The 70,474-nt window shown below is 38.0% G+C and overlaps 6 protein-coding genes and 1 pseudogene across 11 annotated transcripts in view; 5 read left to right on the forward strand and 2 right to left on the reverse strand.

Moving 5' to 3' along the window:
* Positions 1–835, forward strand: part of LOC107732970 (leucine-rich repeat-containing protein 17-like) — a 9,461-nt gene extending 8,626 nt beyond the window's left edge. Inside the window, exon 4 of the mRNA XM_016544446.1 lies at positions 322–835. Within this exon, the coding sequence (XP_016399932.1) occupies positions 322–725 (404 nt within the window). The 3' untranslated portion in view covers positions 726–835. The remainder of the gene's footprint in view (positions 1–321) is intronic.
* Positions 836–4,155: 3,320 nt separating this feature from the next.
* LOC107733014 (centrosomal protein of 83 kDa-like) lies at positions 4,156–10,139 on the forward strand. 2 transcript variants are annotated; one of them, XM_016544522.1, is made up of 16 exons: positions 4,156–4,315; positions 4,425–4,630; positions 4,749–4,899; positions 5,114–5,206; positions 6,053–6,184; positions 6,265–6,516; positions 6,620–6,751; positions 6,864–6,978; positions 7,058–7,202; positions 7,291–7,440; positions 7,831–7,906; positions 8,007–8,164; positions 8,888–9,017; positions 9,184–9,287; positions 9,396–9,564; positions 9,713–10,139. In XM_016544522.1, exons 2-16 carry the CDS (start codon positions 4,425–4,427, stop codon positions 9,866–9,868), a joined length of 2,169 nt encoding a protein of 722 aa, XP_016400008.1. In that variant the 5' UTR covers positions 4,156–4,315; the 3' UTR covers positions 9,869–10,139. The 2 variants fall into 2 exon arrangements, with proteins under 2 accessions (XP_016400008.1, XP_016400007.1); XM_016544521.1 differs by lacking the exon at positions 4,156–4,315 and having other exon boundaries at positions 4,416–4,630.
* Positions 10,140–14,233: 4,094 nt separating this feature from the next.
* On the forward strand, positions 14,234–23,341 carry LOC107733008 (sortilin-like; annotated as a pseudogene).
* A 1,166-nt stretch (positions 23,342–24,507) lies between these two features.
* Positions 24,508–32,067, forward strand: LOC107733009 (protein FAM3C-like). The gene is made up of 10 exons (XM_016544514.1): positions 24,508–24,582; positions 25,389–25,450; positions 26,766–26,870; positions 27,060–27,086; positions 27,669–27,792; positions 27,940–27,998; positions 28,120–28,170; positions 29,771–29,855; positions 29,948–30,074; positions 30,521–32,067. The coding sequence occupies exons 2-10, from the start codon at positions 25,435–25,437 to the stop codon at positions 30,608–30,610; spliced, it is 684 nt and encodes a 227-aa protein (XP_016400000.1). The 5' UTR covers positions 24,508–24,582; positions 25,389–25,434; the 3' UTR covers positions 30,611–32,067.
* A 2,613-nt stretch (positions 32,068–34,680) lies between these two features.
* LOC107733000 (serine/threonine-protein phosphatase 6 regulatory subunit 2-like) lies at positions 34,681–52,163 on the reverse strand. 2 transcript variants are annotated; one of them, XM_016544501.1, is made up of 24 exons: positions 51,837–52,163; positions 48,890–49,043; positions 46,325–46,588; positions 45,128–45,314; positions 44,867–45,004; positions 43,149–43,214; positions 42,923–43,035; positions 42,670–42,777; positions 42,409–42,535; positions 41,335–41,487; positions 40,976–41,206; positions 39,748–39,812; positions 39,459–39,574; positions 39,275–39,360; positions 38,769–38,849; positions 38,574–38,671; positions 38,358–38,415; positions 38,133–38,260; positions 37,909–38,048; positions 37,693–37,828; positions 37,304–37,356; positions 36,737–36,911; positions 35,408–35,509; positions 34,681–35,311 (listed from the first exon to the last, which is right to left on the reverse strand). In XM_016544501.1, exons 3-24 carry the CDS (start codon positions 46,549–46,551, stop codon positions 35,263–35,265), a joined length of 2,637 nt encoding a protein of 878 aa, XP_016399987.1. In that variant the 5' UTR covers positions 46,552–46,588; positions 48,890–49,043; positions 51,837–52,163; the 3' UTR covers positions 34,681–35,262. The 2 variants fall into 2 exon arrangements, with proteins under 2 accessions (XP_016399987.1, XP_016399985.1); XM_016544499.1 differs by having other exon boundaries at positions 42,664–42,777.
* Positions 52,164–53,621: 1,458 nt separating this feature from the next.
* LOC107732989 (protein DENND6B-like) lies at positions 53,622–61,651 on the forward strand. 2 transcript variants are annotated; one of them, XM_016544477.1, is made up of 21 exons: positions 53,622–53,953; positions 54,162–54,200; positions 54,345–54,387; positions 54,487–54,599; positions 54,708–54,788; positions 54,971–55,076; positions 55,593–55,672; positions 55,857–55,919; positions 56,028–56,083; positions 56,187–56,309; positions 56,549–56,644; positions 57,064–57,158; positions 57,266–57,331; positions 57,485–57,549; positions 57,645–57,734; positions 57,850–57,903; positions 58,032–58,135; positions 58,317–58,419; positions 60,505–60,538; positions 60,618–60,692; positions 60,811–60,892. In XM_016544477.1, the coding sequence occupies exons 1-20, from the start codon at positions 53,801–53,803 to the stop codon at positions 60,662–60,664; spliced, it is 1,611 nt and encodes a 536-aa protein (XP_016399963.1). In that variant the 5' UTR covers positions 53,622–53,800; the 3' UTR covers positions 60,665–60,692; positions 60,811–60,892. The 2 variants fall into 2 exon arrangements, with proteins under 2 accessions (XP_016399963.1, XP_016399962.1); XM_016544476.1 differs by lacking the exon at positions 60,505–60,538 and having other exon boundaries at positions 60,811–61,651.
* A 1,394-nt stretch (positions 61,652–63,045) lies between these two features.
* Positions 63,046–68,679, reverse strand: LOC107732988 (GRIP and coiled-coil domain-containing protein 1-like). Of its 3 annotated transcripts, none has more exons than XM_016544472.1 (3): positions 68,621–68,679; positions 65,600–66,748; positions 63,046–65,171 (listed from the first exon to the last, which is right to left on the reverse strand). In XM_016544472.1, the coding sequence occupies exons 2-3, from the start codon at positions 66,698–66,700 to the stop codon at positions 63,867–63,869; spliced, it is 2,406 nt and encodes an 801-aa protein (XP_016399958.1). In that variant the 5' UTR covers positions 66,701–66,748; positions 68,621–68,679; the 3' UTR covers positions 63,046–63,866. The 3 variants fall into 3 exon arrangements, with proteins under 3 accessions (XP_016399958.1, XP_016399961.1, XP_016399959.1); XM_016544475.1 differs by lacking the exon at positions 68,621–68,679 and adding an exon at positions 68,299–68,331; XM_016544473.1 differs by lacking the exon at positions 68,621–68,679 and adding an exon at positions 67,043–67,202.
* Positions 68,680–70,474: the final 1,795 nt, after the last annotated feature.

The raw sequence follows: 70,474 nt of genomic DNA on the forward strand, positions 1-70,474 counted from the left end.
GCTCACTACAATGTAAAAGATGTGTAATCCATTCAGTTCTATCCTCTAATTAAAGGAGCTTTTTTCAAACCTAAGCACTATCAACAGTATGTAAATAAAATCAAATATATAAAATCACATAAATCTATTTTATATATAACCACACATAACCAGAAATTCACATTTAATAATGCATTCAATATGGTTTAATTTGTACTTTTTTATTTTAGTCTTAATGAAATAATGTGATTTTTTTACTATAATTTATAGGTATTAAAAAAGTTTTGAATTAAATCTGAAGAGAGTGTCCATCTAATTACTGCTTTTTTCTGTTTTCTGTAGCTGCCTTTATGGGCCTGCTGTACTTGGGAGAATTGGACCTGTCCAACAACAGCCTGCGCTATTTTCAATATGGCGTTTTGGAGGACCTGTACTTCCTGAGGAAACTGTCTCTGGAGGACAACCCCTGGATTTGTGATTACAACATTCATTACTTGATCTACTGGCTGAAGCACCACCCCGGTGTGTCCCACACAGGTCTGGTGTGCAGTGAACCAGAGGAGTTCCGCGGTTGGCCTGTGGAAAACTATGTCAAGACCTACAACGCAGATTGTCCTAAAGACAAGCAGCTGGCGGGCATCACAGGTCAGGAGCTCACTACTGAGACAGAAGAGGAGCTGTTTCCAGAATTGGGGCCCAGACCTTATAGAGTGCCCAAGAAATTTGAGATCATCCGTCTGACTTAAGACGGAAACTGTGATGCTGTTGGGAACTCTTTTTAAAAGTTTGTCATTAACAAAATTGTTTTCCCAGCAAAATTAAGACTGTATGAGAGTTTAAACTTTAATATGCTGTCACATTCGCAGATTCATTCAATTCAATCAGAATTCAAGCAGTTGATGTTTACGTCTTTTTTTAGTATTTTTTATGAGAATTTTGTAAATTGAATCATGATAAATAAATTTTTTTTTTTTTTTATTCACTGATGAGTCTGTTGTTTGTCCATTAACTATACACACACAGTCACAAATGCGTAAAGGGATAGTTCATCCAAAAATAAATATTCTGTCTGAAAAAATATTTTCTCATCATTCACATAGCTGAAACTATTCACGTATTTGAGTAGACCATGTTTTGGTACGCAACAATTTTATTGAATTCAACTAACTCGATCATTCTCTTCAATCTGTTGCTCCACCATGACAACAGTTGGCCTGAAGAGGTGAAATATAGTGCCTCTTGTGGTAACGCTGTGCAGTGCATACAACAGTGTTGTGAATTTCATTCACACATTTCCAGATTCAACAACACATAAAATCTCGCAAATACTTGTACAGAGTATGTTTTAGGCTCATGTAAGCATAAATACAATTTCCCTTTCCCTGCAAGGCACCCACAATGGTGTTACACACAAGTTGAAGCCCACATGTTCTCCAACAAGATATAGCACAAATAGAAACTGTACAGTCTATAAAGTGGAGATGTGTGTATGTCCACATGAAGTCAGTACTGTGATGTATATGTCTAGAGAACGTTGGCCATAAGTGACTGAAACATTAGAAAGGCGTTTTTCTGAGGGGGAAGGGAAAGGGTAATACCACAGTTTTTCTCCAGGGCCGCATTTTTATCTCCATCCTGTCTGAAAAGAAACAGATGCGAGAAGATTACAGATCTGCAGTTTATGTCACTGCTTTGAGAGAATGCAATGAGAGAAAAATCTGGGGAAATGTTTTGCAGTTCAGGTGGGGGGCCATATGGGGACTCCATGCATTTGAGTGAAAACATGGCAGGGAATCAAAGTAAATAAATGGATGAAGAGCTCATCCTTTTAATTAATAATTTTTTTCAGCAGCACAGATGTTTTCAGCATTAAATCTGAGTGGCGTGATTCTGCTTAACTTCCAATCCTCTTCTTGAGTTGCCTTAAACACGGAGAAGCGTTGCTCTTCTGCTACTGTCCACGTCTGTCTTGCTTTATTTTCATCTTTCGAGAGTTATAAAAAGACAACAGATTCAAATACTTGGTTTATCTAAGAGAAAAACGTATAACTGGACCACTGTGACATCAGTGGAGTTCCTCTACTTAGAGAGCTGACGAGAAGTTTGAGTGATAAATGCCCTGAGTAAGTGAAAACCGAGGCGCTGGTTAAGCTCTCAGTGGGAGTGAATACCAACCATCGTACTGTGACCCACAATGCAGAGCAGAAAATGAGAGCAGCGAGTGTTGTTACTTTTTCCACAGAGGCTTACTGGGAAATGGAAAGCTGATTTACACAATGATGGGAAACATGTTTTTTTAAATAGACAATTAAAACCATCATAGTACAGTAAAAGCCAATTCACACCTTAAAAGACTTCAAAAAAATTTATGATAACAGGTTATTGTATTAAAGGTGCTATAAACATTTTAGCTTTCCTTACATAGCGGAAGGGGAGGGGCTATTAGGCTCCGAAGGTGGATGACAAAATAACCTTCATAATAAGTGCACAGTGTAAGTGCATAGTGTATAGAATGTCTTTTGGGACACAACTTATGTTTCATAGTTTGCTAATATGAGGAAAGAGGGAGCAAAAACGTAAATTCCAAACAAAACTGCGAGAAGATTGGCAGGCTTCTGACTGGCTAAAAAGAGTGGCAAGCTAGTGTGATGGACTATTGCTGGGCACAGTTGTGTTATTTCAATGATATCTGCCAGATAATAGTAACATTTCATGTGTGTATTCCAAAAACGACAGCACCTTTACATTACACAGCTTTACATTTGATAATTGTTATGTTATAAAATAAGTAAATACAAAAAAGACTAATGTACCTTTGGTCTAAACAGGCAGCATCGCAAGCACTTAGCATACTTCTCTGAGCACCTGAATAAATGTTCAGGTTAAAAAAGAAAACACTCTCTTTCTCTTCACTCACACATAATAAAATGTGGGAAAAGCAGTGGCTATTTCAGGAGTGGATTATTCTCTTGTCCTTTTAAAGATAAAATACTTACCAAAAACTATAAATAACTTTCATAACAGCATGAGGGCTGGTTCATGCCCAAAGATATCAAGAGTTTTTTTTTTATATATATATATAAAAGAAGCAACGTTAACTACCCATGTAAATTCAAATAGGAAACAAAAACAAACCCTGAACACAGCCATGGGTGCATAAACTCTGCTTTTACTGTGGTTATTGTGTCCTGCAGATAATATTATCCTTTACAAGTCCAAAACGTACCTTCGCATTACCACAGAGTTGTCTGTGTGAATGAAAGCATCTGTCTGGATTTCATGTGACAGTAAAGAACACAATTTGACAGAACAAATTGCATTGAAGGACCAAATTCAAATACTGTCGATTTTCGCCCTCTGCTGGCATAAAGGCGTTATTGCAAAATGCACACATATTGCGACGTTCCCCTCAAAAAGAAAGTTCTACATTTACATATCTACAATTGCTTCAAACCCGTATGCCTTTCTTTCCTTTTTTGTTTACTTTCATTGTGACCATATCTTGTTAAGCATAATAAAATATCAATTTATTCATTCATTATGATATATATATATATATATATATGAATGAAAGAAAGTTCTATTAGATTAGAAAATTTAGTTAGATTATTATTGCACATTACACAAATAAAATTCGGATCATATTAATAACTAATATTTTGAACTAAATAACGATGTTAATATCATATTTTGTTAACTTAGTAGTCAAAAGATGTCTTTTATTTTGAAAGGCGACTCAGGCCGCCATCATCAACACGTAACAACAGTGCGTCGCTGTCAGTGTTGAATCAGGTAACTTTACAACAGCTTTTCAAATAATTTGCTTTGTACCCTAATGCACAAATGTATTATTGTGTTTTGTACAGTTTTGAACGCATGCAGCACTTTGCGCCCAGCAGAGGTGTTTATTTATGAAATAACTGCAGTACTACGCACTGTTTACATGACATTTCAGTATAGCAGCAGTTAAAACCATCTATGCACTTCCACTCACAGACAACACGAAATGCTTCATCTAGCGCTGTTTTAAATGAGCTGGGTTCGTTTCCCGAGTGGCTCAGTTGCTTGGACAACATGGGAAGCCGTTATGTGTTTATGTTGGAGTAGCTCTGTTTCTACAACAGAGGGAATCACTGGAGACCAGCCTGAGCTTCACTTCTAATCACTTGAGAGCAGAGGAGCAAATGAGGACTCTTGTGCTGCACATGTAGTGATTAGCTGCTTTGTTCATGCTAACTAGGCTCTTACAAGTGATTTAAAACAGCCGGTCCTGATGAGATATGACTGCATCTCTTGACTTTGGTTGGCTGAAGTGGAGACATTTGTGTTGATTGAGGTCTTTGTCTTTTTTTTTTAGAGATCTTTTGAGGTTTTAGTGGTTTCTGGGGGAGGTATAAAATCCTTTGCTTTTGTTCCCTCGCGCTTTTTTTTCTGCTATGGACCAGATGAACCCTCCAGTGTTAGGGCAGTCATCTGCCCTGTTCCCAAACCTGGAGCCTGCAGGAGGCGGTGGGAAAGCCGCAGTCTTCCTGAGCGGCTCCACGGGACTCACCAGCTCCGATATGGAGCTCCAGAAAATGCTTATTGATGAGAGAATGCGCTGCGAGAACCACAAGACCAACTATCAGACCTTGAAAGTGGAGAACACCAGGTGAGGGACTGTGCTGTGAATGAATATTGCATATCTATATACTGTAAGATATCCTGTTTAACCTCAGTGTCTACTGTTTTGGGTTAAGCTGAGCAAATGTGTTTGTGTGTGTGAGCAGACTGCAGGATGAATACACCCGGGCGCAGAGTGAACTGAAACGCCTGCTCAGTGATCGCCAGGTTGCTCAGGAGAAACAGCAGCTGCTGCTGGCCGAGCTCAGAGGAGAACTGCTGGATAAAACACGTGAGCTGGAGGAGCTCAGACTGCAGGTACACATTACTGTACATTTTAGACGTTTTACATTTACAGGCAACACGTAGACTAAATTTCATTATATAATTTCATTATGACATTCAAAAGTAGTATATAAAACTGTAGTTTTACATACTAGTTGCTACAAATTAATAATACTTATACTAGTCGTTCATACAGTATATTCAGATATGAATATATATGACAATATTCAAAGTTCATGGGTTTAAGGTGCTGACCCCTCAGCGGCTGGAGCTCTTGAAAGCACAGGTGCAGCAGGAGTTGGAGGCTCCCATCAGAGAACGCTTCAACAAACTCCAGGAGGTAAAAGATGCCCCTCCACACCAGCTGACTCCCACTCCACAACTATTTACTCCTGTTCCCATGACAACCACCTAAGTACATGCTACAGCCAGAATCCTGTCCATTACAGATGATTGCTTTGTCTTTTCTACACGTTATAAAAAACACAGTATCTACAAAGGATCTACTAGATCTAGCCTTTTTTTAGTCTTGAAATGTCCTTCTATATTTCTCTCTGTGACAGGAAGCAGAGAATTACAGGTCTGAGTATAATAAACTTGATGATCCTGATGATGCATTTGTGCTTTTTGTACAAAAAAAACTTGATTAAGTTTATAAGTGAGTGCGGATTCTGCTTTTTTCATTTGAAGTAATTACATAATTTGAAGTAATTAAGTAATTTTTACTGATCTATGCACCCTAAGTATTGGTTATCACAGTGATTTCACATTTTTGGGAAATATTTAAAAAAATAAAATAGAATATATATAATAAATATGTATTAAGTATAACATAAATAATTTATAAACAGTGAAGTCCAAAGTTTGAGATCACATTAAAAAGTCTCTGATTCACGATTCACGTTTTAGGTGCAGCAGGAGTTGGAGGCTCCCATCAGAGAACGCTTCAACAAACTCCAGGAGGTAAAAGATGCCCCTCCACACCAGCTGACTCCCACTCCACAACTATTTACTCCTGTTCCCATGACAACCACCTAAGTACATGCTACAGCCAGAATCCTGTCCATTACAGATGATTGCTTTGTCTTTTCTACACGTTATAAAAAACACAGTATCTACAAAGGATCTACTAGATCTAGCCTTTTTTTAGTCTTGAAATGTCCTTCTATATTTCTCTCTGTGACAGGAAGCAGAGAATTACAGGTCTGAGTATAATAAACTCCGTTATGACCTCACTTTCCTCAAGTCAGAGTTTGATCACCAGAAAGAGGAGCACACCCGAGTCCTGGAGGAGAGGCGGATACGGCATGAAGCTGATGTATGTTTTTATCATTTTGAATTGAATTTTGACCCAGCAGTGTCTCTTTATGAAGGAGTGTTATGTATGTGATTGTGCAGGTGGCCAGACTAGAGCGTGATAAGGAGGATCTGGCTGCTCAGCTGGAGAGCGGAGACCCGGCACGGGACGGGAAACGGGTTGAAGCCCTGCTGAGGGAGAAAGCTCAACTCCACCAGCGGCTCAAAGGCCTGGAGGCAGAGGTCACTGAACTCAGAGCGGAGAGAAATAATTCCGGTGCTCAGGCCGAAAATGTGCAGCGGATCCAGATCCGACAGCTGGCTGAATCCCAGGCTGCAGTAAAAGCCCTGGAGGTGAGTGGATAAAAGTGAAGGGTTGTAGATTTTTGATGATACAAATAAGATTTGATAAGGAAAATGAGGCAAGTTAGTGAGGCAAGCTCAGTGTAAAAAGTAGGCAGAGAAGCAGTCTATTCATATGCAGTTGGACCGGACAGAAAGTGAACTCCGTCTATCTCAGGAACAAAACACACTCCTCACAGGCAAACTGCACAAAGCCGAAAGGGAGATCAACTCGTTCAACATTCAGGTGCATGAATACAGCCTGAGTGACTTGACCAGTCAGATTTTATCACCACATGTCCCCATGCTTCATATCTGTAGTGATATATCCCGTTAATTGTGTGTGCTTTCTTGGCCAGATTGAAGAGATGAAGCACACACATAAGCTGGAGTTGAGTAACTTAAAACTAGAGTGTGTCAGAGCCAAAGGAGAACTAGAAAGAGACCGAGATACACTGCAGTGCCAAGTAGAGGGTAAACAAACATCTTTCTTTTCTTTCATTTACTTTCTTGGAACCTATTTTACAATAATAAATGTCTCTCTCTCTCTTAGGTCTACAGTCAGATATTGAGGTCATGAAGTCAGCGTTTGAGAGAAATAAAGAGTTGATATCTGAAAAAGAGCATGAGATGGTGCGCAGGGTACAGGCAGCGAGAGAGGAGGAGATACACAAGATGGCCACCCTTCAGGAAGAAAAGTAAGCACTATTATTAATATCAGACGAGGAACTGATTCAAAGCTTCATGGGATTTTACATTCAAATGAATTTATTTAATTGTCATCAGGCTGGAGCTGGAGAATCGTTTATCTGAGCTTGAACAGCAGAGAGCTCTTCAGGAGGCAGCAGGGAGCTCTCAGAAAGAGGAGTGGGAAGAGCATCTCCGTGCTGCACAATTGGGGGAAGAGTCTGTTCGTAAGGAACTGCTAAATCTGAGGCAAGCTTCTTCAGGGTCATTTGATTCAGTTTAACCTCCACATAAAATCAAAACGGACCCTTTATCGTTAAAGTCGTAGCAACAAATATTTTCCTCCATATTATGACATATATCCGAGTGTAATAGATTATCGGAAAAAGAAAAATGTAGGTCAGGGGCTTGGTTCTATGTATCAGTTTTTGATACAGATTGAGATCAGATTGAAGATCCAGTTATGACATTGTGATTAAAAAATTAAACATACATGGATGAATCGTTCACATTAATATTTATTTCATGTTGACTTCAACTGAGTGAGAAGAAATTGCTAAATGCTCAGTAGCTGTATACAGTAAGATAATATGATCTTCAATCCCGGTTTGATTTCCTGTCTGAATGCTTGTGATACAGAGTCAAAGTTCAGCAGCAGGGCCAACAGCTGGAAGAGCTAGAAAGCTTAAGAGCAGAAAACGCGGACCTGAGACGAGTAAGCACTGGAAAATAAGTGAAATTACTGTGAATATAGAGATGGAAGTCATGACGATCATATAACTCAAATCATCTGTTTTGTAAATTGTGTTTATCAGCAAACCGCTGAGCTGAATCTACAGATAGGAACCCTGTCTCACTCGGAGAATGATCTGCTGGACACCAATAGCAGACTGAGAGAAAGTCTGGAGCGAGTGAGAGAGGAACTACGGAGCACTCGCACACAATTAGAACGGACCCAACAGGAAGCCGAGAGGTACGCCTTATTGTAACCTGGATACCAGTGTCACTGTCAAATGAGAACCAAAAATATTTCAGAGAATGCTGACAGCTTGCTGAGCGAGCATCAAAACGTGCCATTTAGCATTTCTTCAGTTTAGAGGCTTGAGGTAGAGTTGATTGGTAAGATGAAATGTTGGTTTCAAAGCAAGATTCAACTTCTATAAAAGGGCTTGATAGACATGTTTCCCTGCTATTACAAATATGGGTGATTTGTTGATAATGGTACATTAGATCTCTTTTTTTGTCCTGACAGCTATATTAAATCATCTTGAAAAAAATAAAGAAACCATATTATCATATGTGAATATATCAGAGCCATGGCCTAATATTTAGCAAATATTACTCATGTTAACTCTTGGTGCTTATGAGTGATGTGACTCATCCAGCTAGTGATATTTTCTGATTCCACTTCTCCCTTACTCCCATCATTTCCTGTTCACTTTCAACTTCTTGAATGTTACTAAACACTATATAGATTTTTTTCTTTCTGTATGCAAATTATCCTGTTTGTATATCCCTATCCTCTTTGTTACAATTATTATTAATTGTTCTATTTTTTTTTTTATTATTATTAATAGTTAATGTGATTTTACTCTGTTCTTTCCATGAAAATAGCCTAAAAATTGTAACAATGTAGTGAACAGTGAATTGTTAAATTAAGTTAATTAAGTGAAATGTCGATGTTTTATTGTCACAGGTTGGTGGAGGAAAGGCAGGTGGAATGGTTGGAGGAGAAACACAAACTGCAGGAAAGAGAAGCAGAACTACGAGAGAAATACAGCCAGGCCAAAGAGCGCCTGCAGAGGGCAGCATTTGCTCAGAAAAAGGTAGTGTCTAAATTCTACAGTCTTCTTTTTGGAACATGAACGGTTGACACCTTGCTGATACGTTGACTATCTTTAAGTTTTTGTTTGGTACTTTTATATTTATTGTACTTATTGTCACAACTATTGTTATTATAAAGGTGCATTATTGGTCTGTTTTCTTATCCAGAGAAAAACCATGACAGAACTGAAAGAAAACAAACTTCAAGACAAGATTCAGCTCCTGGAAGCCAAGATAGAAGAACTTGAAATTGAAGCAAGCACAGCTAGAAAGTACTTCCGTCTTCAGTTTATAACACCATCAGGGGCCTTTTTCCATAGAGAATAATGTATGTTTATTATTATATTATATTTTTTCTATTTATGTGTGTGTGCGCTCAGGAAATACTCATACTCTGAAGAACATGCTCAACTCAGCAAGCGTCTGAAGGAGCTGCAGAGGAGACACAATGAGTTTCATCGTCTGTTGCTGGGCAACCAGATGACCTCCTCCACCCCTCTGGCCCAATCCCTCCTCATCCCAGCAGAATCCATCTTCTTGAATATACAGGTGTCTGCAAACATCCCATCCACAATGTAGAATATTCTCTTGTCGGCCATAACAAAACCCAGGATATAAATCTGCTGCTTTCCCATCCTCCCCTCTCTCTTTTCCCCCTCTTTATCCCACTCATCTGTTTCTGCATTTTCTCTCTCAGGAGGATCAGCACCAGAGGGAGTTGTCTGTGCTGCGGAGACGCTTGGAAGAGTTGGAAAACAGTCAGCAACAGCAGCTGGAAGAGCTGGCTGCTCCTCTGGACAGAGACAGAGAGAGACTCTCAAGCCCACGGGATGTGCTTCCAGACCTTTCTTAACCACTACCTGTGTGATTACATTCACCATGTGCCAAAAACTGAACATACTGTGACATTTGTGAGCTGTTTTATTTTAAACGACTCACAGTGCTTTTTTAAACTGGGGGGAGGGGCTTCTAAAGCTTGCATAAATTGTTGGTTTGTGTTGTAGGGTTTTTGTTGTACATATTGAAAATGATCTGTAACATGTTTCAAACTTGAGAAGCCATGTTTTATATGAGTCCCAGTGTGCATCTATAATGAGAGACATCACCTTTTCATCTTTTGGAAAGAAAAAAAAAAGAGAATAAAACAAAACAAATTAAACTGTTTGTAATTTGTGATCTTGAGATTCATTTATCACAATAACTTTCAGTAGGGCTGACATAGTGTATGTGTAGCGAGTATTATGATAAAAAATAATGATAAAATACTGATGAACGTGTCAGATGAGCACTCACCCTAACGTGTTATTATTATTTTATTATTGTTTTTATTGTTTTATTATACTCTCGTTTTATTATTGTTTACTTGTGACCGAATTAAATTAAGAACGTAACAACTCAACGAACTGTCTGCCAAAAAAAAAAAAAAATTGTAAAAAAGAGTCAATTGAAGCGGTAGGCAACAATACAAAGATAAATTTATTTATAAAGTTAAAATTTGCTTTTAGTCAAGTCTATGGCTGTGTCACAAAACCTACTGAGCGTCCTACCGAGACAGCATAGGGTCAAAAAGCGCTGCGCGCACAACCTGATCGAATAAGAAAACGTAACTTGTACAAAAGGCTTGGCTGTCTCTAAGTCACGGATTATTCTGACCAATCAGAATGTTCATTGCGGCTGCAATGTCACCACGGGAGGTGGAGCTGAATCACAGGCTAGAGAGAGACGCAGCGAATGTGAGAAGATGGAGAGTTTGGCAGCTGTATTCTAGTTCATTCAGAGTTACTTTAAAGACATTGACTTCGAGTTTATACTGGGTTACAGTGTGCGTACATGTGAAAACCACATCCATGTATACCCACAACGTTTTCAGTAAATCAGACATCAACCAACTCTATTGAGTGCTTCTCTTCAATTAAGAAACCATCTCACTCAGTCCTGACAGACTGCCTACTGTGTTTCACACCCCCATAATACAACCAACGAAACTTCATTTCATAACTATTTTACGTTTTGGAGGATTCATACGATTTGACTCGTATAAAAACTTATTTTAGGATATTTTAAGTACGCATGAGGTCCTAAACATAACAGTAAACCTAAGTCGAAATAATTCATAAGAATGTGCCAAAACGTAAAATAGTTACGAATTGCTATAAGAGTGTGTTGGCATGTACAGTGAAAGCCATAAGCGCTGCACGTGCCTAAATGTATACTAATCTTAATTATAATTTGCGCACACTATTCAAATGCTGCCGCGTTGATGCTCAAAATCCTGCACCTGATGCCCAAAAGCCCTGTACACGTCTATAATGTCCCAAAATGTTGCTTTGTTTGGCATTATAGGCTTGTGCAGCATATTTAGCCATCATTCTGACTCGGAATTATATGCTGCTGTTGAGTTAGGCAGCTCACATCGCTTTGACCCACTTGGCTTGAGTCTGCGGTGAGTCGGAGTCCGGACAGTGGCGCTCACTCCTCCTCCCGCGCGCATCTTCCGAGGCATTAGGAAACTTACTTCTTTCTATCTGTCATACAGTCATGAACTGGACATTGGTCGTATTGGGTAGTGTGTGCTTACTGGTCCTCGGTCAGGACGCGTTCGTTCACGGGAAGCGCAACGCGAGGACGGTGACTTTCTCTCGGACTGCACGCGGTCACTCGAGACAGACGGGACACCTGGACTGGACAAGCGCGTTTCACAGCATGCAAGTCTCCAATGTCACCCAAAGACCAAGCGCTTCTGCTCAGCCACACGCACGAGGTGAGAACGAGATACTGAAGTTCACTCAATCCGAATAAAGATTTTTTTTTTGTTGGCATTTTGCTTTTGACATTGAGATGAATGTCAAAAGGTGACCCAATTTACCTGAATTTACCCTACTCCTACAGTTATGGTGACAAAGGTTATAGTTGTGCTAACAATATTTCTGTATTTACTAAAAGTTAGATATTGGAGATTTTAACTGATAGTTGGCAATAATTAAAAGTCTGTCATTTTATTTATTTATTTTACTATTTATTTGTCCAGTGTTGTTTTGGACACTGAAACAGAAAACTGAAACAATTCTCATATATCTATTATATAATATTAATAAAAAATAATAAAGTCCTATAGGTTTGGAACAACACTAGGAAGAGTAAAATATTTACATTTTTGTGTGAACCATCCCTTTAAATGACAGACAGAACAGGAATGTCCACTTCCATCAGTATATGTGCAACTCTGTCCTCTGGTCTTTTTCCAGACCGGGTTTCATGGTGATGATGGATCAAGTTTTACCCTCACATGGGTTGGAGATGGAACTGGGGTTAGTCAGTCTTGCCAAATCATCTAAAGATTACCGGTAACTAATCATTATCTCTAAGTTCTCTGTTTTTAGGTTATTGTCTTCATAATTTGGATGAACATTGTAGTTTTTCATTCATAATCATTCAGTTTTGATGTAAAGTGTAAACCTCTGTTCATCAATTTGCACTGGCTACCAGTAGCTGCTCACATTAAATTCAAGGCATTAATGTTTGCCTACAAAACCACCACTGGCTCTGCACCCATTTACCTAAATTCATTACTTCAGAGTTATGTGCCCTCTAGAAGCTTGGGTTTTATATATGTGACCCTGGACCACAAAACCAGTCTTGTGTCAATTTTTCAAAATTGAGATTTATACATTATCTGAAAGCATGAGTTTATTAAGAATTAATAAATAAGCTTTCCATTGATGTATGGTTTGTTAGGATAGGACAATATTTGGCTGAGATACAACTATTTGAAAATCTGGAATCTGAGGGTGCAAAAAAAATCAAAATACTGAGAAAATCGCCTTTAAAGTTATCCAAATGAAGTTCTTAGCAATGCATATTACTAATCAAAAATTAAGTTTTGATATATTTACGGCAGGAAATTTACAAAATATCTTCATGGAACATGATCTTTACTTAATATCCTAATGATTTTTGGCATAAAAGAAAAATCTATAATTTTGACCCATACAATGTATTTTTGGCTATTGCTACAAATATACCCCAGTGACTTAAGACTGGTTTTGTGGTCCAGGGTCACATATATTATTTTATTTTAAGACATTATGCAGGGGTAGTCTGAACACTTTTTCTGTCCATCGCAGGTAATCCTGGTCCTTTCCACACTCAGCGCTTCCTCAGACTCATTTTATGAAGGCGGTTCATCACGTCTTTATAGGAGGTCAGTGGTGCAATTTTTACCTGAATACCATGTAGACCAGAGCTGCCCAATCCTGTTCCTGGAGATCTATCTACCTGCAGACTTCAGCTCTGCAATCTGTAATTGTCAGGTGCTCCTGAAGATCTTAACTGGCTGGTTCCGGTGTGTTTGATCAGGGTTGGACAGTAGTTCTCCAGGAACAGGACCGGGCACCCCAGATGTAGACTAATGTGGCCTATTCAGGCTTTTACTGGTGCTTCTTTTAATTAGCTAAGCGGCCACAGATGCTGATCTCAAACCAGCCAAAAATCGCCCTGTTTATTGGCCTAGCCAGCTGCTTCTTAAAAGATGAAACCAATTTGGACTTATTTACTAATAAGCTGAATCTTTTTATAGTGAAGACTATGGAAAGTCTTTTCATGATGTCTCCCATGCCATTAACAACACATTTATAAAGAAGGACTTTGGGATAAGTGCTGGACCTGGGAACCCTCAACAGGTAAACAGATGTGCTAACATCAAGTCTGAAGCCATGGCTTTATCTCTCGCGAGTCAAACTTGTCTTAGCTAATGCTGATAACTAATAATAATATTAGATGTAGTATGACCTTTTTTCCAGTACTTTGTCATTGTACGTAGTTGTCAGTATGTGAGAAATATTTTTTTTCAGTCCAAACAGAAAAGGCCATGACATTTACAATTGTCTCATGACAGCTCATGGTTTTAACAGACATTGCTATTGACAGCAGCCACTTTGTGTTAAAACCAATCACTAACATGAAACCACACTCTTTTTATAACTTCCTCTGAAGTGGGGCTGGTGTGAAGCTAATATCCTGCTGTGTGTTAGTTCTTCAAAACTAACTTTTGTCATCATCTCAAAAAAAAAAAACTACACTGTAATTTCTCCTCTTCATGATTTCTGTCCTTTATTGTTTTATAAGTAAATTGTATGTAACGTTTTTGTCACCATTATAGGTTATTCTAACAGCCAACCTGCCTTTCACCGAGACCCCAGGAGGAGTTATTTTTACGTCAATGGATGCTGGTGTGACGTTCAGATCAGTGCAGCTTCCATTCCATCCAGCACAGGCCATTCAGTTCCACTACCAGGACCCAAAATACCTTGTGGTCATAAGCATTGACGTGAGTAAGGTTTTACCTCCTACTCTTTCAAGCCCCCTTAACAGTTTGTGAGGTGATTCAGGTTTCTGACACCCCCGATTGTATTTTTAATTAGTTGACACTTAAGACACTTAAAGGGATACTCCACCCCAAAATGCAAATTTTGTCATTAATCACTTACCCCACATGTCGTTCCAAACCCGTAAAAGCTTTGTTCGTCTTCGGAACACAATTTAAGATATTTTGGATGAAAACCGGGAGGCTTGTGACTGTCCCATTGACTGCCAAGTAAATTACACTGTCAAGATCCAGAAAAGTATTGAAAGACATCGTCAGAATAGTCCATCTGCCATCAGTGGTTCAATCGTAACGTTATAAAGTGACGAGAATACTTTTTGTAAGCGAAGAAAACAAAAATAACGACTTTATTCAACAATTCGTCTCCTCTGTGTCTCTCCGCATCACTGTAGAGCCATTTTGGAGAATATCAAGGATACGTTTTCTACGTGTATTTACGCATTGATTTGAACGAAAACAGCGCATCCGTGCAGCGCGGCTGACACAGAATAGCGTACGCTGCTTGCGTTCAGTGGTTATTCTCCAAAATGGCGCTATGGTGATGCAGAGAGACACAGAGGAGACGAATTGTTGAATTAAGTCGTTATTTTTGTAAGTGATTAATGACAAAATTTTCATTTTGGGGTGGAGTATCCCTTTAAGATGTCATATGTGACAGTTTGTTGACATGCTCTCTCTCTTTAGGATGGGCTATGGCTCTCACAAGACTTTGGGAACAGTTGGTCTGAAGTTCACAAAGGAGTTCACACGTTCACATGGTCATCATCTATTTTTTTTTTTTTTTTCAAAATATTTTCTATAACTTTTTTCAATCAGACGGTTAAGAAACATATTCTTATTGGAAAAAAACGATAACTTTCTGTAACTAAAATATAGTTTCCCTTTTTTATTTCTTTCAAAGGGGATCTGGAATCACTCTTTTCTTCAGTTCCAGCCCAAAAGGAACTGGTGTGTGATTTCATCTAGGTTTTTTCATTAAATAACATTAAAGGAATCATTAGACAAAAATAACTGATGTTCTTTGAGATACATTTTATGTACAACACAGAAAATTGGCCATGCTTATAAATTGAATGATAAATTAATGAACTCTATTAATTGGGTTTGAACCAGTGGAGGCAGCAAGACGAGGCGAGCTTATTCTAAGAAGGATGCAGGATTGCGGCAAAAATTTCACCACCATCGCCAAGAACATCTTCTCCTTCGGATATATCGGTGGCTTCCTGTTTACCTCTGTCATGGAAAAACTGGTGTGGAATTCAGACAACATGTACACTCAAGCATGTGTTCACCCACATGAACACACACCATGTTGCCCACCCTTTTTCATTTTCCCTTCTGTAAGAATCATCAAAGCATGCTTGATTTATGAGATGTTGTGTTTACAGGCCTCTCCCCGTGTCATCTATGTGTCCTCAGACCAGGGTGACCATTTCAAAAAAGCTCAGCTACCATCAGCAACCACAGAGCAGGTGTGAAAAACACACAAAGTTTGAACACACTATATATATGTATGTATGTATATATATATATATATATATACATATTCTTGTATTATAATAATAATAATGTATTATATAATAAACATTATAACATTAGAATACCATATTTTTTACTTTTCTTATTTAAAGAAGAAACCAATCCGATGTATAGTTGACATTTGAGGCTTAATACTATAGAAAAGCACTAAAAGTTTTTCAGTTAGTGTTTTCAGCTTGTTTATTTTCATCTAAAAATATGGCATGCTGTTGCTTCAAACAATGGTATAAACATCATTCAGTATAAATTGTGATCATCGTAATTAATAATCGCAATTACAATTTCAAGGGAATAATTGACAATTATGATTTTTGCCACAACCGTGCAGCCCTAATTGATATAATGTTATCATGTATATATTCTTTATTTAGTTATAACACAAGTTTGAACACACTTCTAATAAAAGAATAAAACTGATAAATTAATATATTTATAATTTTTGAATTTATAATGTATTATAATATCATTTAAAATATAATATAATAATAATTGAATTGTATTAATAATGTGTTACTTAATTATTAATTTATATAATTAAATGTATTTTAATTGATTAATTATTCATTTAATTAAATATAAATACATATAATAATTAATTAATTAATAATATAATTATAATAGTTGGATTATATTAATAATTTATTAGTTTATCATTCATTCATATAATACATTTTTTTATTGTTTTATTTTCATAAATATGTTTGGGGAAATGTATGAGAGTTGTGCTGCTACTCCCCCTTTCAAGTTGGCCCTGCTGATTTGGCAGAAAAAAAAACCTGTCACAACCGCTTGCAAACATGACTGGAGAGCTGTGTGCAACTGTTTGACTCACTTTTGATGTCTGTTTGCAGTTCTACTCCGTTTTGGACGGCGACGAGGACATGATCTTCATGCATGTGGACAATCCTGGAGGTGCCGTTTCACGCTTTTTAACTTCCTCTTTCTTTCTCCATCCTGTAAGAGGTGTAAAAGAAAAGCATCAGTATTATTTAACAACTCAACCACTGTTGCTGTCAGTTTAACAGTGTGTAGGCTGGACTTGTCAAGCGAGTTCCACTTTGTTTTGACATATCATAGAATGTCTCTGCACAAAATGCTAGAATCTTTTGGGTCAGTGTGTACGCTATTCATCTTTGAGTCTGGAGGTCTTTGTGCTGCGATGATCACTGGAAACAGATAAGAGTGAGGATGGTGTAGTCTTTCAGTCAGGCCTCCGCTGTCACACTAGCGGAAAGTTACACACAAATACACCCCTCATTGTATTTACATGTATGTATGATATACAGTCCATGGCTCATGTGAAGAGTTATCTTAATTCCCATAATGCTTTTTACATGTCGATCTGTTTCTCACTGGATGTTCGATTCACATTTTGTCACATGAAGCCGGTTAGATGGGTTTGCTGTGTATGCGTGTGAATAATGATGGCTTATGGCTGATCTCTTATCTCGTCTGAGAGAAAGCTGTGTCAGCGGAGTGTTTGTATGTGATGTGATCTCACATGCTTACAGAAGACACCTATTTTGGGACAATCTACACCTCTGATGACCGTGGAATCCTGTATTCGAAGTCTCTAGAGCGCCACCTGTTTGGCGGGGAGGGGAAGAGCGATTTCACTAACGTTACATCTTTGAGAGGGGTCTGTCTCACCAACATACTGGAGGAGGGTATGAACGTTTGTTTCATGTTGTTTATTTGTCTTAAAGGGTGCCCAAAGGGTTAGTTCACCCAGAATTGAAAATTCTGCGTCAAGGAAGTACGTTTGAGCTTCCGTTTACCATATTTGATGTGCTTTATGCATGTGTGTGAAAACAGCCTAAATTAAATCCGTTATCATATAAAGCGATTGTGTCTCTTTGGGAGATTTGGATTAAACCAATGTATTCATATGAATTTCTTTTACGAATATTTTGAAGCATCAACGTTTAAGTGGAGTGGAGAGGGACAAACCTCTCAGGTTTCATTAAAAATTACATTTGTTTTTTTCAAAGATGAATGAAAGTCTTATGGGGTTGAGTAACTGATGACAGAATTTTCTTTTTCGGCGGGTGAACTATTCCTTTAAGTGGCAAATTTCCAATCACACTTGTATTGGTGATGCTTTTATGTCATTACTAAAAGATGTCAAACTCATTTTGGACCGCAGATGGACGCATTCGTTCAGTCATTTCGTTCGACAGAGGTAGGCGATGGAGATTTCTGAAGAAGCCAGAGAATGTGAATTGTCCAGATAGCTCAAAAAAGGTAACGGTTGAGGACTGAATTATGATAAATTAAATTTCATTTGTTAAAGGGATAGTTCACCCAAAAATAACGATTCAACAATTCGTCTCCTCCGCGTATGCTGTTCTGTGTCAGCTGCGTCACGCGGATACGTTGTTTTCGTTCAAATCAAAGCATAAACAACATAGAAAACGTATTTGCGTGACGCAGATGACACAGAACAGCATACGCTGTTTGCGTTCAGTGGATACTCTCCAAGATGGCGCTACGGTGACACGGAGGAGACGAGTTGTTGAATAAAGTCATTTTTTTTGTTTGTTTTTTTGCGTACAAAAAGTATTCTCGTAGCTTCGTAAAATTATGGTTGAACCCCTGATGTCACATGGATTATTTTACCAATCTCTTTGCTACATTTCTGGACCTTGATCGTGGTAATTACATTGCTGTCTATGGGAGGGTCAGAGAGCTCTCAGAATTCATCAAAAATATCTTCTTTTTTTTTCATCTGTTCCGAAGATGAACAGGGGTCTTACGGGTTTAGAACGACATGAGGGTGAGTAATTAATGACAGAATTTTAATTTTTGGGTGAACTAACCCTTTAAAGTTTCGTTAAGCACTATTTTTTCCCGCTCTGTTGATGTATTTCCTGTTCAATCAAGGCAGTGACCTGGTTCTATACATCGGTTTTTGATTGGATTATGAGATGTGAGGTTTAATTTTTTCATGTCATGCGACTTTAAAGGTTACTTTAAATGCGTGCGTGTGGTTGTTTCCGTTTTCTGTTCCAGTGCAACCTGCATATCCACGGAGAGCACAGTCACTTCAGTGGAATCACTCCCATGCTGCCTCTCTCTGAACCTACCGCCATTGGTCTGGTCATTGCTCATGGTACTAGTCCCTACCACCTATCTCCACAACTTTCACAACTTAACATTCAAACTTGTCTGAATGTTCAAGCTCAAGTTCAAGTTCAGTTTTATTTCTAGAGCACATTTAAGCACGAAACAAGGCCGACCAAAGTGCTGCACAACATACAATAATATATAACAAGGAGAAAATCAGAAAACAAATAAAAACAATTCAAAATCCATACAACAGCAAAAGCAGATTAAAACAATTCAAAGGCGCAGATTACTACATGTTAAAAGCCAGAGAGAAAAGATGTGTTTTAAGATATGACTTGAACTCAGATAAAGTAGAAGCCATTCTGATGTGAATTGGTAAGTTGTTCCAAAGGGTGGGGCCAGCCACTTCAAAGGCTCTAGATCCTCTGGTTTTTAAGCGTGTTCTAGGGGTCTGAAGGAGAAATTTGCCCTCTGATCTTAGTCCCCTCTTCGAGGAGTAGGGGTGGAGTAAATCAGACAAATAAGACGGAGCATTACTTTTGAGATAAATGGTAAGGTGGAAATTGGTCGATAATTTTCTAAAACAGAGGCGTCAAGAGAGGGCTTCTTGAGAACCGGGGTAACCATGGCCATTTTCAGGTCGTCCGGAATGGACCCGGATTTCAAGCAGTTATTCAACAGTGATACCAGCCCTGGGACCACAGTATCAATAATTTGCCTCAAAAAGCGGAGGTGAATTACATCAAGGGGACAGAAAGAGGGTTTTAATTTTGTGATCACCTCCTTGACTGTTTGTAAAGATACATCGTTAAATGTTGTCCAAGGTGTTGGATTTGTAGGTGGCAACTCAACGTAATCTGTTACCTGTATCTGGGCCCTCAAATTTGTAACTTTGTCACAGAAGTATCTCAGGAAGTCCTCAGAAAGCGCAAAGGAAGGATTTTGAAAATAATTAGTAGGAGAATTTAGAGCAGAGTTAATAACAGAGAAAAGTATTTTAGGAGTACAGTGATGCTTTTCAATAAGATTTGAAAAATAGAAGGCCTTGGCTTTCTTAACAGCTCTTAGGACAAACACATTTTTTATAAGGACAAACACATTTTTTAGAATATCAAAAGAGATTTGCAGTTTGTCTTTTTTCCATTTTCTTTCCGCTTTTCTGCAGGATTGTCTGAGGGAGCGAATGTTATTATCAATCCAGGGTTCTAATTTGGGTTTTAGTTTAAAATGCTTAAAAGGTGCAATGGAGTTTAATACATCCGTCCAGACTGTATTTAAAGAATTGAAATGGTATTCAGCATCAAGACCAGAGAGTGATGACTCAACCGACAGGGAAGAGTTAACTTTATTGTAAAGCGCAGTAAAATCCTCGCAAAAATGTGACGAGTATACGCGAGTTTGTCTTATATCAGAGACTGTTATCTGGGGAATCTCAGGAAGACACATCATAAATACAATGGGAAAGTGGTCAGATATGGGGGATTCAATCACTTCAACGTCCGTTATAGTCAGCCCAAAAGTCAATATTAAGTCCAAAGTGTGCCCTTGTAGATGTGTAGGATGGCTAACCCATTGCAGTAAATTAAAAGAGTCAATGGTGTTCAGGAATTCAGTGGATAACTGTTTAGAGGGGCAACACACATGGACATTGAAGTCACCAACTAAAAGAAATCGGTCATGTTTAGTAACCAGGTCCCCTATGAATTCAGAAAATTCCGCTATAAAACCATTTACTAAGTGAGGTGGCCGATATACCAAAACTAGGACTATTGGTTCAGACCAGTCAAGCAATAATATCTGAGATTCAAAGCTTGTATATGTGGCAGAGGATAATAGACGACAACGTGATTTAAAAGTTTTCCTTGTGATAATAGCCAATCCTCCTCCCCTACCAGTAGGTCGGGGAGCATCGTAAAAACCGCAATCTGCTGAAACAAGTTCAGAATAGGGGCTTAAGTCTCCTTTCTTCACCCAAGTTTCAGTAATAAGCAAGAAGTCCAGATTTTGAGAGGACATAAAATCATTAAGAATGTAGGTCTTGTTAACCAGAGAATGAGCGTTGATCAGCGCCATTTTTGGAGAATGCAGAATGTTAAATGTTACTGCAGGTAGTGTCGGTGACTCCATTTCAGCCGTCCGGCCGTGTACGTGTCTAGGGACGGAGGTTACACCTGGTGGGGGACTCTGAGAGGACCTCACCACTACACCATCCTGGACTCTGGAGGCCTGATAGTGGCTGTGGAGGCGCATAGAGACAGACAGATCAGCTCAATAAAGTAACACACTATCACTTGCCCTGCAGTTGTATTACACGTTGTTCTTGTTCTGAAAGAAAAAATGTGTAATATGTAGTCACTGTCATATATGACTGTGTGTCTGAATGTTTTCAGGCTTTCCACAGATGAAGGACAGTGCTGGAAAATATTTAATTTCACCGACCACCCCATCTTCTTGGCCGGACTGGCATCCGAGCCGGGCACTAAGACAATGAATATCAGCATTTTCGGCTTCCGCCCAGATGATGATGATTAGCCCATGTGGGTGGCTGTCACCATAGACTTTGAGCACCTGCTCACCAGAGAATGTAAGAAACATTTCAAGAATTATGGGCAGATTTTAAATACTGTAATAAGTATTATACTACATCATCAAATCATAGTGGCGACGAAAGCCGACTGTGGTGTTGCCTCATGACGCCTGCGTCTGAACCAAAAATTAGCACTTTAACACACCGCAAAGACTACAGCCAATGGGCAACTAGCACATACATTCTGAACTTGCGTGAGAGGAAATAACTCTCCATACCAGCTTTCGTCAATTCCATTTTACTTGCTTGCACTAGTTCACTAAGCTGAATAGCTAATCGGAGTGATCTCTCTTACCAACCAGCCCATCAGCTTCATGTCACTGCCTTAAGAATGAAAAAGTTCCTTTGTAAAAACTACAGTTTTACAATCTCTCGGTGTTCCTAGGTGATGAACAGGACTATGTGCAGTGGTTGGCGCTCTCTGACTATGACTCTGACTCTGACCCAGAAACAGATGGATGCCTCTTGGGCTACAAAGAAACATTTAGAAGACTGAAGAAACTGTCAGCATGTAGAAATGGGAGAGGATATGTGGTCAGCAGGCAGCAGCACTCATGTCCTTGCACTAGAGATGACTACATGTGGTAGGAAAAATTGCACCACACTGAGGTTTGGACTTCTGCTTGCGGCCAAACGAAAGTGTTTTCTGAACATCTCTCCTGTCAACAGTGAGTACGGTTTCTATCTGCATGAAAACACCTCGGAGTGTCTCCTACAAGCCGACTTCTTGAATCAAACCCAGGATATTTGCTTAAATGGGGAGCTAGATGACCTTCAGCATACAGGGTGATGGTGAAATATATCTTTATTTTCCATATAAAAAAATTTAAAACACACACACATACACTTAATTGCTATAATTATAACACTGTATTAAACAGGTATCGTAAGATTCCTGGTGATAAATGTGAGGGGGGTTTCAGCCCTCCGAGAAGAGAAGACTCTTTCAAAAATCTTTGTGGGAAGGACATTTCACCAGCCTCCTCAAATTCGCATACTGTGAGTGAGTCAGTGAGTGGCCCATTTGTCATGACAATAATTATTCACTATACAGTGGCCAAAAACATGAAGTAAAATCACTTATCATGTATGATACAATATAAAGACCATAAATACTTTTTTAAAAGAGCTTTAAAAGAATACATATAGAAAAACATAGTTGATGAACTGAATAAATACATTTATTGTCTTTCTATTGCAGCTGGGCATGCTGGTTCTTATTGTGGTGTGTACTTGTGTGGGGGTCATTGGTTTGGGTATTACTGCAGCTTTAATAATCACCTCAAGGAGAATAAACTGTAGGCATAGGTAAGGTCACATGATAAAACCTGATTGGCCTCCGTTGGATATTATATCCATTTGAAGCCACATTCAGTATCTCTCACACAAGATATTCAGTACATTGCAGAAGTCAGATTCTCTATTGGTCAAATTCTGCCCCCTGCAGGTCACATGCTTATCGCTTTTCTGCTCTGCAACTCCAAGATGATGATGATCTGTGTGTTAGCAAAGACAGCAGCCCCAATGGCAAACTAAATGGTTTCCAAGTCCAGGAGGATTCCGATGAAATGAGCTTGATGAATCAATCAATATTATCCTCGCCTGTATCGACTGAATTTGGCTGTATTTATTTATTTATAGTTGATTATGTATTTTAGCATTCGCTTGCCTTGCTGATTTTTTTTATTTCTTCTTTAGGATCTCATTGAGTGAACAACATTTAAACTCTTGGAACTACTCGGGCTTTGCAGACAAGTTTTTCAAATGAATCTCACACCCAGGCACTGTAACTGGATAATAAACGCTTGGAAATAATGGTGAACTACATTTTTCAAACCGAGGCAAATGATATCAGGTTCCTATTTTGTCCTATGAAGTGTCTTATACAGGGACCAGAGGATAATCATTACGAGTTAATTTATTTTCACCCTCTCTGTCTTTTGCACTGGAATCATTCATATTCCCTCCGGCTGCTGCTGGCAATCCTCCTTGAGATTTGGGAATATGCAATTTCAAATAGACCAATCAACTGTTTTTGAATTGTAAATAAATTAAAATGCATTTAAACATCTGCATTTTTTATGCTCATCCTATCATCAACATTTTAATTATTGTGTTACCCATAATACACCATAATAAATATATTCTTTAGTATATAATTATAAAAAAAAAATGATAAAGATTTTTTTTATTAAAAAATGCTCTATATAGGCTATATATATATACATATATATCTCATATTGCAGAAAACTGCTCAACCGCAATACCACTATACAATACCACTACAGACAAATGTCAAACGAGAAAGACACCAAACAGTTGTCTGTCTTGGAAAACAAACAAACCACACACCTCACAAGAGCATACACTCACCTCACACCTCCTCACTAACACACACTCACACATATACTACATACCACACAACACACCAACATGAATCATACTCTCACACATCTTCACTAAAACACCCATCTCACTCAAGATTCAAGAATATTTAAGCAATACAGGGCATAGGAAAAAATAAATAAAACAACAATAACAAAACAAATTAATTACATTATATATAAAGTATGTAGCCTATACTATTGTCTTTGAATTGCGTTGCCTAAATATAATGAGTGTTTTTCAGACTATTGCCTATGTATATATTATAGTATATAGTATAAACTAAATATCTATAATTTCCTATTTAAACATAGTTTAGTTTAACCCAAACGACTTTAAAAAATAACAATATTCTGTTCTTTCCAACATTCCAAATTGTCATCCGTTTGAACTACGTAGGCTAGAACTAGTATGACTAGTTTTTAACAAATTATGCATAAAACCCCTGTGCAGTGTGGGCGGGCGCCATATAGGACAGCTATATACGCCCACACGGGCGTGTCGTCCTAAAACAGTCGTACACATCTGCACAAACGCACGCTCCTCCTCTATAGCGAACCCCGGATGTGAGGGGATATTCAGCGCTGTGTCGCCGTGTCACCAGGTACTTCCTTCTATTCTCCTCTTCTTTAGTCAATCACAGTCTAAAAATATATTCGTTGGGTTACATGATGTTCTTGACTTCATATTATATATCTATTTCAAAGTTTATTATCGTGTTTTGTTTGCATATTCACCTTATGCTAACGGCTACTATCAGTTTTTCTGCTGTCATCTAACATCTAAACTTAACACTACAACCGTTTAATTCGCTTCTGGCATCTTTTTCAGGCATAATTAGAGGTTTTCGGGATTTATGTGTTTGTTTTACATGTTAGATCTTGAGCATTTTGTTGAATATTTTATTGGCTCAGTCATTTTCAGACAGCCTGACAGGTGAAGACTGATACAGGTATATAAATGTAAAACTTATGTTGGTTTGTGTTAAACCGGCTTATGAGATAGTTGAAAACAGAAATCGTGCAGTTTATTCATAAACAATTTAATGCACTTTTATTCATAAACAATTGAATACATTATAGAATTCTGTGATGTTGAGTTAAACGTAAAATATGTTTATTTAACAGAGCTGAAAGTAGTACAAATAAATATTTGCTTAGCTGAAAGGATAATCAAGTTACTCAGAATATATAATAAAGCAAATGGATGAGGATCGGAAATGTTAATTATTTATCTCATTCTGAATCAGCCAAATATAGGTTAGTCAGTCAGCCTGGCCATTGTTTTGTTGTGTGACTTTTCACAATCATCTTGATTATCTTGAGTAAATTTCTGTAGGTAATATAAGTATTGTATTAGGAATATTTAGGAATTCAGGCTTTTGTAACATGATATCTGATCTCATATCAGGTGTCTGGATCTCAGTGTGGTGACTGCTGCTTGCAAAACCGCCAGGATGATGCGAGCAGGAGGTTTGTTCCGTTTCTTTCAGTCTAAACTCTGCTAAAGTATATATTTCATGTAACCGAAGGCAAATATTTGCTCTTTTGTCATTGACAGTATGTTGTGGTAATGTCTGTTTAATAGCAGTGCAAAAAAAGTTTTGCCTTAAAGGGGTCATATGATGCGATTTCAATTTTTCCTTTCTCTTTGGAGTGTTACAAGCTCTTGGTGCATAAAGAAGATCTGTGAATAATTGCAGAAAACCTAACAATTGTATAGTGTGTAAAAGTGAACAAAATAGTTTAAATTAGTGGTGTAACGGTGTTGTGCCCAATTTTGGGGGGTACTACCTCGGTTTTGATGTCACAGTTCGGTTGTGCCACACAGAATTGGGCACAACACTGGTACACAAACATGACGGTTCGGTACTACCTCGGTTTTGATGTCACAGTTCGGTACGGTTTCGGTGCAGCAGGGGGAAAAACTAAACATAAAATTGCTTTTTTTATATTAAACAGTGGTTTATTGAACAAATGGCTCTTTCTTTAAATAAATTTAATTACAATGAAAATTTTCGAGGGATAAAAATCTACCTCAAATTATGATCTATACTATAGGGGGCCCTTTTACATTACTATAAGGTTACAATTAACAACAGAGCCCAAACTTAAATTCAATTACTATTATTATTATTTATTTTAATATAATAATAATAAACACTCAGATTAAAATATTGTATGCAAACATGTAAAGTTCACATAATGCAGTTTTTAAATTAACTTCTAAATTATACAATTTCTATTGTTGAAATATAATCATTTACACAGTGGCTGTCATAACTTGTTTCATAACAGATTTATTTAAGCACATTAAATAATTAAGACATCACTAACGGATAAAGTAAAATATAATGAGTATAATCTAATATTTCGTCAAATGCTCTTCTCTGCACTTAATTTCTCTAGCGAATTAATGAGCTGCGTTCACTAATGACTTGAGGTAAATTAAATGCTACATGACATTTTGTTTACAAGCTGTTTTATTGCCGTCTTTCCGCGGTTGAAACGCTGATTGAACGATTACATGAGGCATGAGATGTTCATTCATGTTTATTTTGCGTTAAAACTAGTAGTAAAGAGGAAGTGATGATCATGTTTGAACTGAGGCGCCTATACAGTAATTTGTCGCGCCACAGAGTCAAAACGGCATTTATTGTTTGAATTTCCTGAAAAAAATCGACATAATTTTAAAGATGAGACTTTGTTTCTCATCAAAAGTAACAATATATAAAACTATTACTATGGACTTTATAAACTCAAGAATATGGAACTTTTTTGTTTACAGGACTTTTGAAACTGGCAGTGCTGGTTTCTCTCTTGTTTCTAGCTGTGTTCCTGGCATTTGAGCTATTGGAGAGCAAAGCGAATTTTAATTTGGGCAAAGTACTTGGTGAGTTCATGCATGCAACCATTTTCTGCAACTTCCTTTACACACACGGAACATATTGATCTGAAACTGTACACGCCTTTTGTTAGTAAAGATAAATAATACACTTGTTTGGTTAAAGAATGATTTTGCGTTTTTCAGTGTTCGACATGGCACACTGCTATTTGCTAATCGACATCTTTTTCTCTACAGCACGATATGCACCCGCAGAGACTGTCTGTGAGTACATATTTACATTTTTTTTTTTACTACACATGAGAATTGAGGCTGGTGAATGAGTTCCCAGGACTGGATGAACAAGCTCCTCCTGAACCTTTGATTAGAACTGTGTAGATGCAAATTAGGGAATAAATAAATGTAATTTGGAGCTGTGCAGAAATCAATAATTGCCTTACATATTACTGCAGAGTAATAATAGTATGAATGATTCATATGTAGGTTATTGGTGCGACATGACATGAATATATATATATATATATATATAATAGGTGTTATATTCTTGATATTCAGAGTTCCATAGTTGTCACATTAGATGTGTTGGGCAGCTGCCATTTACTTTAGTCCTTTGATAAAGTAGGTGTATTTTGTTGTGATCTTTTTTTTTAATTTTATAACTTCATCTACTTAAGAAGCGTGTCGCAAGACATAATTCAGCGTGAAGACTCCTGTCTGGTGCATGTGTAAATAATAAAAACGATTAATAAATTGTGCAGTCAGAAGGCAAGAACATAGCCAAACACATTTTTTTTTCTGAAATAGTAAAGACATCTGTGTTTATGGATGTATTGATGTTGTTTTCAGCCACCGGGCCTCCGTGCCACAAATGCAGCCTTTCTAAATCATGTCCGGAGGACCATTTTGCCTTTAAGATCACCAGCGGAGCAGCCAGCGTTGTCGGCCCAAAAATGTGTTTTCAGGATACTGTGTAGGTTTTACACACATCTCTTAGTACACTGCATTATTGCATAAACACCATAGAAACATAAACACTTTTTATTGACTGGGGATGTCCTGAATTCAGAGGAAACATGACTGCTGCTGTTTGAACTCTTTCTTCTTTATCTTTTATCAGATTAATGAGTGGAGTAAAGAACAACGTTGGACGGGGTATAAACATTGCTTTGATCAATGGTATGCCTCCTTTTTGTCTTAAGAAACACGCTGATGGTGAAACCTTTTTTAACTGAAAACAGTGACAGTATGTAGGCAACTGAGATAAGTTGGCCTGTATTAATCCACTGTCTTTTTACAGGGAAGACCGGCGAGCTCATCAGGACTGAATCCTTTGACATGTGGTCTGGAGGTAAATCTGTTTCTACACCTTCTATCTTGTTTACATTTATGCATATTGCATGTGTAGGTGCAATCTGGCTTCTCTGTTTAAACCTTGTATTAAAATCCATCTTGGGTGATCACCTCACTAAAGCTGTTAGATACACAGTCTTTTTGTCACATTTTTATATACTTTTTGACGTGACGTGACATGTGGCCAAGTATGGTGGACCCATACTCGGAATTAGTGCTCTGCATTTATCCCATCCAAAGTGCACACACACAGCAGTGAACACACACACACTGTGAACACACACCCGGAGCAGTGGGCAGCCATTTATGCTGCGGCGCCCGGGGAGCAGTTGGGGGTTTGGTGCCTTGCTCAAGGGCACCTCAGTCGTGGTATTGAAGGTGGGAGAGAGCGCTGTACATTCACTCCCCCCACCTACAATCCCTGCCGGTACGAGACTCGAACCCACAACCTTTGGGTTATGAGTCCGACTCATCTAACCATTAGGCCACGACTTCCCACATCATCGCTCATTTTGCTTCAAATGTAAAAAAAAAAAAGTTTGTATTCTCCTAGTAGCTGGTTGGCTTGGTTCATGGCTTATAGCACTTTAATTAAGACTATTTAAAAAATCTCTATGGGAAAAATGAATAGGGAAAAATACATCCGGAAAAAAGTGGGTGGGTAGTAATGCACTATATTCAAGCCGTTTTGTTGTCTGATCACTCAAACCACATTCAGACGTAGTCCGAAACGCATATGATCACATCGCATTTGTATTGTAATGTTGTCCTCGGACAGTGGTGCAGGACTGCCTTCTCGCCTCTGTCAACAACTGCACTAAAAAAGTAGCCATAGGAGAAGTGTTTGAGAATTGTGGGTACTCATAAGCACTCGTCTCACCTAACTGCTTTTTATTTAGCAGTGGTTCTTCTTGACTTTGAGGCCCCTTATTATCCAACATTTGAAGGCCCCCCATGTAGGCTAAGATATTTCAGATAATTCTGCTGTAATGACAAAGCTGCTCATTTTCAACTTCTTGTATTTTCAGAAACTAGCAGTGGCAATATATTTAAATAATTAAATAAAATTATTTTATAATTAAAATGAGAATCATTAAGGTCCATCATTTTAGAATTTCAAGAACTGATATTTATGACAAATGAATTTACATGACTTTTACTGTCATTGATGATTTCAGGGTAAGGTTTTTAAAAATAATTTTTACTCACAGATAACAATTTCTTAAAATATTTTTTAAGACATTTTTTAAAATTAATTAATTCTTAAATAAAAAATGACAGTTGTCGAGGGAACAAATTAAACTAAATTTTAAAGTTTTAAAGTGTATTTTAAAGCTAATTTTCTCTTTAAATCATTTTAAATTATCTTGAGGCCCACTTGGAAGTGTGTTGAGGCCCCCTAGTGGTTTCCAGCCCCCTGGTTGAATTTTATTTGGATGGCAAGAGACTGATTTTAATACCAGTTGAAAACAGGGCCACTTATGGTTTCATTGGTAAGAGCTTGTTTGTATTTGCAAACTGGGCAGAGTCAAGTAACTGAAATGTCCTTTTGAGTGGCATGCAAAAGTTAATCTTTTTAAATGTTTATTCTTGTCTAGATGTGAACCAGCTTATCAAATTCTTGAAGGAAATAGAAGATGGAAGTATTGTCATGATGGCCACTTTTGATGACCCTGCAACAAAGTGAGTCACTTCTCTAAATAGTTGGTGAGAATTTTACAGATCTGTATTGGGTTGTCTAATTAATGTTTTTTTGTGTGTGTGTGTGTGAACAGGCTAAACGATGAGGCCAGAAATCTGATAGCAGAATTGGGCAGCTCAAGCATCGGCATACTGGGATTCAGAGATAATTGGGTGTTTGTAGGGGGCAAAGGGATCAAGACAAAGAGCCCCTTTGAGCAGGTAATTTAGCTTTATACAGGGATGAAAACATGTCACCTTTCGGCGAAATTCACCATTTTGAATTAAAAATGGGTAATTTGTGTGATTTGTGTAGATCCGGTGAGTTTTTAAAATTGTTTGGGTGGTGGGGGGGTCTTTTTACAGTGCCAATAGTACCAACTCAATTCTCTACCCGCTCGAAGTCGCCCACTTTCAAACGCTCCTGCGTGTTTTTGTGTGCGCTGTGGTTTCAAATGACAAAACCAAAAGTTTCTATTTACAACGTGTTTTTGCAGCACTGAGAATTGTAGCCAATCATAGTCTTTGTCAAATGTTTCACCCATGATGAGTTTGCATCCCTGCTTATATCTTGTTTTCAGGCCGTAGCCCCCACTAATGAGGGGCCATGTCCTGTTCAAATTTTGGGATATTTTAAATAAATAATAAACCATCTTTTATGCCTCCAGTATATCAAGAACAATGCAGAGACCAACAAGTATGAAGGCTGGCCTGAAGTTTTGGAGATGGAAGGATGCATTCCCATAAAACATCAGTAGAATGAATTTCAAATTATTTCGCATTTTCATGTACAGCCTGGAGAAGGTCGAAGAATTCAAAATTGTACATATGCAATGTTGTATTGTTCGATTAGCATTGACAATGATGCAATTAAGAATAGAATAGACTTTAAATTTGATGTTGGACTTCCTGTATTTTAAATCTTACCATTAGTGCTCCTGAGCATTTGCTGCTCTATATTTCTATTTCTTTTACAGGATTCCCAGTACTTTTGACCAGTGAGTTTCCATTACTTTTCTTCCAATTGTCCATGATAACTAAATGGATTGTGCTCATTAAAAAAGAAAAATGTAGCCAGGTCAATATTTTACAGCTTAAAATCACTATAAAAATGTATATTCACTATAGAAATATCCACAACTTAACTAATTGTTGTGAATTTCCCAGCCCTGGAAATCACATTCTTAAAAATTCATGGCTGTGGGAGATCGGATTTGTAGGTTTTTTTTAATAACTGGTCCATAAACAGCAAGTTTTTATCCATTTGTGAGGCTCCAGTGTTATAAGAAAAAGAGAGATATTGAGTCCGGAGATTTACTGCATGTCTTCTTGTTTGTAGTTTTTTTTTTTTTTTCCTCCCAGAAAGTGAAGGGAGAGGGTTTGCGCTCATATTTATCACTGCACTAAGACACTCTAAATGTTGATCAAACTGGATTGAAGTTAAATGGCTAAGGGCTTCTGTCACCAAAATGTATTTATTTCTTTGTTTATGGTTAAAATATTTATTTTTCTACTGGCAATTTTGACTGCTGGACTTTATTCCTGAAGGTAGATAATGAAGAATCTTGTTTTTAATCCTTGAATTTAAAAACTGCCCATATTTCTGGTGTGCGATGGGTTATTGATTTGTGTTGGGTTTTGACCTTCTACTGTTTAACTACTGTCTCCAGTTTCATGCCATTTATCCTTAGCTTTTGGGAATGTTGTTATATACAGTTTAGGGACTTCAAAAGATTTCCATTAGTTATTGTGTTGATAGTCAGTCTGGTTACATGCCAATAGTGTTCATAGCAAGCAATAAATATATAACAGTAACTGAGTTTATTCCTAATTGTGCCTTCTGCAGTGTCAATAGTATGCGCTTTCCTACCAGGTAGTAAAATGTCCCATAATTATTGCGGAATTATAATGCAAAGTCAATGATTTTATAATTCCCTGCACGATTTTAACTGTGAAGTTGTGGATTAAAACCCATTTCTTTTGTAAGAAAACCAGTTATGTGCCTTTTTTTGTTTTTTTTACCACAATTAAATATGCCAAGCGATTTTATCTAGATTTTTCTAGAGTTACATGTGAAATCATTGATGTTGCATGGTCTTAATGTGTAAAGCTGTTGTGAGGATTTATTTAGTCTAAATTAAATTTAAATCAAGTAAACTGTGTATTGTGTGATTGCAGAGTCTTTTGTAATGGCTCTAGGATTTTTTTTTGTAAAAAAAAAAAAAAATAAATAAAAAAAAAAAAATTTTAATATTAAAATGAAGCTGAGCAAATGGTTGTTGCTTTAATTCCTGGGTTTTGTCTTACCTCTGTTTAGATTAAGGCGGTGAAGAATACCCCTAGCATCTGTTCTGCCTCGTCAAAGCATGATGCACAAATCCAAAATGGTACATGTGTTTATAAAGGAGTTTGTAGATTCTTGGAAGTCATCCATTCGGCTCTCATTAGCCTAAGAAAAGACCAGAGAAGGTTTCAAAGTACACAGCTGCACAAGAAAGCAATGGCAAACTTCACTCCGCCAGCTTAACTGATGAAAATCATTTCTCTCAATAACATGTTTATTCCATTCGGAAAATATCAAAATATATAGGTACTGATGTAGGCAACAATATAATGTACAGACCCAGTCTATACAAATGTCAATGTGCTGAGAACTAGTTTTTATGCCATCAATAAATACCTTCAATTCTGACAAACTCCTTGTCTCGTTATACTAATTCTCTAAAACGAATGACTAGCGGGAACTCTGAAACATGGCAATTCATTTATCCTGCAGCAGGTGTCCTTCCCCTCCACCTGCTCAAATCCAGCATCATTATTATGGCAAGGACATATAGAATCTATATTTACAAGTGCATGAGATGCATCCATGAAATCCAATCAAGGTCACTGTATTCGAGCGGGAGAGAATTGCAGGGGCTTGTACAGCTGTACAAAAATGTTCCAGGTTCGATGCTGTCAGTTACCACAGAATAATTTCGACCTCTCTCAGTTTCCATTGAACAAAAAACGTGTTATATTTAAGACGCGGTTGTGGTCTAACTCGCCATTTATCAGTGAGACTAGAGTTTTAAGTCGAATTTGTTACTTTGCCAAGAAATTCTTTACCGGGAAAAAAAAAAATACGCAAACAATACATATATATTTCAAGTCTCTGTACCTGATGTCTTTTTACTACAAGTGAAAACGGAGACACAAGATGGCGCCATTTACGTTCTAGTATGACAGGAATGTGAGCGGTTTCAGTTACCCGGATGAGCGTACTTGCGACAGCGATTGGCCAATCAAAATAAAGTATTCCACAGGTGCGCCTATAAAGTGGTTTCATCACACTTGTCCCGTATTATCATAATTAAAATCCACATAACATCTAAAGCTTTACTTTAGAAACAGAAAATTTAAAAGTTGATTCCAGAGCAATGTCTTAAAGTAAACTTTCGCTGTAAGTGGGTGACTGTGAACACATATTCTTGTACAATCTGAGCAACGAGTCAAAATTATTTTCTGTTGTAATAAATAGAATCGAACCCGGAACAGCCATATTAAAATTAAAATAAACGTTTTGCAGCTTTTTAAAAATAATACAGCCATCATCTGTTAAATATTTATAGTTGTGTAACAGACTTCTTTTGGCTCGATAAATGAATACAAGGCTTCAGACTCTCAACCTAATGCTGTAAATGTACAGAAAGTCCAGACACAGGAACTGAATTGAACAGAGCAATATTTTGGTTGCTGAAGATCACATAAATTAGAATCTCTACAATATGTAAAATAATATTGGTTAAAGTTAAAAATAAGATTTTTTTTAACAGTTGAAGAAAAAGGCAAATACATACTTTTGGCTTTGGAAACAAACCTATTTGAACATGTCAGATATAAGAAGCAATGAGAGTCAATGGAGGATTTATACTTCAGAGGCAAAGATCATGAATAGTGAAAAAAATAAACGGCGTTCCAATGCTTGATGAGAGAACAGGTCTCCACACGAACACCTCAATAAGTGCAAAATAAATAATGCAATATCCCAATCCTGTAATCCAACAGATTTGGTACCATAGTAAACTTGCAGAGATATGATACGTGAAATGTGATAGCCAAAAAATTCCTGGAGGGGGAAAAAAATTAATCACATGATGTTCAGGATGAAATATTAAAAGAGGTGGATCTTGGTATTTCCAATGAGAGCTACTGGAAGGTTCTGAGACAAGTTCAAAAAGTCTTTCTGACAGCATATAACAAGAGTTCTGATTTTAAAACAAAAAACCAAACAAAAAAGTTGCATAACACTGTCCTGTGGAGTATTTCATATGGTATACTATACTATGGAGCTTTTTGGCCTTTTTTGGGATTTTGAAGGATTTGTAATTTAAGGCAAAGATTATTATGATTACTTTAAGCTTTTTGCTTTAAACCCATGATTCAATTTTTGGAAAGCTTAAGCATAAAATGCACTAGAAAATTAGGTAGAAACTGATTAGTTGATCTGAGGGGAGGAAAAAAAACCAAACAAATGTAATTCAATACAATCAGAAGGTCTTGACAACCTACCTAGAATGTTGTCGGAAGAAAAGAAAAAAAACAGCTGCTTGTATATGAATGATAAATAATGCTTTGCATGCAATGAAAAAGTAAAAAAAAAAATCAAATAGGCACACCCCCACCATTAATGTCTAGTTTCCAAATGAGTCAAATTTAAATTAAATGGCTAAACATTACTGCACGAGTGCCAACGTGAACACCATGTCAGAGTATCAAGTCATTAATTTCCGCCCCAAAGCACTTCAGAACATTCAAATACATGATTTAATAAGACTAGGCCATAATAGTATGTTTTTTTTTTTAATCTTAAAAGTGAACTTGGTGTGGCGGTGACCTGTGCAGAAATGTGTCACGCATTACTGAACATTTCAGTTGTGCTTCAACATACAGTAAATTGTTGCAGAGGCTGTTGTCAGGCAAGAAGGCTTTCGATTTTGCATGAGGATGTTCAAGACATTATGCTGTGAAGGATGACCTGTGCTTTCCAATTAGGACCTTCACATCCCTGTTTCCTACCATCCAAGGCTGAGAGCGAAAAAACAGATCCAGAAAAATTAAGAGAGGGACACAAACCGAGGAAAAAAGAAGTCCTGACAGATCCTGTAATCACACGGTCACTGCTACATTTAAAACTGTGCATATCTCATACAAAGTTGAAAGGATTAAAAGACTAACACCTCTGAGCACTGTACTGGTTACTGGTTTGTGTTATATGCCCCTGGCTTCCTCCTCCAATTATGGGCTGATTGGCAGTATCCAGGACCAATAACATGGCAGCATTCTTTATTAAAACACCAAAAGTGGTATTGAGGTTTGGGGGTTCAGAATGGAAGAGGCGGAGAGTGGGTCGGACTCCTATCCAGAGGCTTCAGACAGGTCCATTAGGTGTGATCTCAGCTGAAGAAGGTGTTTCAACTCTATAGAGCATAAGAGAGAGTAAAAGAGGATAAGAGAGGGTGGAGGGCGCTTTTTATGTATCATATAACATCTGGTTGATACACATTCACTATTACCTCATCTCCATCACAGTGGTGGCATCCGACTCTTCTGTAGGCGCTGGAGACTCGCTATTGTCTGTGATGCTGAGCTTCTCCAGAGCTTCAGTAGGCACCTCGCTGCACAGAAAAGAGTGCAGCACAAACGTTTACCACTAAATACTTTTACATCTTTACAGAATCAAAATTGCTTTCACAATTACAACACTGAAAGTGATCACTCTTCATCATTAAAGGGATAGTTCACCCAAAAATGAAAATTACCCCATGATTTACTCACCCTCAATCCATTCTAGGTGTATACGACTTTCTTCTTTCAAACGAATACAATCGGGAGTTGTATTTTAAAAAATGCCCTGGCTCTTCCAAGCTTTATAATGGCAGTGAAAGGCCTTCTGAAGCGATGCGTCTGTGTAAGAAAAATATCCATATTTAAAACTTTATAAACTCTAATCTCTAATTTCCGGAAACTAGAGATTACGGTTTATAAAATTTTACATATGGATATTTTTCTTAAACAAACGTATCGATTCGCTTCAGAAGGCCTTTATTAACCCCCTGGAGCTGTGTGGAGCACTTTTATGATGGATGGATGCACTTTTGTGGGCTTCAAAATCTCAACCCCCATTCACTGCCATTATAAAGCTTGGAAGAGCCAGGACATTTTTGAATATAACTCAGATTGCGTTCGTCTGAAAGAAGAAAGTCATATACACCTAGGATGGCTTGAGGGTGAGTTAATCATGGGCTAATTTTCATTTTTGGGTGAACTATCCCTTTAAATCGTTCAAAACTTGATTGAATTGTTTGGACCAGTAGAGTAAGTGTCATTCTAAAAGTGCAGTCACATTAGTAAAATTTTGTAGAAAAAAAAACATCCACAGTCAATAGTGTAGCCATGTATGAAACATCACAACGAAGTCACTTTCAAACCAAGTAGCTTTCTGTTGGTTGGTCAAGAGGGCAAATTCACAACCAATTCGAACCCTGCAAAATCTTTCACCCTCACAAAATTTCCAACTGCATTGATTCCTATTGAAATGACTGAATTTTGTCTGTGAAAATTCCCCAAGCTATAGTAAACGTGACCGCACCATGAGTCATGAATGTTCTTTGATATAGGGAAGAGCCCGAATGGGATTCACTTTTCAGTCTGGTCTGTCATATTTTTCTCCCCTTTAAGTGGTTTGTTTAGAGAGCATAACTAAACGATCATCACACAACAGGTCTTCTGTCATCGATTAAAAATGGGAATATTATTCCCTTCCTGAAGTCACGAGAAACCTTTTTTTTCCTGGAACTACATTAAAACACTGTAATGCTGCTGTAATGCACTCATGTTCTTACCTCATGGGTGCTGTTGTCTGGTTGGCAGGTGTTTTAAGGGAACCCTCTGTCTTATTTTCTCCAGGGTCCTCTTCACTGTCTGAACCTCCAGACGAGCTGCTGTCTGAGGCCACCAGAGGGGCTTTTTGCCCAGGACTTCCTTCACACGCTCCAGTAGCCGAACCACTGCCAGCCACTGCAAAAAAATTAAATAAAAATAAAACAACAAAACAAAATTTCAACCCTCTTAGTTTTTCTAGTGTATTTACCTTATCCATATTAATGCACCATGCCAATGCCATGTAAATGTGGGCAGTTATTTGTTAATGTTTTGGAGTTTCTGATGTCAAGGACTTTAGAACGATGTATTTCTAAATAGGAAGTTTTGAGTTCTAAAAGTTACAGTATGTTTTCACATTACTCTAAAGATCAAGAAAAATGTGATTCCCCAAGATAGTACCACTTTAAACATTTCATCAGGTAAATTTAATACAGAAATCTTGGTGAAAACTGTCAGTAAACGACTACTTCCCACGTTGTCTATTAACAGAGTTAATATTCAGACAGACACAAACACCGCATACTCACATTTTTTCTCTTGGCCTTGTTGAGGTTGTCCCTCAGTCTGGCTGGACTCTGTGCTGTAGTGTAAAAGCCAATGGATCAGCACAGATAAAAGTATTCCCATAATTTAAACATCCAAACCAACCAATATTACCTCACTTTAAAGGGGTCATATGATGCGATTTCACGTTTTCCTTTCTCTTTGGAGTGTTACAAGCTGATTGTGCATAGATAAGATCCCTGAAGTTGCAAAGACTAAAGTCTCAAAACCAAAGAGATATTCTTTATCAAAGTTAAGACTCTGCCACGCCCCCCTAAAACGGCTCGTTCGAACACACCCCCACATATCTACCTCCCAAAACAGTGTCGTATGCAGCATTATACAACTTTCTTTAAAGCGGAGTGTTCTTTACCTGCTGAAAGGCTGGAACTCAGTGAAAGATGCCCAGCTTGTGTCCTGCAGACCCTCACCGTCCTGCTGAGGGGAACCAGCCCAGGTGCTAGAGGAGCTCACCTCTGTCTCGCCAAAACTCGCCGTCCAGCCTGGATCTGTGCACAAACACAAATGATGTTCAGTGAACAAATTCACCTGAAAGATTCAGAGTCGTGGGTTATGTTGTAGCACTCACTTTGAGTCTGAGCTGCTGCAGACTGCTGAGGACTGGCCTCTTCCTCAACATCCTCTTCCTCAGAGGCCGACCCGCGGCCTCCACCCCCATTCCTCACAGCACTCTTGGGTGAACTATCTGAAGAAAGAGACACCCCGAACCTGGAAAGAATAAATAGAGAATGTGAATTCAATAAACAAAACAGGAGAATCTACTTCCTCAAACATATCATCCATGTGCTGTACCTCGATCTGGCTTTGATTTGTGTTGCATAGTTTATTTCTTTTTCATCCCAAATATCCTCCTCTTCCTCACAGTCATCAAACTGCTGGATTCTTTCTTTACAACACGCTTCAAAAGCTGCAGCATTAGCCTAAAGGAGCACAACAATCCAAATAAAGCATCAAAACAAACACTTACTACTGGCTAAATGATCATTTGAATAATGGACAGTGTTTTCAGACACTTACACTATGATCATCTGCATCTATATTGAAGTTAATTTCAGCAATTCGATCGAACGCAGCACTGCAAGATATAAAGAGGTCTCTCAAAGATCATACTGACAATCTTTACCACAAAAACATATCAGCACTGTACATCAGTCCATGTCTCTGTAGCATTCTGATATAAATGGCAACACTTACCACCACTAGATATGAGAAACATTTATATATAGCACTCACTTGATATTTTCATCATGTTCACTGAACTCTTCATCATTAAAACCAAACTGATCCACAAAGTTGGCAGTCATCTGCTGAATCTGGTAATCAGAGAATGCCTGAATGTAACAAAAAAAAAAATGCTTAAATGTTTTCCAATCAGCTGTAAGGAAATTAAAGCAGACTCATGCTGGCTATTTATTTGTTGCTTCTAACCTGTTGGATGGACAGATCATTGGGGAAGGGGCTCTCCATGTCATCATCTTCACTAGATGAGTGTAAGTTATGGGTGCTGACCTGGAACACAGGATAAGAACCAATCAGAAATGAAAGTTAAAGTGACTAAAAAAAACACATAAAAAAAAGTTCATAATGAACCCTGATAACTGATTTCCTCTAAAGTGAACCAGTTTTACAGCCATTTTGACCATCTTTTTATGACGAAAATGGAGAATATCCAAGCATCTCTGAAATATTTACTGTTATCATCTATTGCAGTAAACACATTTGTAACTCTTTCTTAACATATTTTGAAAGAAAAAAAAGAAAGAAAAAAATTCCTGATGAAGGTTCATGCGACCGAAACGTAGTCACGTAGTGATATGCTTTGCATAGATTTGTTTTTTGCTTTTTTTAGAAAAAAAAAAAAAAAAAAGAATCTTATCCAATATTATTCATCTGTGCAATAAATGCAATGAAATTTGTGTAAATGCTTTCCTCACCAAATCCACGGTGTTTCTCCTGTTGGTCTCTCTCAGGGTCTCACCCACAAAACTCTCCCAGCGGCCTCTGCAGTCCTCTGGCAGCTCTGTGGATATATACAAGTGATTATGATCTCAGTAATCACACTCCTATCTCAGGCATCATTATTTCATAGCTCTTTTGACATATTCCTGCACAACAAACCTTTAATTAAGTCATTAATTTGAGAGTGAGCCAGCCCCTTCTCCAGGTTTTGAACCACAGTGTTTGCAATTCTTGTCAGGTGACCCATATTTCCCCTCCGCCTTCCCCCTTCAGCCCTGGAGATTAAGGTAGAGAAACTACAATCAGCCAACAGCAGAAACAAACAGACAGACAACAAACATACTGACACAACAAAGGATATCAAGATGAGCTTCATGGGAATATCACACATGTGTTAGAGACCCACTGCTTATAAATCAATGACAGCAAATAGATGAGAGGCTCTTACTGGATTTTGTCATTTTCCTCCCAAGCACCCAGAATCCTTTGCACCAGCCGGCAATGCTGGAAGAGCTGAGGAAAGCAAACAACCGAACATTGAGAATAATGAACAACAGTAAAACACAAGAGTGTAGATAAAAGGACAGGCAAAAAAAAAAAAAAAGAGAAACATAAAAGAATAAGGCAGCAAACAAAACTGACCTCTACTCAGCAAACCACATGACTTGAGCTATCATTCATTTCTGTAGCACAAATGGTGGGGGATGAATCACAGGTCAAATTTCAATACTTAGGCTCAGTGGTTTGTTCAAATTCCTGAACCAAAGTATGTGCAATACATAATTGTTCAAAATCTTGGGGTCAGTAAAATTTCTTTCATGTTTTTGAAATAAGTCTTTTTTTCTCACCATGGCTGCATTTATTTAATTAAAAAAAACAGCAAAAACAGTAATATTGTGAAATATTATTGCAATTTAAAATAACTATTCTATTTTAATATATTTTTTAAAATGTAATTTATTCCTGTGATGGCAAAGCTGATTTTTCAGTAGCTATTACTCCAATCTTCAGTGTCACAAGATGCTTAATGCTAATTTGGTGCCTTAATAAACATTGATAATAATAACTGCTGCTTAATATTTTTGTGAAAACCATTATATATATATATATATATATATATATACACACACATATATATGTGTGTGTGTGTATATTTTTTTTCAGGATTTTTTGATGAATAAGAAGTTGAAAAGAACATTATTTATTATCTTTACTGTCACTTTTAAACAATTTACTGCATCACTGCTGAACATAAGTATTTATTTCTTTAAAAAAAAAAACTTTCTGACTCCAAACTTTTGAACAGTAGTGTATGTGTTAAGTAGGGATATGCCGGTATCAAATTTTCATGTTGCGATTAATTGCTAATGCTTTTATTACGGTATACGGTATTATCACGATATTGAAATTTAGTTTTAAAAAAAAGTGCTGTCATAATACAGTTCACGGTATTTAGAAGTGCCCACGATAACAATATCGTACATATTCATTACCGTGATATATCGCATGACCGAATACCTGCACAAGTCTAGTGTTAAGTAGTGAAAGTGGTGCATGCATTCATGACCACCACTAACAAGGCCTACTACATTGTTTCCTTAAGCCAATATGACAACAGGCACTAAAAGGAAGTGGTCATGATCAAAAACGGATATGATCTAAAGCAGATGACCTACATTGGAAACAAGAGCATCTTGAATGGGCGTGTTTGCTGGGTCTGAGGTGCTGTTCTGGCCCGGTGTTCCCTCCTCCACTTGGCTGCCTGTGCCTGTAGCTGGTCTCTCCTCGTGGTTCTGCAGACCTGGGTTCTGGAGGTCCGTATGGACAGAGTGGTTCAGGATGGATGCCACACACAGCTCCACTTGCAAGTGCAAGAAATTATTCCAGGTGTATTTAAAGAATAAATCCTGCAACCAGAAAGTGGTAAAGAGTAAGAGAGGAAAGAAAAAAAATTATGAAAAATGAAATCGCCCACCAACAGCCAGCTCATAGTGTTGAGTCTGCGATATTTGATGTGTGCATGCAAGTGATGTACCAACAGCAGGTCCATGGTGTTGAGTCTGCAGATCTCTTGGCAGATGCTGAGGTCGCAAGTCTGCAAAAGAGAAGCCACCAGTCTGGCCACATGAAGGCGGGCGCTCCCCAGGGGCTGCTCCAGAACGCCCACTGTAGTGAGTATTGCACTTCTCTGTTCCACAGCAAGTGGAGGGAGATTGACACATTGTTAGAGGGCTGTCACTCTCAGCATTGCACAGTGATTGTTGAGACAGAAGCTCTGTTCCAGAACTTATTGTGCTGCCAACAAAGACTGACACACTTTATGGCATCATTAAAATGATGCTCCTGAAGGCTGTTCCACAAAGTTCAGCAGCAATATTATGTTACCTTCAAAGACTTGATAAAGTCGCAATGAAACCGAAGTAGCAATTGATTGTTTTTTTGGTATTGTTCATCCGAGTGCAACAGATTATTCAACAAGAAAAAAAAAGTAGGACAGGAACTTGGTTCTACCCATCGGTTGTTGATTGGATTTTGAGATGTGGGCATTGCACTCAAAAATTTATGTCAGCTTGCATTCGACGGTGAAGAGGCGTGGTTTAGCCAGAGAAGTCTGCCATTTCACAGGAAGCTTGACTTAAAACATTTTGATTTAAATTTTCAAAAAATTATGAAAAAGTTACATGCATGGATGAATCTTTCAAATTAAGATAAAAAACATGCATTTACAAATAGGGTGAATTCTTTTCATACCGACTTTCCTGAAAAATTGTAATTCCTTCAAATATTTGGATGTGCCATGTATTTTGAGACCTAATGAAGTATGTTGTTAGCTTAGAAACACATTAACTCATCTGAGTTTCTAAATGAGCTTCTTGTGAAGAGTGCTATTTAAGTGACACAGGGTTGTCACCTATGTAGAGCGTTCCAAATCAGTCACTTATGAGGTTTTACTTCAGTTATGCACGCAGCAAGGCAGCTTAAGTTTGGAAACAGAGCAACAAACTTTAGCTTAACACACAAACAAAATGAGAACAAATGGTTCAAAAGCCAAGAGATGACATTTATTCCCAGATAGAGTTTAGTTGCTTGTGTGTGTGTGTGTTGGTACCGTAGGAGGGTTCAGTAGGAGCTGCTGGAAGTCCTTTATATGAGGCTCAATAGCACGTAAAATACTGCTGTTGACAGTGTAAGACCTTTCACATCCCTGAGAATACAGGTCCATCAGACCCTCCAGCCTAACAACATCAGACACAGAGGTAACAGAAGGTCAATGAAAGATTTAAAAAAAGGAGGAAAAACAGCAAGCATCCATGCATGACTATTTATTTTAGGATTAATTAGGCCCTTTAATGGATGAACTCACCCTGACCTTCGTGACTCCAGTAACGTAAGAAGCACTTGCGTTCCATTGACGACAGATGCTTCAGTCCTTTCCCCTTCAAACATGTTCTTCAAAAGCTCTGCCACATTCTCTTGTCTACAAAGACATAAACATGAGTGGATGAAAAACAAAAACAGCCTTTTTATACAAAAACAGCAGTTTTTACTGAGTGTGTAAATTCTTACACATGGCTCATTACATTACATAACTGTGATCTTAGATAATCAAATGAGACACTTACGACTCCAATACAGCGAGTAAGGGGTCTGGTTCAGTGACCTCTGACAGCTGATTGGCCTGGTCTCGACTAAGTCGAATGATGTCACAAAGAGTCTGGGATGCATTAGATTGTCTCTGCAGAACAACAAAGTGGAAAAGAATGTACTTAGTCCTTTTTTTAAACTTCAGTAACTGAAATCATGTGGGCTGGAGGTGAAAAGTTTAGCAGAGTGAGTTATATTTTGTACCTCTTCATCTCTCCCTGTGTGCATGAGCTCTGTGAGTCTCTGGATGAGTCTCTCTTCATTCAGCCACTGCAAATACATTCATTCACAGATCAGAATCACAGCCCCGTAATGAATGGTGGGGATTCAGCCAGGGCTTGGAGGATAACAGTCAGGCTAAATGCAGGTCAATGCAGGCTTCTGGTCCATTTTAGAATTCAGTTTAAAATTTAGATTTTTGTTTTTAAAGCTCTTAATGACCAAGCCCCATCCTATCTTAAAGACCTTCTTACTCCTCTATTATCTACCAGATTTGTAAGATCTTCTGACAGGGCTCTTTTATCTGTCCCTCGTTCCCGTTTAAAAACTAAGGGAGCTTTTTCTGTTGCTGCCACCTGTCTGTGGAACCAACTGTCACTAGACATCCACCTTGCACCTTTTATTACTATTTCTAAATTGAAGTTTTATTCTGTCTTTAACTTCGTTCAGCACATTGGATAGCTTTGCTATGTTTAAATGTGCTATATAAATAAAATGTACTTACTTAAGCTGCTGAATCACTTATTAACGTTCCTTAAAGGTATAATTTCTACAAAATATTCAGGTTCCTAGAGGCAGATCAAGGTAAAATGCTTTTGAACAAGATTAATCATCATATAACCTGCAAATCCACTTGTAGAGTCAACAACACATGGGACCACTCACACACAACATGTTATTGCAGTCAGATATAGTTGGACACAAGAAAAGGAATAAAATGCTCCCTTAAAAAGTAGGGGTGGGAATCACCAGAGGCCTCACGATACGATATTATCACGGTACTTGTGTCACGATACAATATTATTGCGATTTTAAATATATTGCGATATTCTGCCATATATTGCAATTTATTACCTTTTTCCAAATTCAAATTATGTCCCCAAAGGAAAACTTTGACAACATCTGTTTTAACTAAAAAGAAACATTTCTCACTTCAGTTTTATTGTTGCAGTGCAAAATGGGATTGTCAAGCAGACAAACTGACCAGCACTTGGAAAACGTTGTATGAACCTGGCAAACTCAACTATTTGTATTACAGTCTAATCTAGTCCACCTTAATTAAATGTAAACAGGTATGCACTGCTGTGCTACTACAGGTATTTTGAACAGTGCAACTTGAAATTGTACTAAAAAGTTGTGCAGACCCTTCAGCAATTGGGGCATTTGAAAGTAAATTACTGTTAAATTAAAATTAAATTAAATAAAACATGTAGTCTTACAGGATGCACCGAAATGAAAATTCTGGGCCGAAACGGAAACCAAAAATTCTGGATGCACTTGGCCGAAAACCGAAACCGAAAATGCTTTGTAATGATTATTTATTATTTTATTAAATAATATAAAGTAATTTTGTAAGACTTTTTAAATTTAACTCAACCGATTTAAAGGCGGACGGGGCTTTCCTGATAACTTTCCGCCATGCCGCCCTCTTTATTTTACTAACTTACTGCATGCTGAAGGTGACAAAGCTGACCTCACCAGAAATAAAACTCAACACCACCATCTAGTGGATTGTAAAGAAACTGGTTTTATTATTCTACCAAATAGTATAAAAAAAGATCGATACTTGGCGTCCGTGTATCGATACAGTATTGCCGTGGAAAATATTGCGATACTATGATGTATCGATTTTTCCCCCACCCCTATTAAAAAGTAGAAATCTGTTCATTCTCATTTATATATATAAATATTAGTGTGCTTACATTGAGGACCTCCATCCTCAAGAGGGCAGGCTCTACACAGCTGATGAGGCGCAGCAAAAGATCCATCATGGCCGAGGCATCAATGTGATTCAGCACCAGACTGATAAAGTTGTGTTTTTTCCTTAGGAAAGAGATTACCTGCATGTGCAATGACAGACAACTTACTAACTATACAAATCAAACAAATAACCCCCATATTTCCTTTTTGCCATTTGGTGTGTGCATTCATATTCTGAGCTGTGTGGATCAGATTGTGCATACCTGGTCTGTTTTACGTGCAATCAAGTTGCCGATGGTTTTGCTGAAGAAAGACGCCAGCAGGGGATTAAGGGGTGGCTCCTGCTCCAGAAAGTGGTAGAGCTTCTCCAAAAGGGATTCATCTCCACCCAGCTTATCATTGATAAGAGCCACATCAGAGGTCAGGAGCTCACAGGCAATGTTTGGAAACCTGGATAAACAGAACCAAACAAAAAGTCAATAATAGTTACATGTTACATGTGACAACACATTCAAACAGTAAATGCAACAGGCCAAAACAGTCTATGGTGACTTGGACTTTAGCATTACAAACAAAGCCACTTTCTGAGTTTCCAACGAAGACATTTCAAAAGTAACAAAAGTTGCTCTGTAGCACTACTTATATTCTGTCACTCAGATAGCATTAAAGTAAATACTGGTCAACTCAGTGGTGCAGTGTTGTCTGTGCCACAAGAGACGGTAATAAGCTCTGCTTCAGTGCCTTATATTCTATTGCATGATTCTGCATTTGACAAAAATATCACCAAACAAAAAATCTGGATCAGTGCAGCTGAGAACATATTTCACTCAATGTAATAGCATTTAACAATACTTGGAGAGAAAAGACATTTTGAGTGAATCCGCTTGCTCATTTCAAGACAAATTTCAAGATTCTGCTTCCTACACACAAGAACCAAATGATTCGTTTTAAATTAACTGTAATCTCTTTCTCTCTCTCTAACCAACAGAGAGCGCTAAAACTTCAAGCCTTCAGAACATGAGTTTTTCATATATTTTATGTTGAACACAACCCTCACAAACACAGCAACTCTGATTTAAAACATAAAAGTTGCAGAATGCAGGAGTTGTTACACATCACCTTTCAACTCAATCATTTTCTCTGTTCCTCTTCCTTCATTTGCCATTTTAAAATGCACACCTCTCCACTTCTACATCTTCACTGTCACTGTTTTATTGTCCTCCCGTAACCAAGAGCTCAAAGCATGCAGGGCTACCAGTGAACACCACATATGCCCTACCGTCATAATTCTGCAATTCTCAGTACCAGTCGGAATACTTTTTACTGCCAGCTATATTTACATGTAGGTAATTGGTTATTTGCAGTGAATAAACACTTAAAGTGCTGTCTTCTGCAAAGTTGCAGTGTCTGGTTGGTCAAAACTAGCAAAAATAAGGCGCAAAGTCGTGTCTCTGTCTTACTTGAAGCGAGTTTTCTCTTCCAGGTCAGCAGGGGGCTCCTCTGTAATAAGGGTGACCAGCTCCTGCATACAGTGATCCTTGGAGAGGAAGAGCAGGAGTTTGCGGTTCTGTGCTTTGCACTCCTGCAGGACATCCTCCTCTTCCATCAACTCTCTCAGAGTCACTCCCTCTCGATCCAGCAGCTGGTCAATATGGGAGGTGTTGTTCAGGTCAAACTTCCAGAACATGATGGCGGCGGTGGCTGCTGCAGCAGGAAGCCCAGGCCTAAAGAGAAGACATGAAAGTGAGGATAACATGAATACAAACAATTAAAAAGGCACATGATATTTCTTTTAAAATGAAATATCTATTGCAGAGAAGGCAATCCCAGACTGAGACTATGAATGAAAACAATGAACACAATGAAAAAAAAATTCCAGGGTGGTTAATGCATTGAACGAAATGCAGGCAAGCAGAATTGCCTAACCTTTTTGACACAAATGTCTTGTTGTCCAACACAAAATTCAAAGATAACCTGATATTGTGGTTAGAGAGTTGGACTCCAAAGGTCGCGGGTTCGAGTCTTGGTACCGGCAGGAATTGTCGGTGGGGGGAGTGAATGACCAGCGCTCTCTCCACCCTCAATACCACGACTGAGGTGAGACCCTTAAGCAAGGCACCGAACCCCCAACTGCTCCCCGGGCGCCGCAGCACACTGCCCACTGCTCCAGGTGTGTGTGTGTGTTCACTACTCACTGCTGTGTGTGTGCACTTGGATGGGTTAAATGCAGAGCACAAATTCCGAGTATGGGACACCATACTTGGCTACACGTCACTTTCACTTTTTCACTTTCCAGCTTTTCTGCGTAATTATGACAAAGCTGCCTGTGTTTAAATATTTTTTATTAACATAAACTAGGAGTACTTAAATATATTTTTTTTAATTCATTTTGTTTTCAGACATTAAGAATGTTGTTCAAAAAAATCTGTTATCGTTACATTTTTTTATTTAGAATTAGATGATTGTAAAATATTAAAAACAATTTAAGTAATCTTTTATTCATTTCTAGTCATTTTGAATGCCACTTGGAAGTTTGCTGAAGTTCCTTAGTGGGCTCCAGCCCCCTGGTTGAGAACCACTGATCCAGAGTGTTCCTAATCACTCACTTATGAAGTTCCATAATGGTTAGGGAGCTGTCTTAAAGGGGTCATATGATGCGATTTCAATTTTTCCTTTCTCTTTGGAGTGTTACAAGCTCTTGGTGCATAAAGAAGATCTGTAAAGTTGCAAAGACTAAAGTCTCAAATCCAAAGAGATATTCTTTATAAAAGTTTGACAGGTGGATTGCCGCTGCTGTCACCACCATCGAGCTAGGTGGGCGTGGTTTCAGCAACCAGCTCCCGCCTTTTTGCCCATTTTCAATTATCCGGGAGTGACGCGCGGTGACGCGCTGCCAAGATGGCGACGGCCGCCTCCGCCCACTTTGAGCTTCAAAAACCTTTTCAGGAACCTACGGGTGATGTCACGGAACTACATCCATGTTTTTATACAGTCTATGGGCGCGATGCAATGCAACGCGTAAAAAGACAGTATAAGTCATTATAATCCATAATTATGTCCCCACTGGATGCAACGAATGCCTCGTTTATAATGGGTTTTCATGTTTTTGAATCATCGCTCCGACCTGACAGGGCATCACAGTATGGTAAGGGGCGTAACATTTCCGTCACACGCTTAAGGTATTCGGCCAATCTCAAAACAAAACAATAAAGTCTGTGTAAAGTCAATTCTGAGAATTGTTTCTAAACGCATTATAAACGTTAGAAATGCATTGAGGAAACATGTTACAAAGACTGTGAACTATGTAGTACTTAATTGTGGAGTTAAACAGTCATGACTCGATGACAAAACGGAGTCACTGAGCATGGCCCCTCCCCTAACACTGTGCTCGACTTGAAGCAGCACTGCGCAGATCGATCGGTGTGACATCAAAGTACAGAGCTATAGAGAGCAGACGGCTCCTCATGCTTTCGAATCGCTCTCGTGTCATACACTGATCGTTCTGCACAGCCCTGCTTCATGGCAGCTTTTCCGCAAGTGGGCATGGTTTCAGCACCGCCAGCGGACACACCCCCAGCGATTGAGAGAAGAGAATACTGCTTATTTTTTCAAGATTTTGACAGCTTATTTTATTAACTTGGCGGGGTTTTTTTGCATTTAAATTTGGCTGGGTGGTTAATAACACACTTTTCTGTGGTGTGATAAACTCAGAACACACATTTAATATTGACTTTACACGGACTTTAAGCAACTGGTACATGAAGAGCAACTTTCCTTCTTTCAGTACTGATTGAAATCACCTGGGCTGTGAAGATTTTCTAACAACTCTGGTCATGAACAAAGCAGAACTTTCCCACAACATGACTGGTACTCACGCATAACACCCTGGGCGATACATTTCACACAGCCTGATAGGCTCCGCTTGCTCAAAGAGATGAGATCTTTTAGTAAGCCTATGTAAAAGACTCTTCAGTAACTCAAGCTCTGGAACATTAATAGCATTTGTTAAATAAATATATTTTTACCAGCTGATGAAACGTGTGAATCCTTAGTTACACCTCCTCCACAGGCAGACAGGCATTTGAGTGGCAGAATGCAGACAGCACAGAATGACCTAGCATTAATCTGCATGAGGTCCACTTCCCACCAGTCCTTCCTCGAATACACGCCTCAGACGGACTGACACCAGGGGAAAAAAAACGAGAAAATGCAAACTGTTCAAAAACTAATGCAGGCACGGTGTGAAAAACAATTTGGACTTATGTAATAATAAATAATACAAAGTTAGTATATCAGTAATGTATGGAACCACATTGCATCATATAGTCTAGGAACCTTGAAGCACAATATACTGTGCAAGACTAAAATCAGAACTATGGAAGGTCATGTGAACTGAGAATGTAGTGTTTGTACAAACGTCATTTCCTTGTCAACAGTGAATAAACGCACATACACACTCTCTTCCTCAAATTTACCCCTATACTGACTCTAGCAGACATGCAAAGTTATTTTAAGCGTTTGCTTAAATGGCATTACATTGGTTTGTACAACAAATAAATGAGTCTTGAGATCAGACTTCAAGCATTAAAGAAATAGTTCACCCAAAAACGAAAATATGCTGAAAATGTACTCACTTTCAGGCCATCCAAGATGTAGATGAGTTTGTTTTTTCATCAGAACAGATTTGGAGAAATTTTGCATTACATCACTAGTGGTGCTCACTAGTGGATCCTCTGCAGTGAATGGGTGCCGTCAGAATGAGAGTCCAAACAGCTGATAAAAACATCACAATAATCCACAAGCAATCCAAATGACTCCAGTCCATCAAATAACATCTTGTGAAGCGAAAATCTGCATGTTTGTAATAAACAAATCCATCTTTAAGACATTTTTAATTTCCAACCGTTTCTTCCGGCTAAAATACGAGTCTGCAATACACAATTTTGCTTTCTCCAAAAGCAAAAAGTCAAAACTCATCTTTTCTGAATCAGCAGAGAAATATGCACAGATAAGCACTACTTACAAGTGAAAACAGTCCAAAACAGTTTTAAACAAATATGTTGGTGGATTTTGATGTGAAAGGACAACAGGGGATGGAATTTTTCACTAGAAGAATTTATGGATTAAGGCGTTATTATGGATTAAGGACTCTTTGAGTATTTTGGCAAGAAGTGACAGTTTCAAGTTAAAACACCTTAATGGTGGATTTGTTTCTTACAAACATACAACTTTTGACTTCACAAGACGTTAATTGATCAACTGGACATCTGTGGATTGCTGTGTTATTTTTATCATTTGTTTGGACTCTCATTCTAACGGCACCCATCTACTGCAAAGGATCCATTGGTGAACAAGTGATCTCAAAACCTGTTCCAATGAAGAAACAAATTGTTCTACATTTTGGATGGCCTGAGGGTGAGTAAATTTTCAGCATTTTGGGTGAACATTTCCTTTAAGTCACATTTACCATTGTGGGGTGAATTTCTGCGAAATACAGTAATTTCAATAGGAATGCATGTGATCTGGAATTTTGCAGGATGAAAAAAGAGGTTCCAAGATTTACCACGTTGACCAACACAAACCTATTTGGGAAAAATGCTTCATACATCACTACATTACGGACTGTAGTCAACTGATTTATTTTGCCTGAAAGATTTTTGCTGAAATTTCATAAAAATTTTGACCTTTAGACCAAATTATAGGAAGTTAAAATAAAAGGTGTCACTTGCAATTTCTTCCTAAATGAAATGCACAACCTAATCCACATCTCATGCGCATATGGCACTCTCAAAACAGCAGCTGGTAAAAGCTTCCTTGAGCACTACATACTCATCTGATGACAAACGGTACAGAGAAGACATACCGGAAAAAAATATCTAGCATTGATCTGCAGATGTGAAGCTGAAGCATTTCATTTTTGAAACAAAGTGGCCAAAAAAAGAGAAAAAAACAAAGAAAAGTGGACTTGTTTCCTTCTTTTATGTGTACATGACTGTGTAAGTGCAGAGCTTAGTGCGACAATAACAAGTGGAGAACTCCCCAATTAACTCAACACAGGAAAGCAAATGTCTCTGCTCTACAATTCATCAAAAATAGTAGTAGGCAGCAGCATCTGCACACAATACAAGCTGTCACACACAGCAGACACGAGCGGAGATGTTGCATGAGATCTCTGACAGCATCTGAGGTCAAATAAGCTGGCACTGATTGCTCAACTGTCCAGAAGCTGCCTCCTTAGGAAGTTCCAGCAACTTGTCCTGACCCCTGAACCCCAGAGGGGGTGTTCATGCATTACAAAACTTCAAATGAGATTGCATTCGTCATACTGAACGATCGTGTTTTACAACTCAATAGTTAAATAGCTGGAGAGGATGAACTGACTTCTGAATTACTCATGTGGCTGCTAATGACAACATGATTTGAATCAAATGTTTACAACAGACGTCAATGACAAACCAGAGCATTTTCACACCTTATAAAGCCGGGACGGGAAAAGACGTACTACTATCAAATTCACACATGGGACGATGATTTTAAGCGCAGAATAACGGGTTCAACAGAAAATCTCTGAGGTTGCATGTTTACAACTGGGCCCCGCTAGCAACCGTTAGCATCAGCGGCTAATATTAGCGATAAAACTGGTTTCCGTATTTACAAAACAACCCCAAACTCGACCGAAGCAACTCAAATAAACATTCGTTTATAGCTCAAAATGGGTTACTAGAGATGCAAAGTGCGTTTGACTTCATTTAACGCTAAAGAATGGGATGTTTTCGGTTTGTTTGTTTGCTAGCTCGTCTGGCTAACTTCAGCTGAATCTCTTACAGAAGTTTCTTCCCATCTGAAGAGAATTAAAACGACACATTTTCTAAGCAAAACACTCATAAACAAGCGTGGTTTTGCGTAAAGCAGAGAGGGTCGGCACCGACAGTGCTATCTGCGCATGTAAACAGGATTTGCATGTAAGCTTACCCCCGCGGTGAGTGTCTTCAGACGGGCTGCTGGTTGTCGGTTAGTGCTGGTCTGGCTCGTGCAGCGGTGGCGCTGCTGCTGCTGCCCCGCGCGGCGCGCGCTCTGTGAAACCCCACAGCTGCCACGAGAGCGTTTTCCTCTCAACTATCTGCCCAAAGCGAGAGCCATTGTACTGCCCAAAGTTGTTTTTCCGCTCTCTTTTATTTATAAATTAATTTTTAGAAAATTACTCTGCTCTTAGTCACTACGTAGAGTTATCTCGGCCGCTCACGCGCAAAAAGAGGGAAGGGGGGGATCGGAAAATAAAAACGCGTTCATGTGTTTGTATTCAAAATGGCGAAATTCTGTCACACAGACGCGCGCGCGCGTGCTGTCAGATTACTTGCCTGCTCATCGAGTGCGCGCTTCCCCGCGTTCAATCCACTAGCCTTGACAAGACGAGCATTGATTAAAATAAGAAGAAGAATGAAAACTGGAGATTGTTGTCATACCACAAGCATTATATATCCACTGACACATGCTGAGAGGCTTTGTCTTTTATTTGAATATTCGCCATGTTCGATATTCTTTAATCATCAGTTCCGTACCCTCTCCTTTCCCCCCATCTTCTTTAATAGGATCATTCCTCATTTATTTTCACTCTTTTACTTCTAATGAAATTGCTCCCCATTGCACTTTGATAGCTTGATAGCTGAATAATTGAATAAAGGAATAATTATTTTTTTCTTCTTGTATGTTGAATTAGCATTAATAAAAAAAGGGGGACAATTTAAAAATGTGTTTACGCTGCAGTGCAATATTGGTTCTCAAGTGGGATTCTCAAATAGAAATCAAAATAAAAACGTAGGAATTAAAATGACAAATCTGAATTTATTTATATATGTATTATTTATTTTAAATTATTTTGCGTCAGCCTATTTGAGATTCCCTCTTGAGAGCCAATATCACATGCAAGAGGATTAAATCATTCCCCCCCGCGCGAGGGCATTTTGATGGCATTAGAATGGATTGAATATTCTAAGTTAAACAGAGCTTTAATTTGCAGCGACTCTGTCTCTGTACTGCAGAGTCTCAAGACCGGCATAGTTAAGAATCATCAGGAGCTTTTTTATTATGTTATGTCTATCTATTCAAGAATAAAGAATAAAGGTGATGAGGTTATATTTATATATGTGGGTCCCAGCACATATGGGCATTATAGGAAATGAAAAAGTAGACAAAATAGCTAAGAAAGCACTGCAAAAAGAGAGCATAGAAGCAGTCATCAGCCTTTCAAGATCAGAAGTAGCACAACAACAATTCAGAAAACATCATAACAACTCAGAAAACACAATGACAAATCCGAAAACAAATTAACAAGTCAGAAAACACAACGACAAATCAGACAAACCGGACTCAGTTTAAATGTATTGTATGAATTGCCCTTACTCTGGAATTAAAAATAGGGGTGTCTATTTACATTTAGTTAAAAGTAGCTGTATATCATCAGCTTCAGTGGTGCAGATGGATAATCGCATGTTCTTGGCTTTTTGACGCGATCGACCAGGGTCCGATCCCGCCTTTTGCCGAACTTTTTTTCCCTCCCTTTTCAAATCTCGTATTGTATGTATGTATGTATATCTTGTATTTTTGTTTTGAAGTTTTATACTTTTCTCCCCCTGGCAATTGTTTTTTGTTTGTTTGTTGTAATTTGTCCTTCTATCTTTTTCTTTTCTTATTTTAATGTTGTTTTATTGTGTGTTATTGTTCCTTGAATAAAAAAAAAAAAGAATATGATGACTAAAGTATATGGGAAATAACTAGAACCAGAAGATGGCAGTAATGCAACGTTAAGGATGCAAGCTGCCGTTAAAACCCAAAGAAGAAGAAGGGGGCGCTGCTTATCAACAACGGTTCTTAAACGATGACCGAGGACGCGACTATTCACAAAAGCAAGCGGTTCTCAAATGGATTTTTAGGTCACAATGGACCCATTTGACAGCTCCGATTCTCTGGAAGGGCCATCAAAGGCTGCGGCGACAAACGCAGAGGTACCGGTGCCGTGGTCGCGCTTCTCTGCCTGGCTCGAATGTGTGTGCGTCGTTACCTTCGACCTCGAGCTCGGACAAGCCATAGAGGTACACAAATTATGTGCATGTACCCCTAACATCTGTTTGCTTATTTGTTTGTTACACGCATAACGCTTTACAAGTGGGCAGTAATCTGACTGTGGAAAAAATGCTGTGACAGTGCAATAGTGAAACATTCTGATTGTAATATCGCCACGGTAACCACAGCAACAGCAGCATCTCTGTGTATCCCTAACATGTTTTATGTTGTTATCAGCTCGTTTACCCACATGATGTCAAACTCACAGAGAAAGAGGTAAGCTTAATTTGATTTAAATATTTGATTTATTTTCCAGCAGCAATATTGTAAATATATAAAGCAAAACTTGCTACAGCGATTTTCAAAACACTAATTTATTTCTAAAAGTACTAAAACCCTTCGCTTCCTTCTGTCTTTTAGAAAACAAGCATCTGTTACTTATCGTTTCCTGACTCATACTCAGGTAATGTGCTGGCACAGGCTGATCTCATCAGTGCTTTCATGATAAACAGCTGAAACATGAGCATTACAGCTCAATCACATGAGTGCATGTCTATCCTAGGATGCCTGGGGGACACACAGTTCAGCTTCAGACTGCGGCAGTCGGTGGGCCGCTGTAGCTCTTGGTTTGGACATGAGGATGCATACAACAGGGTTGCACCTGTGACCCTGCAGGTTAGAAACAGACTGGCTCTGAATTAAGACATTTCACAGCATCACAACTGATTGACATGTGCTTTGGACCTAAAAAGTCTGCATGTAAATGATCGTGCTGTCTTTCAGAAGGAGCATGCACATTTCCACGGGTATGTGTATTTCAGGCAAGTGAAAGATGTGTCTGTGAAAAGGGGTTACTTTCAGAAGGTGTGTAACTGAACTGAAGATACACGTTTGTTCTGGTTTCTCACTATGAACTGTTGCAGTCTAATTAGACTTTACACTTTAATTGAATGAATTTAGTCAAGGTCCTTGTGGTCAAATGATATACTGGAATAAATGACTGTTGTGTATTTTGATGTAATGGTGGTGAATTTCTATATCCCTAGTCTCTGGTGGTGGTGTCCAGACTGCCGTTTGTGAACCTTTTCCATTCGCTGCTGCAGGTCATTGCTCCTGAGTACTTTGAAAAGCACGAACCTTGTCTGGAGACAGGTGAGGCCAGCTTGATTTGATTTTTTTTAAAAATCACGTTTCCACAAAACAAATATTAAGGAGCACAAGCCTTTTCAACATTGATAATAATAAAAATATTTCTTGAGCACCAGCATATTAGAATGATTTCTGAAGGATCATGTGACACTGAAGACTGGAGTAATGGCTGCAGAAAATTCAGCTTTGCCATCATAGGAATAAATTACATTTTAAAATATATTTGATCCAATAAATGCAGCCTTAATGAGCATGAGAGACGCAAAACACATTCGGAAAAAACTTACCTACTCCAAACTTTTGAATGGTAGTGTTTATATAATATATATGTGTATATGTATGTACATAAACCAACCAGGTAATTCAGTAAAGATTTACATACACATGAAAACCACCCAAGGAAACAAACATTTGCATGCCGGCATTCATATACTGCCTTTAAAATATCAAACAGAAGGCTCAAGTTATTTCGGTGTCTTTAATCTCAAATCCTCAATCATGTTGGTCAATATCTTTCAGTCTGTAATGAGATTGACCAATGGCCAGCGCCAGTACCAGGACAGACACTCAACTTACCTGTGATGGGTGTGGTGATGCAGGTGAGGATATTATGGATGGAAAAACTCTTCAGAACGAACATCATTCTCATACATTTTAGTAAAACGACACTTACAGCATGGTATTTGGTGTTTTTTGATGTCTTACCAATTTGATGTCTTATGTAATTTTGTTATTAATCTGTCATCTGTTCAGTTTATCAAATGCTGATTTTTGGCTTTGCAGGTTAGAATTCCCTCAAAAGTCGAAACACCTGGAGGAAGCCCTGTAAAACAACCACAAACAGAGGTGCCTACCATATTTTATTATGGTATTATATCATATTTTACTATGACCGTCATGCACACACATGCTTTTATTTTAACATACGATTGATATGCGGTTTCATTTGTCCAGAATCTGCTCCCTGCCCCCACGGTTCTTCCATCAGTTCACGAGTTGGATCATTTTAAGTGAGTATTACACTGGTTGTACATGTTATCTGTAATTACTAAACCATCTGTTGATTTTACAGCCGTCACTAACAGCTGCCCTAATTGACCTTCATGTAATCAGATGTTTCCAGTCAGTCTTGATTCACGTGCAGATGCTCTGGGAGCTCATGTTGCTAGGAGAGCCAGTGGTTGTCATGGCACCCTCTCCAACCGTCTCCTCGGAGACTGTGCTGGCCCTAGTCAGGTGTGGACATTGCGTTCTTCAATTTCTCCTTCCAGAAACACATGAACAAAAGTTATTATTAGGAACTTATAATAGTGACAATGACAGCAGATAGGGTTTCTATTGGTCTGTTTCTATTAGTTTTTGTGAAATAGCAAAAGCATTTTAAATATAAACATTTTCTTGTTAATGTCAGTTAATAAAAAAATATTGTTAGGGCATAGTGTATATTTTATATATGTTTTATATTCACTGTTTAGTGCTATCGCCCCACTGCGCTACTGTGGTGATTACAGACCTTACTTCACCATTCATGACAGTGAGTTCAAGGAGTACACAACCAGGACTCAGGCTCCGTAAGCAAAAACTTACACGCCACCTTAGTTCACCCAAAAATGAAAATACTGTAATTGTTTACTCACCATCATGTCTTTCAAAAGATAATTTTAAAGAATGATTTAAGCCGTATAATGAAAGTGAGTGGGGACTGGAAATGTCAAGGTGCAAAATAACAAAAAGGCATCATCCTGTTCCTTCCGGCAAAGCTATCATGACTTGGAAGCTTGGAATATAGCACACATTAATGTATAGACCAGTCTTATGGTGCTTTTTGTAATTTAGTAGTTGACAAAGTCCCCAAAAAACAGCAGGCAGGGTATTCTTCAAAAATTCACCTTTTTCATTTTTGGGTGAAACCTTGACTACTTTAATACCCCTGTAGAAAACAACATTTGCGGTGCTGGACATGACTCTTTAGTCTATTTTCTGCTTTCAGGCCCAATGTGATACTTGGTGTCACAAATCCTTTCTTTATAAAGACCCTTCAATGCTGGCCACACATTATTCGCCTCGGAGACCTGAAGATGTCTGGTAAATAATGCTTCATTTTAGCAACAAGGCTTCTCTGACAGTCCTTTGATTCCATATGATTTTGGCATATTACACATGAGAGAGTTCTGAATGGAGCTTTTCTGCAGGTGATTTACCAAAGCAAGTGAAGGTCAAGAAACTGGCAAAGTTAAAAACACTGGATACTAAAACAGGTACGCAAGCAATCTTTGCAGCAGTCTTATGTGCTAAATAAAACGTGAACGTGCACACACACACACACACACACACATATATATATATATATATATATATACATATACAATATAAACTTTTAATGATTTTTTTTTTTTACCTATACAATAAAGGTATATACACAGCATACAAGACCTTCCTACACAAAGACAAAGCCTTCATTAAGCGACTCTTAAAGGTAGGCTACAAATGTTCATTCTTGAAACTTGACATTTACGTTAAAAGTAAAATGATGCAGATCTCCTTGCTTTGGTTTTTCATTTTTACTTTTAGGGTATCCAGAAAAAAAGGCCATCAGAAGTGCAGAGTGCCATTTTGAGGCGGCATCTGTTGGAGCAAACGGAGAGTTTCATTCTTCCGCTGGTAAAAACAAGTTTAAAAACATTTTTGCACCTTTTGTTCAGAGCTTAATGACCGCTTTACTGTTTCATTTCATTCACTAAGCAGTCTTGAGCGTCACACCCATTCTTTTCTTTAGGAACGATATTTGGAAAGCCTAATGCCGCTGCAGAGATCAATGTCTCCATGGAAGGTCGGTTCAAGATGATCTAGATCAGATAAGGAAGACATATATGAGGGATTGATTATGTTGGACCTCAAATATAAAGTGAAGTCTTGGGATTCAAGTGGCAATGAAACGGTTGTGTATGTATGTCTCAGACCCCTCCTCAGATCCGGTCCTTCTCTCAGGATGAGTTCATGAAGACCCTGGAGCAAGCGGGGCCGCAACTAACACTGAAAGGAGATTGGACAGGCCTGTACAGGTAACATGCCAGGGTTGCGTTTCCCGAAAGCATCATATGCCCATTGGCATCAATAATCTGTACAATCTACCTAGGCTAATGCTCCTTTGAGAAACGCAGCCAAGGACATTGGGGAACTAAAGACTGAAACTTCCTGTTAATTGTTCTTATAATATAATAAATGTTTCTATGCGGCTTTCAGGCGTTTTTTCCGTTCACCAAACTTTGATGGCTGGTATCGGCTCAGGCACAGAGAGATGACTCAGAAAGTGGAATGTCTTCATTTAGAGGCCATCTGTGCAGCTGTGAGTATGATATTGGATCTGGAATCGGTCTCTGCTTTACTTCTTAAATGTTATTATTATCATCAGTTCAGACATTTTGTGCAAATAAAAGAATGTTTAAAGGATTCGTTCACCCAGAAATGATACACCCTCAAGTCGTTCCAAACCTGTATGACTTTTTCTTCTGTTTAACACAAAAAGAGGAATTCTGAGGAATTGAACTGGTCGCTCTTTTCCATGCAATTACACTAAATGTAAACAAAGGCTTTGAAGCTTCTAAAAGGATGCAAAAGCACCATAAAAAGCATCATAAAAGGATAATAACAGTAGTCTGTATAACTAACACTACCGTTAAAAAGTTTGATGTCAGACAGTTTGAAAGAAATTAATGCTTTTATTTAGCAAGTATGCATCAAGTTGAAGAAAATTGACTGTAAATACATTTATAATGTTACAAAAAAATCTGTTTCAAATAAATGCTGGGTTTTTTTTTAAATGCTGTTTTTTTTATTTTTTATTTATTTTTTTTACTTTCTATTCATCAAAAAAATCCTAAACAAAATATATTGTGATTTCCACAAAAATATTAAGCTCCACAGTTGTTTTTAACACTGATAATAATATTAAATGTTTCTTGAGATTTCTGAAGGATCATGTGCCATTGAAGACTGGAGTAATGGCTGCTGAAAATTCAGCTTTACCATTACATTAATAAACTACATTTGAAAATATATTTAAATAGTGCTGTCAGTCGATTAAAAAATAACTAATTAATTGCACTTCTGAAATTAATCGCGATTTAATCCCACCTAACATTAATGTTTTTAAATATACTTTTATATTGCAATAATTTTGCATTCAATCTTCAAATTAATGTAAAAGCAACATACAATATATTTTTAATATTTGTTTAATGGCATCTTTTTTATGACTGAAGGCGGGTATCGCTACTGATGTCTCTATGAAATTGTTTTTTTTTTCTCTCTCTAATATTTAACCATTAACTATAGTAGTATAATTGAGAGCTATCAATTTTAACATTTATTAGCGTTTAAAAAATAACTTCTAATTTAAGTGAACTTAAAACAATCTTCACATAAACCCATTATAATAAATGTCATATTTAGCTACCTGTGCCCTTCAGCAAGTAGGAAATACACAGAAATTGAATAGTTATCAAACACTAAATTCTAAATTAAATATAGAAACATCCTTAAAGCTACAAAAGTTAATGATTTCCTCCTTTTTTTCTTTTGTTCTTTGATTCACAACAGCTGGGTTATTAGGTTATTTTGGCTGCTTTAAGAGCTGCCGCTGCTGAACATGACGTGGATCTGACACGCATCGTATTTTCTCACAACTCTTTACCTTTTCTGACCCACTTCAGGTCTTAAAGTCTCTATTAATGAGCTGACGAGTTCACTGCATTTCAGAGACATGTTCTTAAATGTGACTCATATATAACAAATACTTACATGCACAGTTTTAAGGCAGCTTTAATCATCTTTTTGGTAACTTCATGAGTTGACTGATGACATAACTACGACATTACATGCTCGTAATTTCTTTTGCACTTTAATATGAAGTGATATAGGCTACATCGCACGTAGCCGCATTACCTTTTTCCGCGCTCGTTTGACTAGCGCCTGGTGCTGAGGCGAAGTTGGAGTGCTCGCCTGAAAAGTCTCCCGTTTGATGTGGTCGTAAAGACGTTCTGCGTCTAAATAAATGTAATTCTTTTCAAGAAAAAAGAGACAGAAGCAGCAGTTGTGAGTGGGGTGATCGCAAAGAGAGGAACAGACTGAAATTTAAGTGGTTATTTACAGAATCTTCACCTCCAGTCTGCTGTTAACTATTGTGACTAGATCATCGAACCATTTTGTGAACAAATCATTCAAAAATCATTCAGGTTTTGTGACTCGGGATCAACTGATTATTAAAAGGAACTCAAAGGAATGATTGGCTCGCGTCTCTATTTCTCTAATGAACTTTAATAAACCAAAGATAACCGGATGTGAAGATTTTCAGTAAATAACGACTTAAGTTTCAGTCGGTTTTTAGTTGCATGGAAAAGCGCTACCGAAATCCTTCTTTTGTGCTCCACAGAAAGGAAATCCTACAGGTTCAGAGCAACATGAGGGTGAGTAAATAATAACTGTAATTTTAATTCATGAATTACTCTTTAATGGTTTAATTTGTTTTGTTTTCATTTAATTCAGGATCTGTTTACATGGACCAAAGACAAATCAGAGGTGGAGATTGTTGACCTCACCCTGAAGCTTCGGGAGAAACTGGTGAGTAAAACAGTTAAAAACCGCCGCTTTTTAAATATGATGGGGATAAAAGTGAATTGTTTGTTTTTTTACGATAAAACATTTGCCTTATATCTCTTCTTCTGTATGTCCTACCCAGATGAGAGCTCGAAAACACCAGCTTCCAGTGAAAGAAGAACTTCTAGAGAGATTAGAGCAGTCCATCCAGACCATCATCAGCTCCTTGCCAGAGGATCTACAGACATTATTACACAGACAATGACAATCAGACCCACGTGAACAACACTGACCAGCAGATCCACTGATACATACATAGACTGTCTGTCTAGAATATACCAGCTATATATGAACCCATAACACCCGCACAGGTATCAACCCACATTTCTTCTGCTGGTAAACCCATACACTACCTGAGAGGCCTTTCATTTTGGATGTACAGTACTGGAGAGAAACAACAGATACTGCTGCTATATGAGGTCCTAGACGACACATGAAGAACACAGAAAACATTGATACTTAGATTAAAATCATTTTAATTCCTCAGCTAGACTTTACGCCAGATTTTAGATGTCTGCTAAATTTAACATGCACCAAGTATTTAAAGCCTGCAGTCAGTTAGCACTGCATGACATTTATTTTATAAATCAACATTTAGTCAAATAGATTAATTAAAGGATGAACAAATTGACTTTTAATTGGAATATGCAGCATGTATTTAGCACATGCAGTGAAGTTCATAAATCTGTATGACATGTTCATTTAAGATGCTTTTATGATTATTTATTAAATATCAATGCTTTTATTCCAGTGATGTTTTTAGTTATTATTTAGGGACATTTTGAAGCTCATTGGCATACCTGACCCATAAAAGACACTGCAGCACTTTTGGCTATTATTTATTTATTTATTTAATACCTTACCTGATCTTTTACCTTTGCACAGGTACACCTCTACTGTGTCGTTTGGCCAGTTTTTATTATTTTTATATTAGAAGCTGACTGTCCAGGCATTTTTTTCACCATTTAGATTTGATTTTATTGAGGGCTAGATTAACAGACTCTGGATTAAGATTTATCTTAATACTAGACAGATTTTAATTGATAATTATTATATATAATGGGATTTATGAACGACTGAGCAGTGGCAGTGAACTTGGTCACATGAGAGAATTAAATGATGTTTCATAAAGAGTTTTGTGATTGGAGAATGTCAAATTCAATGCCATTAATACGCAATACAATCATGTATAAGCTACTCCGTCTGTATATGTGTTTGCCAGTCATGAATGTTCCTTTTTTGATACAACCTGAACCTTATTTGAAAAGGAAATGTTGGTTGTTCTCTTTAGTTGTGCTATGGCACTCTTGATTCACAGTTTTGAACCTCATGCTGAACATTTTATTCATATTTAGACTTTTTCAGTTGTAGTTTGTGTAGGTGCCTATTCTGTGATTTTTTTTGTTTGATTATTTTTCTTTCCATTCACTGAAATGGTTCTAAGTTTAATTTTAAAATTTGCCACTTCTGCAGTATTATAAAATGTTTATTTGAAAGAGCCATATTATGTTTTTATGGTTGGGATTGTTTTATTAAAGTACATGTTTGAACAGAACAGCAGTAAGAGTTTGGATGTAAATTATATTTTAGCCATATGCTTATTCAAATGTGTTACCTTGAGAAACCCCTCAACACTGCACATTTTGGGAAGACTTCCTGATGTGATGCACCTGATTCGACTCATCTGCTTATTAGTAGTGTTCATAAACTTAACTGTATCAGTGTATCAGTGGAGCCACATTCAAAATGTGCAGCTGGGAAACTCCAAGACCAAGACTGAAAGTACTGGCTGAATTTAAATATCATACTACTCTTGATTATTTATTTGTAGAAATATTAAAGAGTAGTATTGTATTTCATATTCAGCCACTGTTTTAAATGATGCAAGGAATGCCTATGTTTTTAATAACAAGTACACACATTGCAGATTCCTCAATATACTGTAGTTTAGTTTTTATAATATATAATAATATATTTTATAATATATAATAATAATCAACTAAGCACTTGGTAGTAGAGAAAAAAACATTTTCAAGTTTTTTTTTATTGACATGATTATTCCAGCTTATTTAAATAATACTAAAAGCTGAAACATTAAAATAAAAAACTATCTTGAAATGATTGTGTTGTGTGACTGAATTTTTTTTTTTTTTACGTTTTGAAATTTTTGCAAAGTTGCTTAGACAGTGGAGTGATGGATTTTACAAATTGTAAGCTGAAAAATAAATGTTTTTAAATGTATATATTGTATTAATACACTAATTTAATTTAAAATAAAATGCTGAAGAGAGCAAAATAGTTTATTGTTTTGGTCAAAATTGAAAATACACATTTATCTGACTGATCAAATTTATAAGACAAACCAAGATAAGCGTGAAAATGATCTGTAATTAGTTTTCTCAAAAAAGCATAATGTATGTACAGCTTATATAAAGGAATATCAGTGTAGTCATCAAATGCCCTAGGCTGTCAGGAAAAAAAGAGAGCTAACTACAATATATCCCCAAAAAATCTGCATGATGTTAAAGTAGCTCACATCCTTCTTAAGATAAAATTCAAACTGCTATAGGTTTACAAACTCAAAGCAACTGTTAATATTTTATTTTTTTAATTAATGCATATTCCCAATAAAAACCCTGGAATTAGCTTTGTGTGTTAAATATATACATGGAGTTCCTCATGACAATATATGAAAAGTGCCGTTGTCTGAAGGCATTACTTGCTAGATTCCCTCTTAAAAGCCTGTTAGAGCTTTTTAAGAACATTTTCTTTGGCACAACCCCTTCTGTAGATGTTAACCTTTCAAATTAACCAAATAGTGTTACTTTACGTCTCCAGTTATTATACAAAATCAATGACAATAGTGTCAAGATCTAATTATGTTGCACACACAGGAGGGAAGTTCTGGATGACTGGTTAACTGTTACATGATCCAATACTGGATTCAAACCATTCATAGACTGTGTAGTATCCTGTCATGCAATAGTTGGAGTACATATGTCATTATCGGAAACATATCCACATTGTTGCTCCTGATATACCTTCTCACACTGCACACAAAAAAAGTGGTCAATAAAAATAAATGAATATTTATCTCAGCACATTAGAACCGTAAAGTCACTCTTCAAGTCGTTTGCATCACCTCATCCCTGTCGTCCACCAACTGTGGTGTTGCTGCTTCAGCACAGCTTGTTTCTCTTGAGGACTAAAGTGCAAAATAGTCAAAATGGCCGTGAGCGTCTGCTGGCGCCCTCTGGTGTCATGGAGCGTGAGAAACCTATAAATGACGTTCTTGAGATACTCAAGGTTGGCCCCATCTCTCCCCTGGTCCCGAAAACGTTTGTCCAACTCACACCGTAGCTCAGCGACCTCTTCTTCATGCCTCTCGCCATTAGCAATCAGCTTTCCTTGTAGCTGATGCAAGTCTTCCTCTAGACGATGCTTTTGTTTGCGCAAGGCGGCCACATCCACCTCCTTGCGTGCCAGCTGTTCGGCGTACAACAATAAAGTCGGCTCGTTGGGCCCAGCTAGTTTTAGAGCTTGAGCAATAATGTCGCTTTCTTCTTGTTCTGGATCATCTTCCTCTAGGTCACCTCCTTCTATCGCTGTGCTGTTATTTGTAGCTTGCCTTCCAAAGCCGATCACCGTGGCCGCCCGGAGTCGCTCCAGCTCAAGGTCTTTTTCCGCAAGAAGAGCCATGGTGCGATCTCTCTGTTTGTGCAACTCTTCCTCAAGCCGCAAGAAGTTCTCCCTGTGTTGAGCCTCCAGCCTCTCAACTTCCTGTTTGTGGGTCTGCTGGAGTGCTACAAGCGCTTGTTGCCGCTCCTCCAGGTCCCGTTTGTGCTGGACTTCCGCTTCGTCGGAAATTATACGAAGGTTGATGTACTTCTCCTTCAGCTCGGCCAGCTGGTCACGTGCTTCTTCTAACTCTTTGGCCTGGTTGCCATCTTTTGTGTTCTTGTTTTTCAGAACACCCTGCGCCCTCATTTTGTAGCGCTCAAACTCCTCCCTAAGCTGCCGGAGCTCTTGCTGGTAGTGAAGCACTGAAGCCTTCTCGCTCTCTGAGACTTCCTGGTCCTTTTCTCCTTCCAATAGCCTTTTGATGTCCAGACTCTGGTCTTGAGATCTTTGCGCAGCCAGGAGGAGTAGCTTCTTCACCTTCTCGAGTTTGTCCTTTAACACGTCCACGTTCAAGCTGGTGTCATCGATGTTTAGATCGGAGGTCGTTGACCTGTTGACTGCTGCGATGGCGAGGGTTTTATTCTCAGTGTCGAGTTGAAGGATGCGTTCTCGCAGCCTCTGAGCGTTTTGTTGGTCCTTCTGTCTGGCCTTCTCGCAGGCACCCAGTAGTTCGGAGAGCTCAGACACTCGCTCCTCAAGGCTGGCAACTCGTGCTTCCTCCATTTGTGCCTGTTCTCGGAGACGCTCATCTGCTTGTGCCACCTGCAAAGATACACAAAGGAAATTAGAATAAATGTTTAGATTAGCATCAGACCAGGGGTGTCTGATCCTGCACCTGGAGGGTGACTATCCTGTAGAGTTTAGCTTCAATCTTAATTTAACACACCTAAACCAACTAATCAAGGTCTTCAGCATTACAAGAAAATTCTAGGCAAGCGTGTTTGAGATTGGAGCTTAACTCGACAGGTCATTGGCCATCCAGTAGCAGGACTGGACACCCCTGCAATAGACTGATTATATCAGCCAGTCTAATTAATTAAGAATAAGGGAGTAGACGTTTATCTAGGGGTGCATCAATATTAAAATTAACAGCCTGTTTAATCAAGTGGGTGGAATGAATAAATGCTGGAAACCTAACATTCCGTGTACTTCTATGCAAAACTGTATGATACGACTTCTTTGAAATGTACCTTTCTAATTTCCTGCTGAAGTTGCTGGTTGAAGTGAGCTTTGAGCTCTGCAATCTCTTGCTGGAGCTCCTCGACACGTGGATCAGGTTTGCTCTTCTCCACTGCTGCAGCCTTTAGGCTCTTCCTCAGCTCCTCTCGTTCCTGAGTGATCTCTTTCAGCTGCGTTTCATAATCTATCCCTCGGTCTGCCGCCTGCATGGCTTCAGCCAACGCCTCTCGCGAATCCTCCAGTTTGAGTTCGGCATCCTGTCTCAGTCCCCTCTCCTCCTGCAGGAGTTTCTGGAGCTCTCGGAGCATGAGCGCATGATCGCCCTGCTCCTGCTCCCGTTCGTGCTGCTGGGTGATGACACGGGCTTTGCTCTCTGCCAGCTGCTCCTGCAGGCTCTGAATCTCCACCTGGTGCTGCTTCTGCTCTTCCTCCATCCTGGCCTGCAGCTCCTCCAGTTCCTGCTTCATCTTGCGCTTGTCCGCCTGGAATGAAGCTTCCATTCTGGACTTTTCTTGAGTGACGGTGGCTAAGGAACTGGTCAGAGTGGACAGCTGCGTCTTTAGTTGGATGACACGGCGGTCTGTGTCCGCTGCAGGTGGCGGCGTCTCCGTACATCCACTGCTGCTGGAGCTGATACCACTTTCAGACCCACTCGCCTCCTCAGATTGCTGGGGCATTGCGTTTGCGATAGTCCCAGCGGTGGCTCCATCTACAGCACAGCTTTGGTCCTCCTCTATTTGGTCTCCTTTAGTACTGTTGCTGGTCACGCTAGTGGCCGTTTCAGCAGAGGCTGCTGTATCCAGGCTGTCTTCGCTGTGAAGTGAAGATCGGTCATCCCCAAGGTCAGAGGGCAAAGGTCGTTCAGCGTTTTCTGAACCTCCACCAAACGTCAGGTTATCACCACGCTGGCTTAAATCGACCTCTTGTGAAATGGTCAGAACCTTCAGGCTGGCTTCCAACGCCTCTTTTTCCTTAAGTAGGCTTTGGTACGCTCTGACAACATCTTTAAAACGTGTCTGATACTTCACAAGCTGTTTCTTCTGCACTTCGATGGTTTCCAGCAGTTCCTTCTTGCTCGAGCCTCCACCAAAGCTCATACTGAACTTCTCCATGGTGTACCAGTGTCAGTCAGGTTTCATACTCTCTGATGTGATCTCCACCTGCAAAGTAAACATGATATTTGGAGCTTGCTTCAAACCTAAACATCTCCAAAATGCTTTTGTGAATAATGTTTGTTTCACACTTCAGAATTATCTATGGAAAGCAAAAATTATAAAATGAAAATAAAACAAACACTCATAATTTGACATTAAACTTTTTCGTGTTTGTTGTTAGTCTTTGAGACTGCTTTTGCCTGGTATTTTAAGAAAAAACTGACTATTTATTGCTCATATCTTTGATTGTTGCCTTTAACTAAATAGTTAGCAAATTTGTAAAGGTGTGAGAATACATACATTATATTAAATCCCACATCATGACATTTAGATCTAAAGCACTGTGCAAAACATGTTAAAAGAATGTGCGCTGCTTCTTTTTTGGTTTTTATTGGTGGTTGGCAACCTAACTTATTGGTGCATTACCGCCACTGACTGGACTGGACTATGGATCAGGATATTTGCTTGTATATAGGATGAAAATAAAACATAAAAACCAAGCAAAACAAAGAAACAAACTAGAAACAAAACAAATAGAATAAAAAAAAAAAGACTATATTATTTAATTTAATTTACTTTCTTTTAAACATTTAATAATATCTTACTAGCTGTTTACCCTAATAGATCTGATAAAGTAAAGTCATGGTGTTTTACCTTCTTCAATGAATAAGGTGACATCTCTCAATGTTGTATTAAAAACCAAGCAAAACAAAGAAACAAACTAGAAATAAAACAAAACAAATAGAATAAAAAAAAAAAAGACTATATTATTTAATTTCATTTACTTTCTTTTAAACATTTAATAATATCTTACTAGCTGTTTACCCTAATAGATCTGATAAAGTAAAGTCATGGTGTTTTACCTTCTTCAATGAATAAGGTGACATCTCTCAATGTTGTATTTCCTACAGTGAAGTAGTACATGATCAACTGCTTCTTGTTGGTAGTGTATTCATTCCCCAGTTGGGTGTTTTCCAATTTTATATAATGTACTGTTAAGTCCAGTATGACCTATTCTCATCTGAGTTAGGATACTTCCTTCTTTTCGATTCCTGCTCTCCCTCCTCCCAGCACAGACTTGTTTTTGTATATTGTATAAATGTCTACCTGTTTCATCGTCATCCCAATATACCTGTCATACTGACTGTGCATATGTTCTAATGAGTACTTTAGCTTCTGCTTTATTAATGGGACTTGTAGATCTACTTGCTTTATTCTTAGAGTTTGTTTAGCCAGAATATCCACCTTCTCATTCCCCTCCACACCAACATGAGCAGGAACCCAAATGAAACGTGTAGATATGCACATAACTTTTATATTGTACATCATACACAATATCTCATTGATAATATCCATCCTAAACAATGACCTGCCAGATTTGATACTTTCAAGTGATGAGTAGCTATCAGATGCAATGGCAGTGTTATTTATTTTCTTCTCCTCTATCCACTGCAGGGTCAATAATATTGCCAATAATTCTGTTGCACATACTGACAAATGATTGGTTACTCTTTTCTTAATATAAAAATCACTCAATGGGATATATACTGCTGCACCTGCATATCCCGTTTCAGGATCGTTGGATACATCTGTGAATAAAAACACTGATTTTGGGTAATGTTTCTCAAAATAATTCTGGACTATATACTATATACCATATTCGAAGTTGTTGAATTGAATTGTCAATTCAACAACTTTCAATTCCTGCTGCATACTGAGCACATTTGGCAAAGGGAATAACCAAGGAGGAACGGAAGAAATTGAGACTGTATTACTGTACTGTAATCGATGCAATCCTATATTTCTTGCCTTAGAATGTGCGGTTAATTTCATTTGCTGTTCATATAAGCGTATTTAAAGGAAGAAATATCGCATTACCCGAGTACGTGTCCTGTTTACTTGCAGCCGTCGCTTCCTGGTTGGGAAGTGACGTTTGAGTGAAAATTAAAAGTTTAAGAGTATTACAAAATAGTGCAGTACAAACCGGTTTTATATGGCAAATTATTCGAAATGTTATCGATAAAAATATCCATTTAACAAATATGAATCGAAATGCAAACATCGATTCCTTTCAGTTCTTTGCTTGTTGTAGTTAATTCGGTTCGCAAACTTAAACGGTGCCTACCGCCACCTATAGATACTGTAGAATGCAGTAAGGAGTCTCATTACTTTCAAAATATTTTAATACACACGCAAAGTTACATACAACAAATGTGCATACTTTTAGGGCATTGCATGTTATTTGATATTCCGGTGTGTCAGTATTAGCCTGTAAAGCCCATGTGCCATAATAGTCAGCCCCCCCACCCCAACCCACCCTTTTTACATTCGAGCAGTTTATTGAACCTTTAGATAAAATCTTTAAAAAATAAAATATATAAATAAATGATAAGAACAATAATAATAATAATTTTTAAAAAATGTAGTTTTTATTTTTAGATTTTTTTGTTTTCAGTTTAAAGCTGCAGTCCGTAACTTTTTTGTGTTTATATAAATAATAAGCGAGTACACCATGAATCCATTTTCCAAACCGTGTTTTTCTTTAGTTAAAATATTCGAAATTTTGTTTTGTGCTTTTCTGTATTTTTCTTAGTTTTATTTTCATTTATATACTTTGAATTCATTTTTATTTCAGTTTTAGTTATTTTAGATACATCAACTAAATGACAATGAGAAATGTTTCCTTGGCAATTGGCTGAAGTATAGGTTTATTTATGTATATTTTATTTTTATTCAATATTTATTTTATTTCAAGTAACTAAATGTCTCTTTGATTTAGTTTTAGTGGAGTTTAACTATAATAATCTTGCTCCGCAAAAATATGCAATTTGGTGCAGTTATTTGTATGGCAAAATGCATAAGAAATTCTGATAGTTTGTAAATCAATGAGATCTTTATAACAGTATAGCAGCTACTTCTGTGCATTGTGGGATTGAATGTGGCTGTCCCTCAAAAGGGTAAGGTTCTTCTTCTTTGTTGTGCTTAACTGGGATTCGCAAAATTAAAAGTGCACTACTGCCTCCTACTGTTATTGTAGCATGCGCGACTGTCTTTCCGTAAACATAATTCTGGAATATTTTACACCATCAGAATACTCTTAAAATATGTGAGAAATGATAATCACACAAAAAAAAGCGAAATGAAAATATAATATCAAATTTTGTAATTTTTAAATTATTTTAACACTTTTTCTGTGGACCACCTAGCACTGCCTTGTGTACTCTTAAAAACCAAAAAAAAAGCGAAATGAAAATATAATATCAAATTTTGTAATTTTTAAATTATTTTAACACGTTTTCTGTGGACCACCTAGCACTGCCTTGTGTACTCTTAAAAACCCATGACACAGGCCATGTAAAGTAAACTCTTCAAAACCTTAGGAGTGATTTGTGCTATAACGGCCAATACTTTTTAGTAAACTGTGCAATGTGGCACTGTTTCTGAAAGTATCTCCCTCTGTTTTTATTCAACTACAGGAGGTTGAACTGAGATAGGCAGTGCTAACAAACAGGACCTGCCACAATCTGGCAAGCCGGACTGTGAGTTTATTGTCATGTTTACTTAGTGTCTTAACAGTAGTACATCTTCTTTCCTTACTCTTTTGCTTTTACAAATGTTGAGAAATTGCTTAATTTTCCCTCGTTGTCATGCAGTGAGTGTTATCTTCAAGCCACATGTGCCACCCAAGGAACGGATCTCAATGAGGGACTGGTTATCTAAAGAATATGAAAA

The sequence above is a fragment of the Sinocyclocheilus rhinocerous genome, unplaced genomic scaffold, assembly GCF_001515625.1.
Source record: "Sinocyclocheilus rhinocerous isolate Xijiao unplaced genomic scaffold, SAMN03320098_v1.1 scaffold400, whole genome shotgun sequence".
Lineage (NCBI taxonomy): Eukaryota > Metazoa > Chordata > Actinopteri > Cypriniformes > Cyprinidae > Sinocyclocheilus > Sinocyclocheilus rhinocerous.

Coding starts and splice junctions, on each gene's coding strand:
- LOC107732988 (XM_016544472.1), bottom strand. CDS start 66,700: ATGGAGAAGTTCAGTATGAGCTTTGGTGGAGGCTCGAGCAAGAAGGAA. Junction 65,172..65,599: donor TTCAGCAGGAAATTAGAAAG/GTACATTTCAAA, acceptor GTATCTTTGCAG/GTGGCACAAGCAGATGAGCG.
- LOC107732989 (XM_016544476.1), top strand. CDS start 53,801: ATGGACCCATTTGACAGCTCCGATTCTCTGGAAGGGCCATCAAAGGCT. Junction 56,310..56,548: donor ACTGTGCTGGCCCTAGTCAG/GTGTGGACATTG, acceptor TTCACTGTTTAG/TGCTATCGCCCCACTGCGCT. Junction 57,159..57,265: donor CGGAGACCTGAAGATGTCTG/GTAAATAATGCT, acceptor GCTTTTCTGCAG/GTGATTTACCAAAGCAAGTG.
- LOC107733000 (XM_016544499.1), bottom strand. CDS start 46,551: ATGTTCTGGAAGTTTGACCTGAACAACACCTCCCATATTGACCAGCTG. Junction 42,536..42,663: donor CTGGAGTCACGAAGGTCAGG/GTGAGTTCATCC, acceptor TGATGTTGTTAG/GCTGGAGGGTCTGATGGACC. Junction 38,672..38,768: donor ATGATCTGTCCATCCAACAG/GTTAGAAGCAAC, acceptor TGTTACATTCAG/GCATTCTCTGATTACCAGAT.
- LOC107733014 (XM_016544521.1), top strand. CDS start 4,416: ATGGACCAGATGAACCCTCCAGTGTTAGGGCAGTCATCTGCCCTGTTC. Junction 4,631..4,748: donor TTGAAAGTGGAGAACACCAG/GTGAGGGACTGT, acceptor GTGTGTGAGCAG/ACTGCAGGATGAATACACCC. Junction 8,165..8,887: donor ACCCAACAGGAAGCCGAGAG/GTACGCCTTATT, acceptor TTATTGTCACAG/GTTGGTGGAGGAAAGGCAGG.
- LOC107733009 (XM_016544514.1), top strand. Junction 27,087..27,668: donor TGCACCCGCAGAGACTGTCT/GTGAGTACATAT, acceptor TGTTGTTTTCAG/CCACCGGGCCTCCGTGCCAC. Junction 28,171..29,770: donor CTTTGACATGTGGTCTGGAG/GTAAATCTGTTT, acceptor ATTCTTGTCTAG/ATGTGAACCAGCTTATCAAA.